This window comes from Ambystoma mexicanum, chromosome 6q (genome assembly GCF_040938575.1).
Source record: "Ambystoma mexicanum isolate Mex_15411 chromosome 6q, UKY_AmexF1_1, whole genome shotgun sequence".
Lineage (NCBI taxonomy): Eukaryota > Metazoa > Chordata > Amphibia > Caudata > Ambystomatidae > Ambystoma > Ambystoma mexicanum.
In genome coordinates this window covers 1,232,853,951-1,232,926,039 of record NC_090937.1, presented here as the reverse complement: position 1 = coordinate 1,232,926,039, position 72,089 = coordinate 1,232,853,951, and positions in this window count along the sequence as shown.

Sequence of the window (72,089 nt, the reverse complement as noted above, 5' to 3'; positions counted from 1 at the left end):
CAATGACCCATGGCCAAAATACACATACCACTTGGCATTGTATTCACTTGTCATATGTTGATGGGGTGGCCACAGTGTTGTTGCTGCAATGTAGTGATGTCTGGCTTCGGTGCTGCACAGTCTGGTCTGCCATGGAGTGAAAGCAGATGCTCCAGTCCAGAATGGGTATTCAGTGCTCCCTGTTGATCATGTTGGCAGTGGACATGTCGGAGTGTGCTTCATGGTGGAGGCAGACTACAGAGATTCAGGTGAGTTGCAGTCATACATTGAACTGCATGCGTGGGCGACTGTTGGGGGGCTGTCTAGGATAGTGTCGGAGGCGAGGGCAGTGTGGGGAGGGGAATGTACTGTTGTGTGGCTGCCTGGGATAGTGTTGGAGGTGAGGGCAGTGTGGGGAGGGGAGTGTACTTTTGTTGGGCTAACTGTGGTAGTGTCGGAGGTAAGAGCAATGTGAGAGGGGAGTGTATTGTTGTGTGGCTGCCGGGGTTATCGTCAGAGGTGAAGGGGGCTTGTGGGTGGTGTGTGAACTTGAGAGGGCTGCCTGGGGTAGTGTCAGAGGTGAGGGCAGTGTGGGGAGGGTAGTGAACCGTCATGGGGCAGCCTGGGGTAGTGTTGGAAGTGAAGAGGGCTGGTGGATGGTGCATGGACTTGAGCGGGATGCCTGGGGTGGTTTCGGAGGTGAGGGTAGTGTGGGGAGGGGTGTGTACTGTTGTGGGGATGCCTGGGGTAGAGTTGGATATGAGGGCATTGTGGGTAGGGGAGTGTACTGTTGTCAGGCTGGGGTAGTTTCAGAGGTGAGGGCAGTGTGGGTAGGGGAGTTTATTGCCGGGGGCTGACTGGGGTAGTGTCAGAGGTGAAGGCAGTGTGGGGAGGGCAGTGTACTGTCGTGGGGCTACCTGGGGTAGTGACAGAAGTGAGGGCAGTGGGAGGAGGGGAGTGTACTGTCCTGGGGTTGCCTGGGGTAGTGTCAGAGGTGAAGGGGCTGGTGGGTGGTGTCTGGACTTGAGGGGGAAGGCTGGGCTAGTGTCAGAGGTGAGGCCAGAGTGGGGAGGGGAGAATACTGTTAGGGGGCTGCCTGGGGTAGTGTAGAAGGTGAGGGTTGTATGGAGAGGGGAGTGTACTATTGGGAGGCTGCTCGGGGTAGTGTCAGAGGTGAAGGGGACTGGTGGGTGGTGTCTGGACTTGAGGGCTTGATATGCAGTAGGGGTGTATGCCAGCAGATTGGGTGCCTAAGGTGTAGGGGGGTTGACTCACAGTTTCACAGGGGTGCCTTAAAAAGCAAAAGAGCCTGCATTCTTTCATTGGGGGTTCTGCCTTAGTTTACGAGTGAGCCCACGTGTTTTTTGTTGGAGGGTCCAACCTCAACCTACGAGGGAGCTGTCACATTTTTCACAGGGTTGCCACCTTAGCTTACAAGGGAGCCTGCGTGTTTTCATTGGGGGTGTGGGCTTGACTTACACGGAAGCTCTTGCATTGTCGCAGCAGTGCCGCCTTAGCTCACAAGTGAGCCTGCACGTTTTTGTTGGGGGTGCAGCCTCGACTTACGAGGAAGCTCTCATGTTTTCACAGTGGTTCAGGATGGTGGCTCAGGGGTGGATGCAGCGGTTTGTGCTTAGGTGGGAGTATGGCTTGGGTTTTGGTTTGTGTGGGTGCATGTTGTGGGCGTTCCTCACGCAGCTCCATTGCCTTTGCCTGTCTACTGGAGTTGCACGTTTGGATCCGTGCATATGCTGAGCGTGCAGATTTACTTAATCGTGCAGGCTCGCGCAGTGTCCTTCTTGGCACGCGGCCCTTGCAGGAATTCTGCGCACATTTCCATGAATCGGGTCTTTTACATATACATTATAAATAAAGACGTGTGAAAGAATCCGGTGGCAAATTGCCCCTCCTCATTGGAGTAATTCATTTTTGGAAGAGGTGCAAACATTTAAAAACATTTATTCTTGTTTTAACATCTTAGCCTGAAAGTGGTTCACTTACCCCGAGTTCGACACCACATTCAAGGAAAAATATGACTGTTTCGTTTGATCACATCTCTCGAAGTCACTGGTCTGAATTTTGTAGGTGAATCTTGTACATTGCAGGCCCAAATGCTGTGGGTGAACATTGTGTCTGAATGGTCACTGGTACAATGTGCACCTTTCGCACTTTTTACAAGCAAATTGAGTTTTTGTGAATCTGGACCCATAGGTTTTTTTTAACACGTGCTAGAGGAGAAAGTGTGTTAATCCCCTGAAAGCATTTCAACCCCTGAAAAAAAATGGATAAAATTAATAGATGAAATCTATAACAATTCCACGCTGCAAAAGTAGAGATTATTGCAATAAACACACAGAGGACTCAAGTGATACAACTTAATGATGATTGTAGTGGGTAAGAAAACATACAGAAATCCACTGTAGACGGAGCAACCCTAGCCATCAATGTCAAACTTTGATATCTGATAGTTTGCACTGGACATCAGTTACCCAGCAAAAACAGCATTTCCATGCAACAATATCCAGTGTGTGGGTGAATACATGTGGCGTATGCTTAATCACCAGAGATTGCAATAGGGCAAGCATCGTCAAAGTCACTATATCTTGCTTTGTTATTGGTACAATGATTTGGTGTGATTGAATGATGAGTATAATTCGATGTATTGAGAGTATACATGTATGAATCAATGTGATTTCATGAATGATCGAACCGGTTTTACCAGGGAGATGCAAGTTTGGGGGGTCAATTAGTTATTTTGATTGGAATAAGCGGGTGATTTTTTGGGAATGTGTTGGAAGATGAATGTGATTGTGTGCACATGCTTTTAAAAATGCATACAGTAGCTTTTAGGTGTGAGGAATAAAGGACTCTTTTATTTAGTAGACACCTCTATCTCTGGCCTCTTACCCAAGCCTGACAAGTCTCTAATGTTACTGCACTGTTTCTGATGGGACATCTGAGGTATTGCCTGATGTTTTGTTCTGACATTCCCATGTGATCATAATAGCAAGACAAGTGAGTGAAGGGAGGCAGGTGTCAGCGCACATCTGGTTCACAGACATGTGTGGGCTGGAGAAATCCAAGAAGCACCCTACCAAGCGTCCTGTGCAGATTGCCACTGTACAGAGTGTGGTTAGGCAATGTTTGGGCTGGCATTGTTGACAGTATTGCAATTTTGTGAGTTGATGTCCTTGTGTTGGTATGTGCACTCATTGGAATCAGTCTGAGTTCTCATGTGAAGCTGCCTTTCCATTTCTCCTGCATAGCCTTTGTTAGGGAGATTTCTCACACAAGTGCTTAATTCCCTCTACCTTAGAGCCCTCCAGCTCTTTTGCTATATTTTGTGGCTTTGAACGTTTCATTTTGGATGTGTTTTACTTTTGTGTTCTTTGGTTATGGTGTTTTAAACAAACTCCATGGCATCATCTTTTTCTGTGCGCCACACAGCACCTTCAGTGCAGTGGCACAGGAGTGTTTTTCAGACTCCCCAAGGTTTAAATACCTTTTCTGGGACTGACTACTGTCTCCTAGAGCATGTAAAGTTAAATTGACTTTACTAGTCTCTTTAAATTTACTGACCCAGCATACCCTATATTACTATATAGTGGTGTAGGGGTTGCCTAGGTTCCCCTGACTCAAAACACTCATGTAACAGTAAAATGTTACCTTTTCCTATTTTAAATGGCTGGTGGCAGTGGTTTAGATCAACTACCGTGATTTTTCCCGACCGCTAATAACGGTAGCTAAAAATCAGGGGTAGCCATGTTTTTCAATCTGGCACCCCAGACCTATCTGTAAAAACAGACTCTGGTCTTCTTTTTTAGCCATTTCATTTAGGAAAAGTCCTTCTTGTGTTTGACTCTGTGCACCAAACCAGGTTTGGTCCCTTTGTTTGTGCCCTTTGGTGGGCTTCTGTGCTGAAGGCCTCCTCTGGTGCCAGAGTGTCTGGGGCAGACAGGATGTGAGGGAGGTGCCTGAAACTCCCTGTACTTAGTCTCCTAGGAGAACTGAATGCACTCTGATGTGATTGGCCGGCTGGCTGTCCGGCAAGGACAGCCACCCTGCTGTGTGAGTGACATCCAGACTGAATGAATGGGGGAAAACTGTTTAAAAGCAGGTCTCTCGGACTTGGGAAGAAGAGTCAACCACTGGAACAAAAGAAGCGAAGTGGAGAGGTAGGAAGAGGACTGCTGCAACTCCTGGATGACCGGTGAAGCCCTGCTGCAGGTCTGAATTGCCTGAAACTCCGACGACAGAGAAGCCTTTCAAGGTTAACTTCTTCCCTTGAGTTTGGTGGGAACAACCAACTCGCAAGCAACCTGGACACCATCCTATTCTGGTTGAATTTTCTTCAGAGTACTGTTGAAAACTGGATAGCCAGAGGGAAGGAAATCAGGGGGACTTTGAGGCACTCACACCTTAACCCGATGTCTTGCTACAGCTTTTAGTCTCTTCCCTGGGCATTGCAGGAACCTCCCAAAGTCCTCCTTCTTGTCCCCACAACTGAAGCACAGGAACAGCAAGATCTGCTCGAACTACCAGGAACAAGTGCCTCTGCTACAGCTTTCTTCATTTAAAAGGTACTGTGTAAACACGGTCCGGAAATCTTTTCGGCCATCGAGAAAGTGTGTGAAACTTTCCTCAACTACGGAGGCTTGTCCTTCCCTAAACATTTGTCAAACTTTTTGCCCAGCCAAATCCTTTAAAAATCTGTGGCAAAGACTTAACCGTTACTTTCCAAAACTGTGCTATCCTATACAAAAGACTCTGAACTATTGACTTTGGCCCAGGCCTATTGAGAAGAATTGCTGTTTGTATTTAACTTGAACCCCTTTCCCTGCCTATGATTGTATTTGGGCTATCTATTCTTATAACCTTGTCTTTTCCCTTACTTTCTAAGTAGCTAAAGTGCCATTTTGCTCACACATCATTTTTGAGCTAAACTTGTTTAGTTACTTACCGGTTGGATTTTTGTGGTGTACTAGTGTGTGATAATGAGCTGCTTATGCTAGTGTAATGTTTTATGACTGACTGAGTAAATACATGTATATTCTTTTACCAAGAAACCTTGCGTGCGTAAGTGTATACTTAAATCACTGTATTGGTTGGTCCTAACTTGTTCTACTGCTCACTTAAACTCTTGAGATAAGTCTGGCTGCTCAACCATGGCTACCACTTTACTGTGTAGTACAAGCTTGTACCAAAGGTGAAATTGTGCTTACACTTGTAGTCCTAATTGCCTGTAGTGTTCTCAAAGAGTACTGCAGGTGATTCTGCCTAACAGCCTTGGCCACTGCTCTCGCTTCCTCGAGGCAAACAATGGTGTGAAAGATCCCAATCGCACACTAGGGCATTCAGCAAACAGGGGTAAAAAGGCCACTCTGCGTGTGCACTTTCATCTCTGCTATAGAACCAATGGTGCACAGTCCAATGGCTGTAGTGTCATAAGCAAAATAAAGAAAGAAACAACGTTTGTCTTCAAAGACAATTTCCGGTCGGTAAGAAGATGGGGGGCATTTTTATCAAGTAATGCATTACTGAAATATCCATACTTAGACATCTCATTCCATTGAATTAATTATTTGGCTGAATGTAAACGTTGCATGTCTGTACATGCCTGTATGCATGATATACAATATGTTTATTTAATAGTGGATTATTTACAAAACACATCCTAATGTAATACCAAGATCTTGGTATCACCCACAAGCAAATGTTGCAGAGAATAATAATTACCTCAATTAAAAATAGTTTCTAGTATGTTAACAGCAAGATGATGGACTTCTTCATTTTGGTCATTTTTTTAATGACCATAGATATGATGCTTCATTTATAACAAATGCCACTAGAGCAGAGAAAGGGAGGGTATGACTTTCAGCTTGAGTCAGAAAAGGGTGGGGTACTGAGAATGCTGATTCCAAAGCAATGACATGAATAAGGCATCTATTGACTATGATGAAATTAACAAATGTTGCAATGCTGAACAGAAGTCTAGACACTGTAGTGCTGATTCATGGAAAAGTGTGCATTTATCCGGCAAAGGCAGTGTGCCGAAAATGACACTGTGCAAGCATGCTCTGACGTTTTTCTGCACACTCTGCATATTCATGGATCCAAACGGGCATTACAACCCAATCCGCAAATCAAAACAAGCTGCATGAGGAACGCCCAGAACATGCCCCCACACAAACCAAAAAACAAGCAATATCCCAACCTAAGAGCAATCTTCAACTTCCACTCCTGACCCACCATCCAGCATCCCTGCAAACATGCGTGTGCTCCCTCGTAACTCGAGGCTGCGCCCCTACGAAAATGCAGATGCACCCTCAAAAGTCACAGCGGGACCCATGTGAAAACGCACAGGCTCCCTCGTAACTCAAGCATGCGCCCCTACGAAAACATGGGAGTACCCTCATAAGTCAAGGCAGCACCCCTGTGAAAACATGCAACCTCCCTCATAACTCAAGGCTGGGCCCCTACGAAAATGCAGGGCATCTCTGCGAAAACACCTAAGCACACCCTCAAAAGTCAATGTGGAACCACAGGGAAAATGTGCAAGCTCCCTCGTAAATTAAGGCTGCACCCCTGCAAAAATGCAGGTACACACTTGTAAGTCAAGGCTTCCCCCCTGCAAAAACAGGAGAAATCCTTTGTAAATTGAGACAGCATCCATCTGAAAATGCGAGTACATCCCCCTACTTCGCGACACCCAAACTGCAGCCACATACACATACTGCACATCATCCCATAAAGTCCAGACACAACCCAGCAGCCCCTCTCACCTCCAACACTTCCTCGTGGCAGCCCCCTCAAGTTCAAACACAACCCACCAGCCCACCTCACCTCTGACACTATGCCAGGCGGCGCCCTGACAGTACTCTCCCCTCACCTCAATGGCCTGACCCCCGTCATTGCCCCAGGCAGCCCCCTCAAGTCCAAACACCACCCACCAGCCCCCCTCACCTCCAACACTAGCCCATGCAGCACCCTGACAGTACTCCCGCTCCCCACACCACCCTCACCTCTGACACTGCCCCCACGCAGCCCCCTCAAGTCGTGACACCACCCACTAGTCCCCCTCACCTCCGACACTACCCCAGGCAGGTCTTTCAATTCCAGACACCACCTGCTGGCCCGCTTCACCTGTAACACCGCCCCCAGGCAGCCCCCTCAACACCAGACAGCACCCACCAGCCCACCCCAACCACTGACACTACCCCAGGAATCAGCCAGTTATCCCCACTCCCTACACCGCCCTAATCTCTAACACTGCCCCGAGGCAGCCCTTTCAAGTACAGACACCACCCATCAGCCCCCTCACCTCTGACACTACCCCAAGCAGCACCCTCAAGTCCAAACACCACCCACCAGCCCCCTTCACCTCCAACACTACCCCGGGCAGCCCCTCACATTCTCCCACACAACCTGTCCAATGCATGGCTGCAACTCACCTGAACCTCTGTGGTCTGCCTCCACCATGAAGCGGAGCCCAAACATGTCCACCGCCGACACCATCAACAGGAAGCACCGAAGATCATTCCTGGACTGGAGCATCCGCTGTCACTCCCTGGCAGACCTGAATATGCAGCACCCCAGCCAGACCATACTATATTGCACCAACAACACTGTGGCCAACCCATCCATGTGTGACAAGTGGATGTAATGCAAAGTGGCATGTGCATGTTGTCCATGGGTCACTGCAAAGGCACCAAAGCACAGCAAATGTATGTGACCTGAGGACAGAATTAAACCAATTCAAACATCAGCCAGATCAACAAATAATGACTATGCAAGTCACAGTCTGAAAATAAGTGAGCAGGGTGAAAGGGGCGGCATGGTCCCTGTCAGTGACCAGAACATGACTGCCAATGTATGGGTGATGGGAGTGCAGTCAGAGAGTGCATGACTCACTGAGACAGGAAATGTGTGTTGCCACACAGAATGAGCAAACATGGGTAACACTGCATTCCAGTGGCAGAGGTGGAGCAAGAAATGAGAGCTGGCAGTGTGTGACTGCACATGTGGGTGGTCATGCGCGCATGACATGGAAATGACACAACAATGATTAACCAATGTGCAAGTGATGTGATCAGGTCATCCATCCAGAGTGAGCCCACCTCTCACAGAAGCAACTACAATGGAAAATACCCAATGTAGTGAACCAAGTGTGGGCACATAAATGATCCCAAAAATGTGCAAAGGGGACACATGAACAACTTTGGCCCTGAAATGAAAGCAATGTGACACTGTGCAAACACACAAAAAAAGGTGCCATTACATCCACAATCAAAGTCAAACTAAAAATAAAAAACACATCCACACATTAACTTAGCCATACCCGGATGTATATCATATCACACACACCATAACCCTCCTCCCCAACCACACTGACGCTAAACACACAGTGATGCTGCTGAAAACATCAAATGCAGCCCCCAGTAGTCTGATTGACCCACCCCCACATGCCTGGCAGATGTGCATTACTCCAACGCAATCATCACAGCAGCTACATCTGTGATGCTGAAAATGCATTGGAGGGACAGGGCCTCCATGGCCTTGTCCTGTACTCCCTTACCATGTCTGTGCTGTGTTGTTTTCTGCATAGGAGTCCATGTGGCATCCTGGCAGTGCAGCACTTCCTCTTTTTGGTTGTGCTAAACAGAAACCCTTGGTATACCCATATGGCATCCTTGGGTGGGGGGGTACAACCCTGTGCCCCTAGCGTTTGTTTTTGGGCACCTATGGGTGGCCCACAGAGCAGGGTATGGGCTGGTGGACGCTCTATGCTGAATTTTAAAGGTGCTCTGAGTATCCTCCATTTTGGGATACCCAGGCCCTGCCATAGGCATCAGTGGATAGGAGATAAGATGGCCCCTGTGGCCTCTTGGTTTCTATTATCTGTTACATTGTTTTCCCAAAGTCCTGGAAAGCCCTGACTCTGTCCCTTCCCCTGATTGGCTGTTGGATGGAAGAACCATATATGGTACTGTGGGGAAGTCAAGGCCAGACTGGCTGGAGCCTTCCCAGTGACTGTATTTTGTGGGTACACCCTTGGGGTGGGACCTGGTTGAATTGAGTTTGTGACCAATATGCACTTCATGTTATGATTGTATGGTATCTGTGTGTGTGTGACACAAAGAATGAGACAGCCCTTACCCGAAACTGACATGAATACAGTGTGGTGTGCTGAAAGGATGAGTGCTTGTGCCAATCCACATTCCTTGTTGTGAGTGTCTGGTTGGAAGTGAATGGTCTGAATGCATGTGAGCCTGATTGGCTGCATTCCTGCATGAATGCCCTTCTGAATGATTGGCTACCTGAGCTTGAAGAGAGACAGAACAGTATATCTTGGGTCCTCTCACTTACCAGAATTGTTCAGAAGCTGAAGTCGAAACTTGAAGCTTCTTATCCTTGAAGCCCAGCTGGAAGAAGAAGAATTGCTGCTGCTTTCCTATGACCAAATACAAAAGCTGTTGAGTCTGTGGAGGACTGATCCAAGAGAAGACCTGGCTAGGAGACCTCTCCTCGAGCTATGAGTGAACATTGTGCAGAAAGCTGATCTTCGCCGAAGCACCCTGGGAGCAAATCCATAAAGGCTGTCGACCGTAGATGGAGTCCGCAGAGGAATATCAAAGTAAAGCACCCGGGCATCGAGGCCAGAGAAGTCCATTTCTGTCGACCAGGGTTTGGAGGATTTCCGTAACAGCTGGAAGCCAGTCGAGTTTGTTGCCCAGAAGCAGGGACAGCTTAATGCTGTGCTGCTCGATGACCGTAGCCGCAATGCTCCACTTTTTGCCTAAGAATATTTAAACCAAGGACTCCCTTGTCATCACTGTCACCCGCATTGTCCTGCCGGAGAAAGTCATGGTCGTCGACAAACTGAGGAGAATCTGAAGGTGGGTTTCCTACCACCTGAATTCCACAAAGACACCGACAAGTGAAGATGCAACATCCTGCCGTGGTCGGCGATACTGACATCCAACGCCAATCCTCGATGCCCCACTGCCAGGCCCATGTTCTTCATCGAGTCTTCTTTGTAGCACCAAACTGTATTCTTCAAGGACTCTCGATGCCGAGGTTCATATCTCTTCGAGGACTCTGGATGCCCTGTGGCACCTGCTTTAAAGGGAGTTCACAATCGAAGAATCCGTTGACGAAACTTTGCTAAAGTCAGGTACATTGGGGTAGTAGAACATTTTAACAGGAAACAAGACTATTTTAAACATATATGGACTTGGCTTGTTGATACACTTTATTTACCGGTTGCCAAGGTGGGGGGATCCTTACACAGAACTGTGTCATGGTAGTAGTACAAAGTATTCTGGCATTGTTTAACCTAACTTGTCTTCCTTCCTATGTCTGATGTTCATTCACATTACTAGTTGATTTGTATGCTATTGGAACTGTCAGCAGTCGGTGCATTTTAAAGGAGTCAAGAGTGAACTGTGATATCACAAAGACATTGTACATTTTTACCATATCAGATTTTTCAAAGCACAATGTGTGTTATTGATTGTGTATATATTGTGAACCTTATTTTTATATAAAGAACTGTGTTATCACATAACATAGTGTGTGGACATTCCTTTGTGTGGGCTTGGGGACTACACTGCATTTAAGAACCAGCCCCCAACTCCTGAGAGTTCCATGTGTTAATATCCCTACAAAAATATTACGATACAAAAATATCACCATATTTCTGTGGCAATATTGAGCCATGGACCCTGCGGGGGACACCCCTGCAACCTCCACATTATTTTTAAATGTGCGGGGGACACCCCCTGAAAACCCCACTCCCACAAATTAACCCCCCCCAACAATAATGCCTATGGTGAGACACACGACCATATGTACGGCTATATTTTTGTTGGGGATAATATGTAGGGATACCCTCTTGAGAGCTTAAGCATTGATTGCTCATTCATAGCTACCCTATAGAGAATCTTGGCTTGGGTGCTCTGTGCTTTTACTGTGCCATATAGAGGCCAGGAGTACAGATACACACCTCCAGTCTTTACAACATCAAACACACATGTACGCCACAATAAACATGACATGCAATGGAGAGATGCACTGGGTGAAATGTCAACAATCAAAGTAGCAGAAACACAAACGAACTGCATGAAGCTTGGAATGGAACCATATAAAACCTGTATTAAACAAAACTATAAACAGCAAAAACTGGGAAGGAAGGTCCAAGATGTCTGGGCTAAATGATGTAAAATGAAAACAACTCTATGCCTAAATAACTATGTACATGAAAAACAGGGAAGGAAAGTCATCAACGTCCAGAGGGAAATAAGAAATAACGAATTGAACCTATACCTAAATAATTATATAAAAAGACAGCGGGCTAGTCCTCATCACAAATGTTCCCTAACATGTTGAGCAGGGCTGAGTCACCTGCCATGTCCTCCTCCATAAGGTGGGCCTCTGTTGATTCCTGGAAGGCTTGCAGGGTGGACAGCATCTGTAGTTTGTGGTCCCTCTTCGCCCTGCAACTAGCCTCCAGGATGGATCTCGCCTCCTCGTCCGATGCAGCACCTCTCATGACTGCTACCTCTTTGCCAGCAGCTGCCTTTCATAACTGCCCCAAAGTTGCCACCTGCCTCCTTGGTGTTGTCTGGTTTTCAACAGCCCGCTAACTTCTTCCTGCCATCTGCTGCCGATGTACCCAGTGCATGCTCTGTTGGTACTGTAAGGCTATTTGGCGTGTTACAGCACAGAGTACAGCACTACTGCACAGGTAGCAATTTTTTTTTATGCAGCACCACCACATGGGTGCAGTGCATTGCTATATGTGTTACAAGATTAACATGACATATAAGAAAGCCAGGCTATTCAGTCAAAAACGATTTTAACATATAAGATGCAAATCTATTTTTACAGTTAAAAGCACACGTGCACATTCAAAAATGCACACTATTTTTCACCTGAAATGCCAATGGTGCAAGAGACACATTTGAAAATTAATAACTAACATTATTAATAACTAACCTGACTAATAAAACTGCATTTAACATAACCCACTAATAAAAATCTGTCTCCACTGCAGAAATAGGCCTACTCTGAAAGTGAACTTTTAAACGCACATTCATTTTTTTTTTCTCTGCTGCTCTGTCCACATAACTCAGGAAGCCAAGAGCTCGAAGGTACAGGAAATCAGTTGGTTACAAATGGTTACTGTAAAAAGGAGCCATTGTGTAGAGAGGGAGGATGTGGCATGATTAATTTCTGATTGGAGCAGCGTCATAGCAAGTATCATGCTAGAGGCAGTGATGAGAGTTTGAAGAGAGGGGGAAGACAGTCGGGATTTGGAGAGCTGGGAGAAGGACCTGTTTTCCTGGTTGGAGCATTTCTGATGAAAAAGCTGAGAGTTCCAGGCAATAACCCCGGTTTGAGAACGAAAGACGCTTGTTTTCACCGGGGTTAATCTTCAAGGGAGCCACATTCAGAAAGAGAACAGCTGAAGAAAACTCAGGCTGAACAGATAAGGTAATTACAGAAGTGTGGGGGCTGAGTGTGTACGAGAATATTCAGTCAGTGTAGGAAAGGAGATTCCTGTGCTTTAATCACATGTTAATGTTGCAAATTGAGTTCTTGTCTCCGCCACTCTCTTTTCAGTGTATCAAAGACAATGCTGTTACTGTGCTATTTTATTTATTTCTGTAAAGAGTGAGATCGTGTTTAAATGCAACTTTTATAATACAGAAAAATATTTGAAAGCAGACGGGTGGTGTGTTTTATATTTACCAATACAGTGCTGATGATGTGGGGAGATTTTTAAACAGTGCAATTGTCATTTTAAGACAGATGTGTGCATGATCATATTCAGTATGGACAGTTGTGAGTGACTGTTTGTAGCATAGCTCGTTGGAGGTACATGAGCCAACGGGAAGAGAGACTCTCTGGACATAGTTCCCTACCGTATATAAGGTAGTGGAAATTACCACAAAATTACCACATATAGCTCTCTGTCGTAAATAAGTCAGTGAGATCGCCCATGGTGGCACACTAACACTAACACTGAAAATGTGGTATTCCTGAAATGCAGGCCTGAGGTCTCTCTAGTGATTACACGAAAAATCTAAGCAAAAATAAGGGATTCTGGACATTGGGGCCACAAATAAAACAAGGGAATTATGCTCACCAAAATACCACCAACCACGCATACCAACCACGCATACCAAATATGTATGTCTGGGTGCTGAAATAATGCATGTCCACTGTATTATTGTTGTACATGGCCCAATCTGAATACAAGGAGTGATTGTTGCTAAGTTATTTTTCGGCGGTAAGAAAATACCGTCAGGCCCCAAATCTCCACAAAATACCCTACAGTACGCCCTCCGATCTGAAGATCATTGTCGGGGGCATATGGCACCTGCACTGCTATGAGGTGCCTGCTGTCCCTCCATTGCGTGTGCCCCTGTCGGTGCCCGAGTAGGCATGGTGACCACTTCAGCTGGTGTGCTATGGACCCCCACCTCGTGCTGGGATGGAAACTCCACCAGTTTGGGGTGGGATGAGTGCACATGGGGCGGTGCTGGTATGTGGCCTGGAAGGCACCCCAGAGTGTGACTTGCACACAGAGGAGTAAACTGAGGAGGAGGTTGCAACAGTGAACAGCCCATGGAGCCCACCAGGTAACAGGCTTGCTATCAGCAAGGCCACACATCAGTACAGCTGATTGTGATGATGGGCAAGCAAACTACAAGTAGCCTACCCGTCATCATCACGTATAACTGCAGACCGGCTCATCAGGTGGGCCAGCAGCGGCAACACATGATCCCTGATGGACACATCCTTTGGCATGGGAATGCTTATCTGGGTGGAGGCATCCCGGAAGGTGTGCAATGCTGCATCTGATGACACTGGGACAGGATGTTGAACAGGCACCTCCACGGTGGCTTGCACAGCCTTATGCCCCTGGGACATGGTTGCAGCATTCACAACCACCTCGACACCACAATCTGACAACATGGGCTGAGCAGCAATGTCCACCTCCTCCGCCTGCCCCTCCATCCACCTGGATGACTCCAGGCTGTCTTGTGTGGCATCACCCGGTCTCATAACTGCTGAGGAGTCCCCTGTCACATTCACCTACTTGGATTTACCCCGAGCAGCCACACCTGATGGTACATGTGCTACCTCATCCACATCTCTCCCTGAAGATGAGCCGTCATGGCAGAGTGGCTGGGGCCTGTGCCTTTGTCTGGTGTCCCGCATCCAAGCTCCAAAGCACTGCTTCTATCCTCTTCATCAGCTGGAGCAAGGTGATCCTGGAGATGGGCTGTGGAGCAGTGGTGGTGGAATGGTACAGTGGGTGTCTGAACAGCAGCTGAGGTGGTCACCAGCACAGAGACAGAAGCACAACAAGTGCAGGTGGGAAGCATGCCTTCACACTGGACAGGCAGGAGCAGAGGCATGGTGGGAGGCAAGAGAGTGGTTCTTCCATGTCCAGCAACAAAGGCAGCTGAAACTGGAGTAAAGGCCCTTAGCACGTAAGTTACATGACACGCTCTGCATGCAATGCACCGATGCTGGCCACAGCATTGACATGGAAACGCAACACTGTTTGTGCGCACAAAGGAACAAAGATGGATGAGTGTAGTTGAGAGGCATTTTGGGGTACTGCACATGTACTTGGATGGGCTTTGCCTCTGTGCATATGTGCATGTTTTTGTGAACCTTTTGAGGCATGCAGTGTGTCGTGTACCCATTTTGTATATCTCTAGGTGCCTCTGTGTATTGTGTACCACTTTTTGGACTTTACAGAAACCTTCCGGGTGTAGCGTATGCAAAATGTTTTTTTTCCGGGTGCCAATGCGTATCGAGTACCATATTATTTACATAACAGGGTACATTTGAGCCTTGCCGGACCACACATCATGTAGACTGTTCCCTTACTTATATTGAGACACCTACATGTACTGTTGAGTGCTATGTTCTTGTTGCGTGTCACTCGGCACTGCAAGACAGGTGCATGCAAACCAAGATTAACTTTCACACCATGTCTTGACGATGGTCTGGAGGGTTGCTCAGAGCAATGCCAGAGGTTAAGATTGATTCTACACCTTCTAGACATCACCCCTTTTGTTTTGCTACCGTCGCCCCGAGAAACATCTTTGGGGATGCTTGTGGTGTCGTGCAGAAGCCTTACTATGCAAGTACTGATTATTTTGTATTTTGACTTTAGGGGTTGTGCTTTGTTGTATGTTGTATGTGCCATGCACTGCTTCATAAGACCACATATTGCTTCTCAAATGGCATACTGTGTTCAGAATTTAAAAATTGAAAATTAGCAAGCAAAAAAAGGAGTACCCACAAGTGGTTAAGGTATTTTCAAATATAGTGAGATGGCACCAACACAGAAACAAATCCATAGCACCTGTAAAATAAAAGGAAGCATGATTATCCACAGGAATCGTTACAAAGAGATACATCAATAGCAGTTCCTAGCATTGGCTGAGTTATGCTGGTTTATCATAGTGTTCGTATTGTTATGGTTGCTTTAGACCTCATAACTCTGAACCGTGTGGGTACTGTTGATTTGCATTGCAACCATAACATCCAATTAACAATGCTTTCTTCACTGAACATGGAGTGTCTTCCCTTAGGTCCCCCTCCCTTGCATCAACGTGCCTTGAAACACTTGTTAGACCTCATAACTGCTGAACCGTGTGGGTACTGTTGATTTGCATGTTGGTTGCTCTTCTTATTTCTTCCAATGTGATCTGCTTTTCTTCTGGGTATACAGTGAATGTCCTAGTGTCATTTTGGATAGCCTCACCATTGTTGCTTGGGTCATCATAGAGGATGTTAAACTGTTACCATACTATGCTGCACATTTCCTCAGATCTCTTGACTCTGAACTGTTTGTCTAAGCTATTAACCATCCTCCAGAATGTTTTGCTATCCCTGTTATTAATGGTATATTTGAGATCCCTCCATCTTTACCATCTTTAATCCTCAAACTCTTCTTTCATAATTGTGGTTCCAATCCTATTCCAGTATTGAGGCATACATTATCAGTATTGCACAAACAACCCACATCAGTAGACAAGTTACAGCGCCACTAGCTTGAAGGATGTCAATCATATTAAAGTATATCAATTCATTAATAATTTGAAAATGTTAATGGGCCTCATTACAAGTTTGGCAGTAGCCTTGCCAGTAATTACCCACAAGCCTGCTGCACATGTGAACACGTGCTCTATTTAATTTCTATTTTTCAGATCTGAAAGGCAGCATTTGAAAGAGTACTGATAAACAAACTGTGGAACTGCCTCATCCATTTTAGTATTCCCAGTGGATTACATAATTGGATTATTAACCTGTAAAGAAACAGCAGGGCCTGATTGGGAGTTAATCAAAATAGTGAGACAATAGACTTTTCATGATTAAAAGGGGTGTTTGACTGAAGATTGACACCAACTCTCGTCTGCATATTTATTAATGAAATGGCTTAAGTCAGTGAATTATATGCAGACACACCAACCTTGAACAGTAAACAAATCAGCATATAGCAATATCCAGATGATGCTGTCCTAATTTATAAAGCACCAAATGAGGTTGAAGAAGCAGTTAACATCATTCACAAATTCATGGGGATTAAAGGGTTGGAGATGAAAGTGGCTAAAACCAAACTAATGATATGTGGATCCAAAATTAAAATTGTTTAAGAAGTAGATCTTTTAGTCAAAGAAATATGAATAGAGTAAACCTAACACTATGGGCCTCATTACGACCCAGGCGCTCCCGTAATGAAGGGTGCCGCTACAGGACCGGCACCCTTCATTACGGGAGTGCCTATTACGAGGTTCCCTTTGCGGGACCCGGAACAGACGTCTGGTAAAATCAGACGTCCTTTCCGGGTCCTGCGAGGGGAACAGGGAGCTAATAATGGGCCGTTATTAATGTGCCTATTATTAGCTCCCTCCCCATTCCCATTGAGCCCTATGGGGGCTCAAATGGGAATGGGGAATGGTTCCTTAAAGGCGGAATTAACGGGTCCTCCAATGTTGGAATGACCCGGTTATTCCTCATTGAAGGAACCCGGTATTGGAGCCCGGTATGGAGGCAGCCATGGCGCTAATAGCACCATGGCTACCTCCATACTCGCAATGAGACCCTATGACTCTCTAGGGTATAGGTGCAATACAACGAGAGAATGGAATGCCCATAAAGAAAAAGAGTGCAGTGATATCAGCAAGTTCAACTCAAATGGTAGCCGAATGCTGTGCTATTCTGGGAAATAAATGTATAAAAGCAGCTATCAATGTGTACCGTAAACAGTGTATCCCGGTGCAGTGTACGTGCAGGAATTATGGGGGTATGTCCCCAGTGATACATTTCTTTTTAGAGAGAATATTAGGGTTATCAAAAAATGCATCAAATAATTTGGTACATCTAGATCTGAATCTAATTGATAGAGGCACATTGATTCATGTAATCCTCCTACTCTAATGCGCTTCTGGATGCATCCATCATTACAAACATACAGAGAGGAACTGATTGAGAATCTTAATACCAAATCTGATCTATCAAATGGGCCAAAAATGTTGAGTATATCAAACAATAGTCATAAAGAAATTCAGTAAAAAATCTTTCTTTAAGGGACGTTATGGTTCCAAGTAAAACCGAAAAACCCTTGAAATTCGCCAGTTATGGTAAGCTAAGCAACAATAACTCGCACCACCACCGTGCACTGCTAAGACTAACACCCAGGACATCAAAGATGACATTAGAAATGTTTTTTAGTAGCGTAAATTAACAATAACGTCCCTTTAACAAAGTTGTTTTACTGAATTTCATAGGTTTTTAGTAGCGTAAATTAACCATAACATCTCTTTAACAAAGTTGTTTTACTGAATATACATTTTCATAGTGTAAATTTGATAGATTTGTACTAGGGTCCCCTTACTTTATATACAATTAACTTAGAGAATACCGAACACCCCGCTAATGATTTTGATGTCCGCGGATGGTCAAAGATGACCTCAACACTACCCAAATAAGCAAGGGGTATTTGAAATCGTTCTATCATACCATATAAACACTACGTAAATTGAAAATGAAGCACATATACACATTATATATATTAATAAGTAAGCAGTGGAACCTACATATTTAACACATCAACCAACCATTGAAATACGATATGTAATAAAATGGAGTATACCATAACTAAATAGATATACCTCCAACATAATTACCTCACAGAAACTGCAGAGCTAGAAGCAACAGTAGACCTACACAACAAAACAAATTCACCTTTCCAGAAACTAGTAAATAAACTTCATTTTTTGTATATTTTGCTCTACTTTGTGTGTGAGGTACAGTATAATTAATATATTTTTGTTTTTCACACAGAAATGGGCAGTACTTTGGAGTGGCTGGAACAACATTTTCCACATGAGGAAATGTCTGGAGAGAGTGATAATAATGGTAGACACTTGTCAATACAAGGAAATTAATAATCATTACCTAATGTGTACTTAACATATATATGTTTATTTTTTACAGACCATACAAAGATTGAAAATGTGACTCCAAAAGGCACAATGGAAAAGACTCTGGAACGCATTGAACAGAAAGTAGACATTGTTAAGGAAAATTTCAATAGTTTGAAACAGTTAGCGGAGGACCACATCAAGAAAAAATTAAGTACCATTGTCCCACCTGTACCTCTGCCCCCTCTCCATGTCCCAGTGAACTATCCCCAAACCGTGAACAACAAAATAAACGTTTTGATGGGATTTCCATCCCTTCATCCCTTCCAATCCATCCTCTCCAAACCTCTAATTCCCCTATTTTTGTACCAGTTTCTATTTCCCCCTCTCTTTCATAATTTGTGTATATGTATATAAATAAAAAATGTTATATTTCTTGTAATGAAAATCTTTGTATCTTATTTTTTTTTAAAAAGCAGTTAAAATGTCAGCGGACAGCGCGCCTGTCCGGCCTGTCCGTAATTAATAAAATGTGGATGTCCTAAGGACAGTACACCTCTCTGTACCATCCGCAAACCAAGATGGAACTGTTCTTAGAACACACCAGCTGTCCGAGATGTCCGTAAATCAACAAAATGTAAGTGTCCTAAAGCCCTGGCTTTCCACATATTTTTTGTAACTTTTTTAACGCTTTTGAGTGTTCGATATTTTCTCGAGTCGCACCCTTCCACCCATTTAAAAAGCCACACCCCAGAGCTGATCTTCATTGTGCTTCTGGCTATTGCAGATTGACTTTTGCTGCATTTAGTGCTCTAGCTGAGATTACTTCATCAACCCTAATTGCATCCATGGCTGCTGTTGCTACATCAGCCTCAGCCCCACCCCAAACCCTCCACCACCACCACCTCCCCAAGGGCCTGCAGAGGGGAACACGCGTGAGGTTGTAGAGAAAAAGGATGAAGTGGATGAAGAGAATGAGGTGGAGGAACGCCCTACTACCAGCACTCGCTGGGAATCTTGGGTGTGGCGGTTGTTTACCATTTATGGTAATGTACCAAAAGCATGTCCGGACAAGGTCACCTGTAACCAGTGAAAATTAGTGCTGAGTCATGGGAGACGTGGTTCATACAGCTTTGGTACGACATCCATGAAGTGACACCTGACTTTATTCCACGGTGCGGACATTAGCAAGTTTGTACCTTGTGATGAAGGTAGTAGGTTGAGTTCCTCCACAGCAACCTCCGTTTCCGCTCCTCTCACCACAAGAGACACTCCAGTGGAAGAACGCATCCCTCCAGCTGCTTCACAGGCCATTCGCGATGCTGTTGACCCTTACCTTCAGAGGGTCAAAATATTGTGTATGTACTGTGACGCAGTACTCTGCAGGCTGGAGAGTCTTCAAAGTGCGTTTGAGACTATGGTCATGGACCACCAGAAGACCTGCTACCTACCTAAATAAGGCCCACCCTACATCTTCTTCTCTCCACCTGCCCTTTCATATCCCCGTGGTTGGTGTCCCTTCCTTACCCTCCTTTGCCCTCCTCTCCTAGTGTGTTGTGTGTAAAAAAGCCCAAAAAAATAAAAGAACAAAAATCCCAACAGTTTAAAAATAGAACTTTCAAATAAGCAGTGCAGGTCCCTGCGCATTTTTTAAAAGTCTGCAGACAGTCTTCGTACAGAAACACATTTGGGGTGCTGCTCTAGCAAAACCAATGCACTTTTCTCTGGGTGTAAGTGTTGGCTCTGAAAAGAGCCATTTGGTGGTGTTTTTGTGTGTTTGAAAAACTTAGAATCGTCAACATCTACTACAAAATAGATGACTATAATTCCAAAAAAGGTTGGAATGCATTTTGTAAATTTCTTAGTAAAATCAGATTGCCAGCATATGTAAGATGGACTCCATCTCTGCGAAAAATTAATGTGCTACGAAACATAATATTTTCATTGTGAAAAGAAGACATGCCAACATCTCTTAGAAAGGCACAAACAGCCTTATTGACATTGCGCCTCGCTTTGCCCATTTGTGGACCAAATGAGGAACAACGCAGCCATGTTTGTCTTTGCGCAGGAAAGAATTACTTGGGAATTTGGAAACATGTCCATGACCTTCTGAAGTCCTTCTTTCATTGAAAATTGCCAGTGCACTTCCACATGAGGGAATCCAAGTTCTGCAGATACACCACAACGTTCTGCATGCACCTCCAATCAATGTATCCATGAGTCTCCTAAAATCCAGATAATCTGTTTTCGAAAACACACAGCCATAGATAGCTACCTCTTCTTCTCTCAGGAAAAAGACGTCCTCACTAAATCTCTCCTTACACAACACACCCACTAAACTTTACTGACCAATCCGTAGCTCCGTTCATTCTCATTTGCATGCCTCTCCACCCCAGAATGCCAGTATGTAATACGCGCTGTCCGCAGACTACCACCATGTCCACAGACATGTAGAAGATCGGAGCATGGTGAATGTACATGTAAATAGTGTTCCCCATTTCCCCTTTAAGGTGGGCTCTGAAAAAAGCCTTTTTTTTGTTTCTTTTGCAGATGCCTGACAGACACCTGTTATTTTGTATTTTATTGGGGTTTTTTCTTCTTACTTTACTCCTGAAATCTTCACATAACCTGTTCCAAAGCAACCCTTACATTCCAAAAGAACATGGCATTTCCCAAAAAAGATAGAGAAACACCATCTGCTTCAAAATAAGCAGCATTACTCGAAACAATATTCTCATACTTACAGAAAAACATACCAGCTCTTAGCATGAAAGCACGCATGCCTCGATTGATTGCACACCTGAGTACGAGGTTAAGGACATCCTAGATTCTAAAATGGTATGATCAAAATTGTACTACTTCATCGACTGGGAGGGTTATGGACTTCAAGATCGCACTTGGGAACCTGTCAAATGTGTCCATGCACCTCGACTAATCAGGCAGTTTCATCATAACAATCCCACCAAACCTGGATCGGGGAGAGGAACACCCGTGAGAGGGGCCTTGCAGGGGAGTGCTGTCATGGCCACTAGACAAGGGGCCAGTTCTTCCTTATCCCCAGGGTCCAAATGGACCCAGTCCTGGCGCCTCTGGCGCCAGGCTCATGTACAGGTGTGCCTTGCACACTCTGTGCCAAGGGAACGTGCAGCAGGACCGGTCGTGGCCATAGAACAGCATTGGAAGGCATGTGCCAGAGTCCCTGGGAGGGGCAAGGTAGAGCCAGAAGGCGGGGCTAAAGGGAGGAGCCAAAGCCAGCCTATATAAGGCCAATCCTTCCACGTTCCTTTGCTTCGCCTTATTCTGCTTTCAGCAGAGTAACACTCTTCGCTGTGCTTACCTGTGCATCACTGGATTCCAGCAGCTCCATCTCTGAAGACATCTCTGAAAGCCTCTTACCTGAATCCATCTACTCCATCGCTGAAGGTGCTCCTTACCTGTTGCCAGCCGCTACATCGCTGTGCACGCCTCTTACCTGAATCCAGCTACTCCATCGATGAATGCGCTCCTCACCTGCTGCCAGCCGCTACATCACTGTGGACGCCTCTTACCTGAATCTAGCTACTCCATCCCTGAAGACGCTCCTTACCTGCTGCCAGTTGCTACATCACTGTGCGCACCTCTTACCTGAATCCAGCTACTCCATCGCTGAGGGCGCTCCTTACCTGCTGCCAGCGGCTACATCACTGTGTGCGCCTCTTACATGTATTCCATTCCTACCGGAGTCAGAGTCTTCATCTCACCTGATCCTGGCGTCCAGTTACCCGGAGCTTCTTTCCATTTTCTTCCCGGTATCTTCATCCAGCAACTGCGGATCTTCATCGAGCACCCGGACTTCATTATTTTCCATCGGCCAGCACCTGCAAGGGAACAAAGAACACAACAGGTTAGAATTCATATAAATAACGAACGCTTGGCTGCGCCATACCAGAGGTTAGAGTTTCATTATAAAGACCAGCTTACCAGCTACTTTTGAAACTCCATCAGTCTCAAGGGGCTCCCCGGGATTCCCTCCTTGGCTCCAATTTACTTCTTCATACCTATTGGGATGGAATGAGACATTTCAAGAATTATTATTGGACAACATAAAGACATTATAAACCAACAATAGTCATAACTAAAATACTTACCTTCTAAGTGGATTGGTCGCAGCCGGTCTGGATCAACACTCCCACGGACCAGTGAAGCAACTCGGTCCGTTCTACGTGCCCCTGCTATGATAAGCAGGACGGATAGCTCAACATTACAAAACAACAGCTGAGCTTGCATGGGGAAGCACTTGCTCACTGTATTTAGGCACGAAGGGATCAAGGGAAGTGACGACAACCCCACGCCATTCTCATTGCCCCTCATCTTCACTCAGGGGCAATACCAGCATCTCGAGCAGCAGGCCCTGCAACAACCGGGGGAGGGATACAATCCCGAGGAGCCAAGTCGAGGGAGGGCTCCAACCGTGCCCCAATGCCCCCGGGGATACCAGGTGAGCATAACACCCATATATGTGCACCATGAGCTGAGACCATACCAATAAGAAAGTACTTTAAGAACATAGAAGAAGGTTAACGTCTAGTGGCAAAACAGCTATCTCCATCTTCTGGACCAATTATAAATTTTTCGTTTTATCAGTCTCAGTCATTTACTAAAGCAAGCACAACATTTTATTTACAAAAAACTATAAAACATGATGTTGCATCACATTTTTCTAGTTGTAAAATTACCAAAGGGACTGAGCTATCGTCCCTAAACATGATTTTACTGAATACCCTTTCCTTAGTTCCCAATTGAATTATCTGATTACATACTTAATTTGTAAAACAGACATTGCCCCTCATTCTGAGTTTGGCGGTAGGGGATACCGGGCACCAGTAAGGAGACCGGTGCCCGTAATCCCCTACTGCCCCATTCCGAGGTCCCCTAACGGGACCCGTAAGGTACGTTTGGTCAGACCAAACGTACTTTACGGGTCCCGTTAGGGGACCAGGGCGCAAATAACGGGCTTGCCATTCGCGAGCCCGTTATTTGCACCCTCCCCATTCCCATTAAGCCCTATGGGGGCTCAAATGGGAATGGGGAATGGCATATTCAATGGGGACTTACCGGTTCCTCCAGGGTCGGAATGGACCGGTAAGTCCCCATTGAACAACACCGGAGGCGGTACCAGTATGGGAGGCAGCGATGGAGCTAATTGCTCCATGGCTACCACCATACTCGGAATGAGGGCCATTATGGTGATCACAGAAACCTGGCTTCAGGATGCTTCCTTACATGCTGGCCAACTAGCAAATCCTATTAGATATAGTATTTTGCAAACAGATTGAGTGGATTCAAGAGGGGTGTGTGGCCATCTAGACAAATAATCTATACAACCATTTTGTTATGTATTTATATCAGCAATACCAGATTTGGTTGCCTGTGACTCTATGCTACGTAAACTGATTCTAAACCCGACATTGACACTCAGCATCCTGGTTATATATGGACCTCCCAAGCTGAAACCTCTCTTTGAGCAACGACTGGTAGACTTTCTTGGGGCGGTCTCCAAACCGTCGACATCTTTTCTGATTCTCTGATACTTTAATTTGTGGGCAAATGATCCATGTGATCAAGCCACAGCCTCCCTTTTGAACATCTTTAATGATATTGGTTTTAAACAGCATGTCGACAAGACCACTCACATTCGGGGGAATACCATGGACTGGTTTCTGACAAAAAATCAAGACATCTCACCTATTAATACACATAATTATATCTGGTCGCATCACATGTTTATTCAGTTTAACTTGTTATTTAAATGCAATATTATCAAAGATAATTCATGATGCCCAAAATTGATTCCGTCTAGGAATACTCGGAAGGTCACATGTGAGCATTGAAACATTGGTCATTTCCCATCTCTTACCTCTTAAAAATAATTTGTCGCAAGGGGATTTCACTGTTCATTTTCGGAAGACTATCAATATTGGCTTCAACACTCTGGCACGTCTAAGAATGCAACCTTTAAAGAGAACAACAATGCATCAGTGGTTCACACAGGATGATATGGCAGCTAAGAAAGTCAAACTTATGGCTGAATGAAGCTGGGGAAAACATCCTTCTGTCAGCAGTGTTGCAGTTTATAAAGTGCTGCAAAAAGCCTTAAGGCTACTATCTTCAAGGTCAAATAGATTAAACTAAATGAGCGTATCATGATGGCAAAATCAAACTCAGGCAACTGTTTGTTATTTTACACAAACCTAAAGGCCAATCAGTGGAGCCACATGTTAATATTGATCAGGTAAACAAGCTATCCAACACAGAAAAGAAGATTGTACATAATCAATCAATATTAACCTCTGACTGTTCCATCTCCTTTTCTTTTCAACAAATATTGGATGCAGATTTTTTAGATATTGTGCGTAGGGTGAAGCCAACCTCCTGTGAAGATGCTTTCCCAGCCTCCTTTTTTAAGGAATATCTTCCTTCCTTTGTCTCATGTGTCACCAGTTTTATAAATAGTTCTTTTGCAGAGGGATTTGTTCCCAAAAATCTTAAGGATATCACCATTGTTGAAAAAAGAGCATCTGGATCCTGATGATCCAGCAAATTATAGACCAATAACCAATGTTCCTTTTCTGCTGAAAATTATTGATACACTGGCCTGTAATCAATATCATGAATTTGTTGAACAAGAAGAAATTCTTGCTTCTGGTCAATCAGGTTTTCGCAAGAAGCACAGCACTGAGACAACCAACCTAGCTGAAATCATTGATAAAGATGGCCTAGCTTTGTTGTTATTACTCGATCTCTCAGCCGCTTTTGATTTGGTTAATCATGGGTTGATGCTAGAGAGACTGGCTAAGATTGGGAAGTGTTCAAACATGGCTATTTATTGGATTAAATCATTTTGTGGCCGTAGGTTCACAAGGTTGATTAAGGAGGATTCCCAGTCGAAGCAGGTCCATCTGCTTTGTTGGGTACCTCAGGCATCATGCTTCTCACCCTTCTTGTTTAACATTTATTCCAGATCACTATTTGATCTCCTGGATGATCTGGATGTGAAATTCACTCATTATGCCCATGATCGCCAGATCATCCTGAACTATCTGGGTTGTACGCTACCGATTCCACGCGAGTAAATGAGGTTTTTGAGGTTTTTGAAGCTATCCAATCTTGGATGGCGTTGAACTCACTTGCCCTAATTGACAAAACAAACTAAATCTGAATTCTCTGTAAAAGTACAAAATGAAAGAATCTGCACTCTCATTATAGGTGTTATTCTATTGGGGGTAATATTATTGAGGTGTCTGATTCTTTTTTTGTTTTTTATTATTTATTGATTTGGCTGAAACATACAACCTTTCAATATGATACAAATCTTGACAATTTAAAAGTAACTATGAAAAGGATATAAGAACATATCATTACTAAATTTCATTTGCTCTAACCATACAATTAGCTCCATTACACATTACAATCTAAGAACTCATGACAAAATATAAAAAATGAGATTTCTGATTCTCTAAATTAATCATTTTCTAACGTCAATTCATACAAAAAGTCCATTGTCGCATAACCTATTGACTTAGAATATACGTGAAATATACATTTCCATAAATCCTTTTCATGCACATGATCAAGCAAGTTCCTGAAGTGTTTAATTCTTGCATTTTGCAACTCTGGGCTTCAGAAATGATATGCTCAAGAGATTCAAATTTAGTATTACAAAACCGACAAATATTTGATTTTTGACCATCGTTGGACAATTCGGATGTAACCTCTCTGGTTTTTCACAAGTTTAATCTCAGGCGCAGCAGTCCTGCACGGTGCAGAGTATTGGGTGATTTCAAAAGATATGCTTTGGGGTTTCCAAGTAGTTTTAATGCAAATGGATCTCTCTTTAAAAATGTTATAATTATTTCATAGTAACTCTTCTGTTATATCTGCCTCCTGCACAAACTCCTGCGCCTTTGATCTCCATTGCCTAAAGAATTCATCATCAGATTCCTTTACATAGCTCGACAGTTGTGTAACCAAGCCATTTGAATGTTTGTCCAATACACATTTCCTATACAGCATGCATACCTTGCACTTGTATGCAACATATATAGATGTTAATCTAAACTCATGCCTTGTTAGGGCTACTGGCATCGATATCAGTAGTTTCAACAGACCCCTCCTAAAGCCACCTTCCATTTTGTTCCAAAAACTAGCTGGTTTACATTCTTTGGTTTCCACCCCGTATAGCAAGATGGGTAAGGCCTTCTTTTTCAAGTATGTTATTAATGGCCAGATGGAGAATTTGCAAAATTTAGCATTAATGATCCAAGCCTGAGATAATAGACTATTACATTTCAGCTTCAGGTCATAATCATATGGCAAATCTCTTGGATGGTTATTAATGTTGGAGCCTAGGTAGATGTAACTAGATGCAGTTTCTATCTTTTGATTGTTTAGCATCCAATTATGGCTCCGATTACACCATTTGGGATTACCAAGTTCGCACTACCTGTGTATTTTTGATGTTTATAGTCATCTTATTCGTTATTGCATATTTCTCCAAGGCCTGTAACATACTGCGTAATCCCATAGGTGTCTTTGATATTAGAAGGAGATTGTCCACATATAGTAGCCATTTGACAGCCTTATCTCCAATTTTTGGCAAATCAGTTATAACATTTGCAAATTCCACACCCAGGTCTAGTATGAAAAAATTTAAGAGGGCTGAAGCAAGTATACAACCCTGCTTCAGCCCCCTTGACGTTGAAAACCATCACCATCCAATCTTATTTGTAGGGATGTCTGTTCATGAAAGTCCATCAACCATTTTAGGATATGCCACAGGCAATTGCTCTTCATTAGTTTTTCAAACAGCAATTCTCTTTCCACCGAATCAAACGCTGTCTTAAAGTCAACGAAGGTGACATATAGTGGTTTCTTTGTACTACGCTGTTTGGCAATGATAACATTTATGGCAAGCAGGTTAATACCTGTCTCCAAGCCTGGAACAAACCCTGTTTGCCATGGGTTTCATAAGTTCTCTCTGGAAACCAAGCATTAAAATCTCAAAGGACTAAGCGAGCAAATATCTTCCCCGGGCAATCCAAAAGGGCTATTGGCCTATATGATGCCGGGGCAAGTCTATTTCCCTTTTTAAAGAGCGGGATTAGTAAAGATTTTCTCCATGACTCGGGTAATTTTCCTACTCGCATTACTCCCTTAAATATGTTCTGAAGTATTGCGGCCCAGGATTCTGGGTTCTTCTTTACCATTCCATTATCAAGCCCGTCAGTCCCTTGAGCTTGCAAAGTACTTAGTTTTGAAATGTAAAAAAGCACATCATCGTATTCAAATTGAATCAAATGGTTCCAATTTGCACTATTTATATCCAAGTGGAAATTGGATACAGGAGTTTGGTAAACTCGCTGAAAATAGTCACACCATGTTTTTGCTGCAATGGGGTTTATTTGAACTGAGTCTTGATCTTTAAACATCACTTTATTTAGTAAAACTCATATCTCATATGATGACTTAGAGGCAATTTTCTCACCATCTGTTCATTGTCCTTTTGATAGCATATAGCTTTCCTTCCTCCCTCTTTGCCAGTTTTTATATACTGATCACAGATGATTAGTTTTCCACAATCTCTCTTTTGCAGTTAAATGTTTTAGCAGGCTTATTTGTCATCTCAAATCAGCTTTTCTGTTCTTTTACATCAATGTCAAAAGCATGTGAATGCATATAACTACTCCTTTGCACATGTACATATGTTTGCATTGATGACACATAACCTTGCTCTGGATATTTTGTCAATATTCTGTTGAAATCGGTTAAAGATGTTTCGGACCATCTTATCTGATTCCTGGCATTATTTGCAATTAAGCAACCTCTATACCTTTCTTTATGTTTCATTTGCTGTTTTGGCTCCTACTCCCATGTTAGCCATAACTGACCATGATCACTTTAAGAATTTGATCTAATCTCCAGGGTTTTGATTCTGTTCATCAGTGCAGTATTTGCAAATATGTAATCGATGATGGCTTCCATAGGGCCATTATGCCAAGTACTGGCTGCTGGTATATCGCCCACGACTGTGCCATTCACCATTACAAATTGCCTGTCTTCCATGATACGACACCATCTTTGTTCTTCCAAGGTTTGCTTCCTCCCCTTTTTTGATGTTAAGTGGAGTCTCAGATCGCCCATGACCAATATGTAATCAATGTGCCGTTCCCATGCTATTTTGGAGAAGACTTCCTCTAGGTGTTCAAAAAACAATCCGGTGTCAGGCCAGACCTTCCTCAGTAAATTTTAATGATTATTATGGTATATACATCCTTCGACCATTTAACAACTCGGATGAAAGGTGTAGACGGGACATACATACTCACTATAAAATCTTTTGCTTTTTTTATTGCTATCATTAGACCCGCCATCGGTCGACACTTTGATAGTGGTAAGGCTGGCACAGATACTATTTCATATACATCCTATATTGGAGCCTCTACCAGCCATGTTTCCTGGAACACCACTAGGTTATAACCACTTAACTCACTACTCATAGAGTTGACAAAATGAGAAAAACCCTGGTGTTCCAGCAAATAAGGTGGATTTTTTCTACTGTTGGGGATTGTTATGCTTGGTTATATGCTTCTCAATGTCAACTTGCCTGGCACTGTTTGCTACATATATTTGCGGGCACCTCTTAATGAAGCCTGGTCCATCTCCCCTCTCAGACTGAACATCATATTTGTATAAATTAAAGCCCATTAGGTAGAGTGTATCTTTTACCTGCCACAAAATGTCTGCTAGGACAGTAGAACGTACACATATTCGTGACTTGGATAAATCTTGATCATCCAGAAACTCAATTCTGTCAATGCCTGATGTATTCATATTTTGCAATTGTGGAATTTCTTTTCAAATGTTTAAAACACTAGACTGGTTTAAATCAAAGTTCACAAAAGGATGATCTCTACATTCAAGTATGAAACGATGATGACTAGTCTAAGATCAATTATTATTCAATATTGATTTTGTTTTGTATGTTGACTCTTTAACCATGGAGATATTCTTTTTCCATTGCATAATACGTCCAGGATTTACATCTTGTGGATTCACTTTGGGGCCTGTCGGCAAGGGCCTAGCGCCATGTAAAATTGGCTGGTACCCCGGCGCCACTGATTGTTCTATATTGACTCCTACTGAGTCATGCTCTTTGTTCCAATTAGCCATGTATTGCTCCACAGTTTTTTTTATTTCTTCTCTCATTTGAGTCACAGTCAAACCAGTTGGGGCAACCCTCTGCTCTATGGGTACGCCTAATGCAGCAGGGATGTGTTGTGGTAGAGTTTGTTCTCTTTCTAGCATTAGAGCTGTTTCTGCAACCAAGTAATCAAGTGGTTTATACGTCAAGTTAATCGTGGATTTTTCCTTGCCATTATCAATTTGTTGTCGCAATGCCCCATTATTATCCTTCCCCATATCTTTTTCCCACCTTTCTCTTTTGAGGAATCTATTATCTTCAAAAAGTGTCTTGTTTTTGCACTTGCTTTGACTACTCTTTGTATGTTAACTAACTGTTTGCTGTTATTTCTCGTCACTCTCCTGGATTGATTATTTTTGATTTCTCTTGAATTATCCTTTGCAAGTATATGAAATGCATTTCCTTGCGATTGCTTGCACTTATCATTCAACAATTCTACTACATGATTACTAGCATCATTACATTTGGCAAAGATGTTATGACACGATGATCTTGGCTGCCTTTTTTTGGCAACCTCTGGTTTCTCCTTTACTTGTATGTTTTTTACAAGTACTAACTGTTTAGGATGTTCTATAATCATGTTTCCAAGGACATCTGTATTCTCTGTTTGAATCCCAACATCTATCAAACTACAATGTATAAAGATTTCATACTGAGGCTCCCCCCTCCTTATTTCCTCTGAGGTTAAGCTTACTGCCTTTCGGTTAGAAATTTGCATCAGCAAATTTGTTTGATAGATACACTTTTGATCCATTGCTTCATACAGTTTAGCAAGAGATAGCAGAGCTGTATTCATAGCCACTAGGGTTGGGTTCACATCCAATTGAGTAATTGCATCTTCGTTAGATCTTTCAACGGGCCATAGCGTTTGTTGACCATCCCACACCATATTTGTTCATCTCGGGGTAGGTGGAATAAATGATCATTAATTTATAGAAGTCTCTCACTCAGCACACTCAGGCATTCCTTAAGAGCCTGATAACATTTATTTGGATGCTATCGTAATCTCCTCTCTCTCCTCAATTTTCCCAAACGGGATGTTTTCACACTGACTTTGGATTGGGGAGAGATGGTCAACCTGCATCAAATCCCCTGTGTTGGAATGAACATATACAACTTTATCATGGCTATCAGAGTTATGACTTAAGTTCATAAAACAGAGGGAATCTTCATCAACTTGGCCGACAATGTGCATATCTTGAAATGCATTTCTCAATCTATGTTGCGCCTCCACCGAGCATATTCTGGGAGGACTAACATTCCCTTGTTCTTGTGTTTTCTGAGTTAGCAAGGCATTATCATCGCATCGTTTGCTTTCAGTTTCCATCGTGGTGTCTGAGAGCACGCTGCCAACTTTCTCAAAAGTTGCCATTTCTATTGTGTCAATCTTAATGGCTGCAACTTCCACGTCTAATCGGGTATTCAACTCTAACAATTTATCATGTTTTACATTCCATTTGTCTGCAAGTTGTAATTTGCTTAACACACACCCCTGTCCAATCCCTTGATTGTAATTGAGGTGTATGTCAGCGCCATTTCACGCCGTTCGATTCCGGCTTTTGTTCATGCAAAACATTTGGTCTGCAACTTATTCTGCACTGGCGTGTGCAAATTTGTTGATATTGCATTTGCCGCTAAAATGACTCTTGCACTGTAACATCTCATTATTTGCCAGCATACTGGTTTTTAATGTGTATTGTCCTTTCTCCATTTTGTTGACACTACGACTTGTATCCTAGATTTGATATCTGTCTAGGTGCCGCTAATAATCGAAATTCCAACCCAGTGCACTGACTAGATAGTTGTGCAACACGGCTTGTTTAGAAGGTTAAAAGCTGCTACCCCCACAAGAGAGAGGTGTCACTCAATGCACACACTCACACGCCTTCTGCTAACAAAATGGTACTCACCTCACCCTAAAGCACCTTGGAGGTGGGCAGGGTTCATTCCTTTCCCAACATTCTCCTTTTGCTACTTCTACAGTAATGAACTCCCCACATCAATGCATACATTCTTCCTTCTTACTGCTTCCTCAAATGGTGGGGTTCCCTTAATTGGTATCCAGGCCGTACAGCCTAACCACAAACTTTCTCCCGATAGTGAAAATTCTGCATGCGTGCATGTAATGTAAGTACATCCCCAGTCTCCTGCTAGATCAACCTATAGTGTCTCACAATTCCCAGGGTCAGGGTGTGGGATGATAATGGAGTGATACAAATGATCAACTTTGTCTCCATGAGGGATGGGAATCATGTGGGGGATGGGGTGTTCAGTTTGCATCGTTTTTTTTTAGGTACTTTTGAAACCCCAATGGACACCATAATCATTGCTCCATTAGGTACTGCTTTGGAACAACACCAGAGGCTAATTTGGCGTGTGCAGAATATGACCAAGATGAACACGACCACTGGTATGAACATCTTGATGATGGCTCCTAGTCAGGACGGGGCCCAGTCGCATGCGTTGTCGAATCAATCATTCCCCTGCATTCCACCTTCTTTCTTCATGCAGACTCCCGGATCATCTCTAGAGGGTACCATTTTTATTTGAAATGCCCTGGATTGGCCAGAAAATGCAGTTTAAAGTGTGCGGTGACAGAAACTGTCTACTGAATGCTGTCATGCTGCATGGGCGTGGTCATATGATGACATCCGGGGGCATCCATGGCAGTGGTTGGTGTTCGTGGACCCCATTGAGTGGGAGACGCAGGGCGCAGGCGCATCTATGTGTGAAATGGGAGTGTTGTCCGCACAGTAGTTAAAAGTGCGTCATGTGAGACTAGACATGTTCAGACAGGGTGCAATGTCTGTGGACACCCCATTGCAAACACAGACTTTCTGAACAATTGTGATGTTTGTGGGCTATTAATTGGGGTATTAAAGTAAGCAATACAAATTCATACCACAGTAATATACAATATATTTATAGTAGAAAGCATACATTTATTTATGAAAGGGATTTGGTATCAGAATGGGAAACATAAATGAGAGAGTTTGGCATTTTAAAAAAGTTATCATCTGGGGAGGGAGGAAGAGAAGTTTCATCAAAGCATCTATGCTTTATGTTTTGGGAATTTGATTGGGATGATTGATGGGGGAAGAGGGATAAGTACGAGTAGAACAGTGATAATGAACATTTGAAATAGCATGATTTTTAACATAATTTAACGTTTTTTAAAGTCATTGCTAGGTTCATCCAATTTTGAAGATAAGATAATTATTTCACTCTGGTCAGTTGTGGTTTGCGATTGTATTTCTGATTGTTGGGATTATGCGCAATTAATCTGTGATTGTGTTTATGTAAACTATGTACTTTAAGAAAATAAGAAATCATTTTTTCAAGGAGATCTCCATAAATTACATTATTTGTTTATATTTCCAGAAGTATTGTTTACCAATAGAGATTTCATCTTCAACTCATTTCTTTTTTGGGGAAGTTTAGTTCTAGGCACTCAAGTGTGTTTGCTATTTCTGTCAGAATAAGAAATGGTGATATTTGCTTATGAGAAATGTTCATATATGAATGATAATGATATCTTAAGTTGAAAGAGTACTTTGTGGGCATCTTATAACTTAGGGGCCGGTTGACAAATGGTCACCAGACTTTGCAGAGAGGTGTCTGCTGTTTGGATGTTTGAAAACATGAGGTGTGGGTTAATTTTATAAACGGTTGCTATATTGGATGCGCGGACAGCGTATTGAGGAAATAAAGTCTGGAAAATATATTTGGGGTTATTTTTGGACAAAAGAGGGATTGGAAAGTGTTGTTGAGTGAAAGAAAATGTATATAGAGCTATTTCTATATGTGAAAAAAGCTGTGCAGGTGCTGCTGTGTCTTCCATAAATATTTCAGTCTGTGGATGTTATTGGGATGGGTCGGGGGTGTCTGGGTGAGTATTGTTATTTGTAGGTGTATTGTATATGCTTGTTATATGGTTTAATTCCATTGTGGTGATTGTGGCCAGTCGCCAGATTGTAGGGGTTATGGCCATAGTGTGTGGCCACTGGCCACACACACTATAGCAATTTGTATAGTTATTATAGGGAATATATCGAATTTGTATTATGGTGGAATTATATAATTGGAGTGTATATGGTATTTATGATTGTAATACAATTGAGGATAGGCTCTTCGATATCTCTCCTGCCCCTTTGAGACAGTCAACCATTCTATCCTTATTAAACGGCTACATGATATCTTCGGCAATACGGACTGGGTACTGGACTGGCTGGCGTGTTTCCTCACTAACCACCATTTCCAGCTGGAACTGGTAAGTTTCTTCTTCACAATCTCACTCTCCAACTGCAACATCCCCCAGGGTTCTATTCTGTTTCTGTGGCTGTTCAATATCTATCTAGTCCCTCTGGATCATTTGAACACCTAGTTATCTGCTCATTTCCAGTGTTATGCTGATGACACACAGCTTTCCATGAAACGTCCATGTACTACTTCGCACTCTCCATGTTTTATCATACAAGTAAAATAAAAAAATGAAAGAAAATTGCCAGTTATGGTAAGCAAAGCGAACATAACTCATGCCACCACTGTGCACTGCTAAAACTAACACCAGGACATAACAGATGGCATCACAAATGTAATTGAGTACATCACTGATGACATCACACATGTTGCCCACTTGCTTTTGTTCACTGACATATGTAGGCCAGTTGTTTTTCTTTAATGACAGTAAGAATGTTATAATTGAAAAGGTGCTTTATATTGAAGGTACAAATGTAATAACTGAAAAGGTGCTTTATATTGAAGGCACCCCCCTAAATGTTTGCACCAGAAAAAATACAACCCGCTAGGGAAAAAAGGCCAAGAGATTCTTGCAAGGAAAAAATGTTTTAATTATACAAAATATCGGTCTGCCAGCAAAGACCAGGAACATTCTCAGCAAAAACGGTGCACGCAATAGCTTAAAAAGGGACACTGCAGCATTCATATATAGTAAACACCTGTGTGGCTGGTTGGTGTGACACTATACATTGTCAGCCTACTCCATAGGGGATGCCAGTCCATTGTCCCAGCCCTGTCCATCTGCATATGTTTCTTCTAGATACACCTTCACTGGCTTTTCTATTGCTGAAATCCATGTCAATTATGTGATGTGCTCTGTCCAAATGTGTGCTCTGGTTGCTTCCACTCAAGCCAGGATTTCTTCTTTGTATCCTAAAAGTCCTTCTGACAGACAACTAAGTGTGGTGTCTTGCCACTTTTTGTTTATATGCTTCAGTTCATGAATAACTTAATATGGCTGTTGCAGGCATTTAATGTTTCTCGGGTTGTTGTTGCATTGCAGAGGATCTAGATCAATGAGCTCTAGAAATACTTTGTGTGCCTGGAAGGTGCCTTTAACCCTACATAGCGCAAGATGAACCAGGCACTGTGCCTCTATAATTGGGACTTCTTGGGGTACTAATACCTTGGGTGCAACTGACTTGGTTGGGATCAGTGAAGAGACATAACAGCTACCATTTGCTGTTTGTCTCCCTACCACACGCATGTGGGTATACCAGCTATTAGTCATTTCCGGATGTCATACATCCTCAATGGCATTGTGGTAGGTGTCATATTTCACCCTTTTTGCTTGCTGTTTCATTTGTTTGTGTCACCCAATGTGTTTGATAGCCACACTTATACTGCTAACATCATCATCATCATCATGAATAGTTAAGTTACAATAAATACTTTTAAAGACAGAGGGAAAAAAGTGTTCTAATATGGTGCTCACAGTCATACTCATACACAAAGGGGTACTTATTGTCATATTGTCATTGTTAATAAGCTCGTGACTGATGTTATACACCTCTCTAGTACTGTTGGATATATTTGAAAATACACCACCTCCCTCTACCTCTGTTATATGATATCCACATATAACAAAATATCTCAAATAAATACCTAAACTAAACATTAAAATGGAAAATAATATTGCACTAAAAGGCATTCCACACATGAGAATATGAACATCTAGGGCCAGGTTGATATCTAACATTCTTTCTAATATATGCAGATTTATCCAATGTGGACGGTTCCATTTTCTTCTTTCTGAAAGGAAAAAAAATAATGCACACAAAAGACGGAAAGGAGGACAAAAGGAGGGTGGAAGTAAGTCAGAGAGAGATAGTAGTGAGAGAAAGAGGAGGAGAGAAAGATGGCATGAGAGAGAACAAAGAGAAAAAGAGAGTGAGAGATAGAGAGTGAGAGAGAGAGAGAGTGTGTGAGAGAGAGAGAGAGAGAGAGAGAGAGAGAGAGAGAGAGAGAGAGAGAGAGAGAGAGAGAGAGAGAGAGAGAGAGAGAAGAGAGACATACTTCTATACAATGTTCATTTAATACTGGGTTTGTGTGGTTCTAATGTTCTTATATATTCAAAAATGTCTTCTAGTTGTTTACTATTGGAGCTGGCAGACTTGATTTTCGGAACTGAGGTAGGTGAGCGGGGACCTGGAGACTCAGGGTTGTTGTGTACTTCTTTGAGGGTGCCCTACATACATCTGAAAGATGGATCCAATATCAGAGCCTGTTCACCTTTACGGCAAGACGGGTAGAGAATATAACATTGGAAGGGTCATGACATCTGGGGTTGTTCCACTTTCTAACAAAGCTTCACGCTTAAATTAACTCTCCAGGAAGCAGCGGTTGAGCGGGTGAGGAGAAGTTTGATGTTGTGTTTGCAGTGTCCGCAGTGGTCTCTTGTTGGGGCAGTGCAGTCTTTCGAGATACACATTTGATTGCATGTATTAGTGTTGTCAGGTATTCTTTACATTTATCACCTAAGACCGCTGCTGTCTTATGGACATATGATGCCATTCTGATGGGGGATATGGCCGCACTCAAGCAACAGCCAGTGACCACTTTGTGGGGTGACAGATGATGGTCCTTGATGGGTTGTGTGCATGAGCTGAAGAGGGAAAAGATTAAGCAATGCACCCAGTTCTTTTTCAATGTGGTCCAAAGCTTAGATAGGTTGCTCTTAAGAAGGCTGTTGATCATTTCCACAATGCTGTTGGTCTGGCAGTGACAAATTGAACACATCCAGTGTTTTAATGCCAAGTAATTCTGTGATCTCCTTGATAAGTTAATTAAAGATATGTGTTCCATTATCAGACCAGAGTACTTCGCACACCACCCATCGAGGGAAAACCTTGCAAACGTGATGCACTGTACGATCAAGTTCGTGAGGTGCTCTTGGAGATTGAGAACAAACCGATCTTCTTGTATGTCTTCTGCAATGTGTTGCTTGAAGCTGTGGGTGGGGCGTAAAGTTGGTCAACGACTATTGCCAATAGTTCATATGTCATTACTGGCTTGCCGGAGCATTCTTGGCACCATAACTAATCAGTTGTGGACTGTTTGCACCATCTCTTGGACCACATTTCCTTTTCTTCACTTGGCTCTATGCTTTTCAATAGGCAATGCTGCATATGGGGTGTTTGGATGATTGTGTGTTGGTATCATCAGGACATACCCGGAAATTATTGGGACCGACCGGAAGATAGCCTGCCATTTTGGTTGCAGGATCAGCAGCAGGGTTTCCCAGAGACATTTCATCTGTGTGATTGGTGTGGGCGGCGCATTTCATGACCACCACCACAACAGAGGGCTGTCACAACGCAAAAAACAATATATCTGTCAGCGTGGAGTGTTGTACTGGGGAACCATCTGCTCTCTGGGAACCCCTCCTCTTCCTTTGTGACAACCCAGCATGCACTGTTGTAGTGACATACGTTCAGTCCAAATAGATGGTCATGTGGAAATCTTCTTATGCTTTAGCGCTTCGATAAACTTTGCTGCTTGGGCTGAATATTTCATGGGTAGTCTTTTCATTAGTAGTGTCTCATATTCACCTCCCTCGAGGCACACTACTGAGGAACCAGTATGTCTTTGTCTGTCTGCTGATTAATTATCACTGACCCATCAACAAAGAGCACATTCCCCTCCCCAATGGGCTATCCTTTGCTTTGGGAATGTCATCCGCATTCCCTTCATATATGGCACAGTCATGCATTTCCAAGTCTTCATCTGGACATATTTCAGTCAAAAAAGGGGCATGGTTTACTGTTTTACATCTCACAACATGAATGTTTGAGCTTGAGAGGTTAATCTCATATGCAGATGCTCTGTGTTTGGTCAAGGAAGATTTTGACCTCTCCAAAATGGGGAATACTCAATGCTCCACATACAAAGTGACTGAGCATCCCATCACAATTGTTGAACTTTTTTCGATTGTGAAAGCAACTGCAGCAATCGCTTGTTCGCAAGCAAATAGCCATTGCATAACTGAAATGAGTGTACCACTGTAATAGGCCAATGGCTCGTTGCCCATCATACTCTTCTGGGTTAACATGGCAGTTACAAGTTTGCCACTGGAATGTTAGAATATGTATAATTCCTGAGTATAGTCTTGGGTGGCAAGTACTGGGGCTGTGGATATCACCTCCTTCAAATGATTGACATTTTACATCATGTCTGATGTCCATTTGAGTTTGTGATTGCCTACTGTGCTTTTTTGAGGCCCTGCAGGAGTGGCATTATGTGTGCTGCATAGTCTAGAATCCACGCTCTGCAATCATTGCACAACCATAGGAATTTCTGCATGTCCTTCACTGTTACAGGTTTGGGGTGGCGCACACATATGTGGCTCTGTCTGGTATGATTCTTTTGCCGTTTTCTGAATCAATTGACCTAAGTACAGCACTTTCTGCTGGCAATACTGGAGTTTGGCCTTGTAAACCTTGTACTCCTGGCAGGCCTCGCGTTATAGGAGTGTGATAGAGTATCTTCAGCAATTCTGCTCACTGTCTCTACACACACGCAAATTGTCCATGTATTATATGATCATGCCAGGCACCTGAATGTTCCCTATGTCTGCACACAATATTCTGTTGAAAATGTTTGCGCTCTCGCAGTACCCCAGGGGCAAACAAGTGTGTTTGTTGTGCTTTCCACCATGGGTAAAGGTGGTGAGGTACTGTGGGTGAGGGTGTTGAGGTATGGAGAAGAAGACATTTTTTAGATCTACCACTGTAAAGTTTATTGCTTCTTTGGGAATGCTAGATACAATGGTGGCAGGGATTGGTACCACTGGATGGAAACTCTCTCTGTACTACATCATTGAGGGGGTGTAAATCCTGGATCATTCTCCAATGACCTCTGTCAACTTTTTGACAGGGTAGATCACTCTGTTGCACAGGGATGTGGATGGCACTATTATCCCTTGGTTGAGTAGGGCCTGTATTGTGTCCCTAATTCCCTCATCTGCTTCTCTTGATAGTGGGTCATATTTTCCCTGGGATAGTGCTGCTCCTGCCCTCAGTTTAATGTGTAATGAGGGTCACTTCTTTTAAAATCCCAATGTCATGTGGGTTGGTGGTCCACAATTGTGTGAGTACATAGTCTAAGTCTGCCTCAATAAAGTTGGTGGTGCCACAACAGCCATCAGGGGACACTGCACCCTTCTGTTTTGCACCATTATCTCACAGGGGATGCACATTTCCAAAATTATTTCTCCATCACTTTCATTGTTTTCAAATAGTTCTGAGGCTGTTACCTCCTTAAGGGGTACGGTGGGATGGATGCAAAGCACTGTAAGCCACTCACACATGTACTTGTCTGGTCCTAACACAACCATTCTGTTTGCAGATGCCACCAAAAAATGAATCCTCTCCACCACCAATATCCCCCTGATCAGATATGTCCCTCAAAATCCTGCCTCCCTTTTACCAACTCCTCATGTTAGTATCCCACATGATTGACTTGCTGCATTTGACATAATTCCTTCTCCACGACTCAACCTCAAAGATGTACCCCTCCCCAATGCTCACATAGAACTTTGTTGATGGCTCCTGTCTTAGAAGATTCCACTGGGAATTGACAGGCAGGATTTGCAATCCATACCACCTTGAGCACAGGATCAGCACAGGGTGCTGAACTCATTGCCCTCACCAGGGCCTGCATGATCGCCACACAATGCATAGCCACGATATACACGGAATACTGCTATGCCTTTGGTATCTCTCTTGATCAGGAAACGCTCTGGAAATAGAGAGGTTATCTCACTGCCCACAGTACCCCTATCCTCAATGCACCCTATGTTGAAGCACTGCTTAACGCTATTTTGTTACCCACCGAGCTGGCCATTGTCAAATGTAAGGCCCATACCCACTGTTCAGACAGCATCTCCCAGGGAAATGGTTTGGCAGGCCAGTATGCCAAAAACACTGGCCTCCAGGCTCCGGGTTATGTGCTGCTGTTTCTCCTCTCATTTGAGGACCCCCTAGAGTCCATTTCCGGAATGGCAGACCTCCAAGAGGCAGCCCCCTAGAATGAGAAACAGAGCTGGGAAATTAAAGGTTTTGTGTTTTGCTCTAATTGCCTAGGGCATGATAGCATGGGCCGGTTAGTGGCCCACTATTCATTGCTGCCATGCTTGGCAAGTGTTGCTCACTCTGTGTCACATTTAAGTAAGGGGAAAATGACTCCAAAGTTCCAAAAGACACTGGTTTGCTCCCAAGTTCCCAACCATTGCACAGAAGTACTGCACCCATTGCACCACTTGTCTTACATACAGTCTGGGAACTCCTGACAAAAGAACTCCCCGGGCACATGACACGCCCCTCAGACACTTCAAGAATTTACAAATGGACTTAATCTCAAATGAAAAAAATGTGCCTCCTTTGACTATGTCCTGGTTGTCATAGACAAATTCTCCAGCTTGACTGAGGCTCACTGCAGCTAAGAGACTACTAACAGAGTTCATCCCATGCGGTGGCCTCCCAGTATCCATAAACTCTGCCAGGGGCATTCATTTCACAGGACAGCCTGTCCAAAACATTTGTAAAACCCTACTTATTCTTCAAAAAGTTGCACTGCTCGAAATGGGTACCTGAAAAACTGCCTTGCCAAGGTGTGCCATGTAACAGGCCTAAACTGGCCAGATTATCTCCCTCTCGTTTTGTTGGACATTAGAAATACCGGTAGCAGAATGCCTGGCCTATCAACACATGAGATCCTAATAGGCAGACCAATGAGGATGCCAGTGACTGCCCCACTAGCTCCAGAGCTATGTAATGTTCAACTGAATGATGATCTTGTGTCATATTGCAAAAAAAAAAAAAAAAAATCGCTGTCAGTTCTCACTTCCAGCAAATACAAGAAGAACATCCTCCTCTACTTACGTCCACTTAAAGCACTGTGCAACAGCATCATGCCAGAAGACTGGGTGGTCATGAAAGTTAATCTGCTAAAGTCTTCCTACCAGATCATGCGTACAACGAACACTGCAGGCCGTTGCAGAGGACTCGACACCTGGATCCACGCCTGCCAATGTGTAAAGACAGTGCCACCGGCTGAGGAAAAGCCAGAGCCAAAAGACAAGGATAACGCCACCTTGCCACCAGTGATGCCGGAAACACCAGCCCAGCTGCCACCTATAGCAGGACAAAGACACCCCACTGCAGCTGCCGACCAGGGCCACAGAGGAAAGGCTCTGTGTATCACCCCATCTTGCACTTCTAGACGATGACACTCGGATACCAGTCCAGAAGTATAACTTTCGGAGTTCTTCCACCAGCACCACTGTCACCGGCAGGTAAAGTGCACTGATGTCCTGCCACACCTGCCTTCTGCATTCTGCGGATGGCCCACCACTCTCAAAATGTGTTTCTTCTTTATGCAGACATGATAAAGCTGCACACCTGGAGTATAGGCACCAGGGCCCACCAGTAAAAGAGGTCTGGAGGGGTGGGGAGGTCTGAGTGAGCCTAGCACCTCAGCAATTACCTTTGCTCCTTCTCCTGCATCACAGACCAGCTCCACCTGACCCATGTGACGTGCCCCCTAGCTCCTCTGTATACCTGCTCTTTGCATCTTCTGCCTTATTTATTGGGCAGCCTATTCACCTGCAGAGCTGCCAGCCCGCAAACATTTTCAGCACGCCAACCTGCTACCTTTTTGCTCCACGTCTGACCAAGTATCCACCCCGCTGGCTTCCCGAACTTTGCCATCTGCTATCTCCAGTTTCTCAGGGCCAGGGATCACCGAAATAGCTTGGAACCTTTAGGCATAAGGCCCCATTCTGCATAGGGCTGGGCAACACAAGTTAGGAATATTATTGCCACTGCTGTTGTCTCTCTGATCACATGCCTATCATGCCTACAATGCTTTGCAAATTATTACTGCTCACTTTTCACGTTCACAGGCTACTTAAGAAAGCGTCCCATGGACACGGTACAGCCCTGACTGGTGGGCCAGATTTCTTGTTGTAATAAGTGTATGTGATATGATTGTTTCTTGCACAGTGCCATTGATTTTAAAATATTGGACCCCGTCCTTTCTCTCCCTCCTCATGTCTTTCCACGCCAGTATCTCTAGTTGCACTGCCATGATATACACTGACCAAGTTGGGGAGTGCCTGCACTAAATACCGCCAGCACAGCCATTGGTATCCCCAACCCATATCAGATATTGTACCTCTGCTGACTGTTTTTCTGACATGCACTACTGTATTCATGTCCCTAGATACCAATATATTTTTCAGATTTTGCAATGATTTATGCCTATCTAATAGATGCCTCAGATTGTTATGCCTGGGCACACACCCCAACACATGCTAGGGGGAGAATTCCTTTCACCCCTTGTTATTTCCTGAATGTAACTTGCCTTAGTTGTTCCCCCATTAGAGTATACACTGCCAAGTTTACAGTGCTTCAGCTCCTTCTTCAGTACCTTCACTCCCAAAAGGCCAACCTGCACACTGTGGTCTTTACCCTGTCCCAGGGATGACCAAATGGGGGGTTTAATGTGGCTGGATTGTCCTGATACTATACCACCTAGCAATCACCCTCCCCTGCGAGGCTCCCAGATCCTTCACCATGGCTTAGCCTGAGGCCTCTTGTTACACCCAGCTCTCCTGTCATGCCCACGCCCCGCCCAGGCTTAGCAGGCCATGACCTAATGCTTCCCTCGGGACCCAGGAGACACCAGCTCACAGTACCTTTCCATAGCTGTGTTCAAATACCACCTTATTAAGTGTATTTAGTTGAATATGTCAAAGTTCTGTACTGATCCTGCTACACAATGTAACCACAAGGTTTCTTCACAAATGTCTGCTTCCTAGTATTACCAAATGTCTACCAAATGTCTACAAATGTCATGGAAACTTGCCACGCTATATAAGACACACTCTGATCTAAGACCGGCAGAGTGAACTCTCCGTGAACTCTCCGTCTGACAACTGATGACACCTGTCACTTGTTATTCTGTATTGCTGTATTACTGTATTCTGCTGTATGTCTTTCTCTAATAATATCTTGGTTTACCTCTCAGATGTGTCCTGACTCTTCATTGCTGTAGTGCATCCCCCTGCCTTGGGGATTTCATTATCAGCCCCCACCAAGGGTTCCTTTTCAGTGTTAAGGGTCATTGACAGGTCTAGACACACAGAAGTTCTCTGTGGGCTGTCTTAGTCAGGATATGTATTTGTCCCAGGAAATGAGATGGGGTTTCCAGCCATCACGACTGCGCCTTGAACTGGGACATTCAGCACTCCTTTATATGGGTTTGTTTCACCTGCCTGTTGAAAAGTGTTCTGGGGTGCATAGTGTTGCATCGCTTGCTGTTGTTGCTGCTGCAAGGATGTGAGAGATATCTGGTCAAATTTGGCATCACATACACAACGACACCTGATATTATGGACTGGGTCACTGTTTGATGTGATAACTGAAAATATTTGGTGTAACAATATTTCCAATGCTTATTGATGTACTAAACACTTGGGTGTTTTTATCTTTGAATGTCTGAATGAGTCCTGTATGTGGTTATGATTGATGGTATGAATTGACTGCTCTTTTATCGATTTTTATGATATTAAGATGAATTTTCCTTGTTATGAGTTTACTGAATAAAATTTGATATGTATTGAAATTTGGTTAGTGTCATCCCATTCTACTGATCCAATTTTGGATATCTGTGCTGCAAGGATGGGCCTGGGATCTGCCGGGGTAACTGCAGGTAAGCCTGGTGTATTTTGTGGGGTGTGAAGGTCATTCTGGGCATCAACCCTTGTGGGGTCCCTTCAGGTGGTGGACCATAATTCTGTTGACTGGAACTATACCCCATTCCCATCCTGTTCCTACACTCCCTTGAAAAATGCTCCCACTTCCCACAGTTCCAACATTGCAAATAGCCAGTTCCTCCCCCTCTGGGTCCCATCACTACAAATCCCCCTGCCCCCGAGCCTTGGAGCCCACAACTTTCTTGCAGATGCCTTAGTGGGACCAGCAAAGGGACCTCGGAATGCGGCGGTAAGGGGTTAATGGCACTGGCATCCTTACCTGTGCCGTTAACCCCTTACTGGTGCACTCGTAATGACCCCCAAAGTAGACACTTTTCTAATGCAGCTTTGTTGATAGATTCATACTGTTGCTTGTTGACACATAGGGAGTGTCATGCTGTGCACTTCTAGTTTGTCTGTGGAGCTGATATGGGTTGCATTACTTTTTTCAACATTGTATCATTGAATTGACAACAGTTTGCAAGGTTTGGGCATTAAGGACATGCATTTTATATTTTGTTGAGTTAATTGTTCCATGACATCAGGAGCAGATGTGTTTTGCCCATATAGCGCATAGATTAGTCAAGTATTGAAGATGGATTTTGCATCCTTGGTGAGCTGACATGTTCCAATATTTTTTCAAATGTTAGCATAGGTGAGATCTGCGGACTGTTGCATGTTTTGAGTTAGTTCTCGCTAGCGAAAATGTTGCCAGCGATGTAAGTTTACAATGGGTCTCCGATAACAATAACATGTTTTTCTCCAACCAGTTCTTTGTAGTCAGTTTTTAGGACTTCTTGCATTCTGATATATATTAAACACAACATGAGGTTGGATACAATGCTTACTTCATCTATCAGGAGCATGTTCATTTGTTTCAGAATTCTGCGTAATTCAGTAGCAGTTTCTGTTGATAATTTGAAGTATTCTAATTTGTTTCTGTGTTCTGCTGGGAGGAGCAGGAGCCAGTGTAAAGTTGCACCTCCTATATTGCAGGCAGCTATACCCGTGGGGGCTGTTACAACAGCTGAAAGGTTGTTGTTTGTTAAGTCTTGTAGAAATGTGCTGATCATTGTAATTAAGAACGTTTTGCCAGAACCGGTTTCACCACTTACATAAAGGAGCAGAGTTTTATAATGTTTACTGCTACAACTTGTAGCTTCATGTTTAAAACCATGTTCAACTACTTCAGTGACTTATAGATAAAAGGTGAGTTGTTCATCACTTATGATAATGACCCAAGGTAATTGTGTGAAGTTTATGTTGTTAGAACAATTGGAGTATGAGTAGTGCTGTTTGGGATATTAGAAGGAACAGGGCAAAATGGGTATGAGAAAAACGTTGCATGTCTATGTTATTTTAGTGCTACTGATTTTAATGAAAGAAGTGCTGTGTTTGTGGTGAAATGTATTTGTAATGTTTTGCAGAGTTTTTAAAGAATAGAGAAACGGTGCCCTAGTGGTAATACAATGGCAGATTGTTGTTGTAGCAGTGTTTGGTGTATTATAGTAGAGGTTGGGAAAGAAGAGTTCTTTATATGTAAGGTGAGGTGTTGTATATAGATACTTTGGTGGTATACACATATGTGTGAGCAGGTTGCGAATGGTGGCAGTGTAAGGGATGTAATGAGTGAAGTTGGAAAGTGTGGCATCTATATGGAATGGAATATGGAAAATGCTGAACATTTAAAAATGTTTCTTTTTAGGAGCATTTTCACAAAAGTAAAAAAATGCATATGTGCATTTAAAGCAGCACTGTGCGTAACTTTTTAGGAAAAGAAAAGAAAAGCAGCTGGAAACGATTTGTAGAACATTTTTAAATTGCACTTGTGTGGAAGTTCAATATGTTGGAAGTACATGTTTACTAGCCAATATGATGCATTCCAATATGTAGGTGCTTATTACGTCTTGCTTTTTGTCTTTGTATTGTGGGAGTTGTAGTTGCACTTTTTCCATTAGAAAACATGCACTACAAGTCCCAGAATGCAGGAGAAAACTAGGACTGGATTAGCACCTACAGATTGGAACGGGTTATGTTACCAAGTTTTCATTTACTGGCAAGTTATTAAACTTCCACACACTAAGTGGCACTTAAAAATGTTGCAGACATCTTTTGCATCTGCTTTTTCATATTTTTAACGGAGAAGCTACACACAGTGCTGTTATAAATGTACACATACGTTTCTTAAAATGCTCCTAAAATGTAACATTTTAAAACACACATCATTTTCCATTTTTCATCTCATATAAATGTCATACTTCCGAATCTTGCAGTCCATTGCTGTTTTTTTTTTTTATTTGCATTTTGGCATGTGTAGTCTGAGTTGTGTAATGTGAGAAGTGGGATTACAAGTAACAGAATGTCGAGAAAAGAAAAACAGAATTGATAAGCACCTATAGATTGGAATGGGCACATGTTGGCCAGTATGGATCTCTTGCCAACATATTAAACTTACACACACCAAGTGTCATTTAAAAATGTTCTACACAGCTTTTCAATCTGTGTTTCCTTTCTTTTCAAAACATCTTACACACAGTGCTGCTGGAAATGCACATATGTATTTTTTAACGCTCACGAACATGCTCCAAAAATGAAACATTTTTAAACACACAGCATTGTATGTAACTGCCACTTGATGTGATGTGCTTCGGAATGCTACAACATATGGCATTTGCTAGAGTGGTTAAAAAACAGAATCTGCTTATTGAGAAGCGTATTACAGGTTGAGTTGCAGGAATACTTTATATATACATTTGTAAAAGAGTTGAAAACATACTTTATGAAGTATAATCATACCTCCAGTAGGTCTTCTTACATGAAGATGTTGAATCTGCAAGTAGAAATCTTGGAAATGTTCACAGTAGTGTTTGATGCAGGTGGCTGTGATTAACAGGAGATATGTCCTCTCAAAGTTCAAGTGTATATCGGAAGTGTTGAACTGAGATGACAGAGTTAGATGTTGAGTTTTTGGATGTGATGGGTGGATGGATGTGTAACTGTGTGAAAGCAGCCAATGAGGTAGTGTTACAAACATGAAAGTAAAAGGGTGGAAGGACTTCTTTGTGCTACTAGGTCTGCGGATACCGTTGTAGTCTGTGGACATCAGACATGCCATCCGGGTGCTTTAATGATGCCTGTCCTGGAAAGAGGACTGTGGGGATTAGCCAATCACATTTTGTTGTTGTGGTTTATAGGAAGACAGGGTAGCAGGTGTTTTTTGTTTGCTCTGTGCAGTGAAGATGGATGTATCTATTGCTATTAAGAAGCAGAGAGTGTGGATGATGGGTGATTATTGGATTCAAGCATTGAAGGTTTATAATGAATGTTGTGCCATCTGTGGTAGTATTGGATTGCAAGAAGTGGGAGTTTCCTGGCATGCAGTTTCTGGGGTATACTGGGCAACTTTATTATCATGGTTTGAGATCATTGCTCATTTTAAACATCAAGACATTATGATTGTGCATTGTGGATGGACCCGTTTGGGCCCTGTGACCACAGCATCATTGCAGTTTGCCATTAAGGATTTCTTGAAAAGCCTAATGGAACTGTTTTCAACTGTGCAACTTTCTGCAATTAATGCAAATATAAAAATGTTCAAATGCATTCAGTCCAGACATGGACACGGCTAGGAAGCGTGTTAATAAAGGTTATGTGCTTTTTAATTTGCTTCTGGGATAGCATCTTTTGAGAATGAAAATATCATGTTGGATGGTGTAAATACTTTTCAGATTGATGTAGTGCATTTATATGATGTTGGAAATCACATTTTTCTTTTCAATGTTAAGCATGCTTTGAAAATGTGCATATGAACAACTTAAATGGGAAAATATGGATTGTATAGTAAAGCATTTGTTAGGAGGTGTAGTATATCAAAATGAGACAAACGAAAAACAATTGAAAACCGAACAAAAGAAAATAGACTCTTTTAAGAGCACCATTGTAGCATACTTGTTTAACTTGAGTGTAGTGTTTGGTCTAGTAACCGGAGAACATGTATTTTTTTTTCATTTCTGTGAAAAAAGAAAATAGCATATTAGTATTATTATTTTGTAATGACTTATTACATTGTATAATCAACATATTTTTTTTTTGGACCCTCATATTTAGTAGATTACAATTAGCTCAGTTTCTGTATTTGTTGCTAAAATCATTGGGTCTGTGGGAGAAAAAAGAAATCCATGTTGGATTAAAAAAAACATTTTTCTGTTATGCTACAGTTTATTTGTTTGTTTGTTTTCAGTGTTCACTTGTTGTTTCTGGCTAATGCTTTATACTTTAGCTTGTTGCATTTTTTTGGAGCAGAAACATATTATTTATTTGTTTGGATATTATAAAATTTTGGAGCAGTTAGATTCCAATTGGCGTATTCTAACTGTCTATTTTTTTAATATATATTAGTGGTATTGATTTATCTATTTGGATATTGTTAAATTTTGGGACAGTTAGATACCAATTGGTGTATTCTAACTGCGTATTTTGTGGTCTAATTTAGTGGTATTCATTTATCTGATTAGTTGTTGTAGAATCTTTGAGCAGTTAGAAAGCTTTTGGAGTATTCTAACAGTTTATATTTTTTTAACACAAGTTTACTTTGGGTTTAAATACAGTTTAGTTATCAAATTTTGGTTTTAAGAACAGCAAATAAGTGTTTGTAAGATTTGCTGGTAATCTCTGCTTTAGAGTAATGGTACTATCATTACATTCAAACCATCCACATTTCTTTTTTATATATGTAGTGTAGTGCCCTGAATTGGTTGTGGCTCCTGTGTGGTAGATTGTACCTATTGTTGTGAAGGTTTTCTTACCAAGTGATATTTGACCATGTGTGAATCCAGTCACCTTGCAGTTGTTTTTGGTACCATCTGCATTGTAACGTAGAAGCATTAGTATTATGTATTTACTATGTGTTTGTATTACTAACGTGGAGCGATTATCTGAATTGCAGGTAGAGCATAATCTACCATGGTTTGCATTTTGTACAAGTCGCTGAAATGGAATGGATTCACAATTTGGTATTGATATATATATGAAGCGTTCATTGGGGATTTCTTCTTGTGTCACATTGTTGCAGAGAGTGCATGTATGTTTCTACATGTATGAAATCTGAAAGATTTCATTTATAGGTATGTTTTTGTTTTCCAGTACATTGGAATTTCTTGTGGATCTTCCTGTGAGTTTATAGTGAATTTCACCATTCCAGCACAGTAGTCCAATTGTCATCTTATTCCATAAACACTATACGTGTTGTCAGGATTGTTTGCTGCATTTCTGTGAAGTACTAACATTTGCAAACACAATGGGTCTGTACTGTGTAAGTAAATGTTGTCAACAATTGGTGGTAATTGAAATATTATATTCATTGCTACATTTGCGTAGCAACTTACACAAACTATATTTGAGAATATAAATGGTCCAGGTAGTTCTGTCTCTAGCTGCTTTTTTTGGAGTTTGTTTTCCTTCTTTAGAGAAGTACATGGTTTACTTTCCCTAATTGATTCTTTTTTTGCTTGTGGTACTTGATTAAGTATTAGTTTCTTTTACTCTCTTTGGAGGATTTGCAGTGACATCCTGTTGCATTTCTGTTTGATTTATTTTTCTTTTATAACGTTTTACTTTTTGTGGAACAGAATATGTGTTTAGGTGGGGGGTGTATAGTGAGCGAATTCTATTATATTCTAAAATGCAAGGAATATCAGCGTTTATTTTACTTGCATCAAAGTTGATTAGAAATAGACTGTCAAGTGTACGTAAGCGTGATAGTGCCATGTAGCTCATGCCTTCTTTGAAGACTGTGTTACCAATATCTATCATTGCTTTGTCTAGGGTAAGACCTTGTGATTTATGAATCGTGACTGCGTATGCAAGAGTTAGAGAAAATTGTTCTCTGCGTACATACATATCTTTGAAGAGAAGGAATCTAGCTGTTGAGCATCCTATCCTTTTTACTTCTGAAAGTTTGTCAAAGAGTATACTGACAAACTGAATTTTGTTGTCGCGTGGGTATGTTTGAAAGCCAACAACTGTACCCAGTGCTTCATTAACTAGTTCTTGGTCCAGTCAAGGTTACGTTTAAGCATTACTCTGCAATTTAAGGATAATTTGAATATCTTTTCTAAGCCTGCTGTGTTTGAGATTGATTTTTCTAAACTATTTAGAAATCTTGTTGTTGTGGCTTGGTCACACATGGGTAGTGTCATACCATGTACATCTAGTTTGTCTGTGGCGCTAATTTCCATGATTGGTTGCATTTCTTTACTTAGCATGATTTCATTGAATTTGAAACAGCTTGCAAGAGTTGGCATTAAGGCCATACAATTGATATTTTTGTGGGCTAATTGTTCCATAACATCTGTAGCACATGCATTATGGCCATAAAGTGCATTAATGTGCCAGGTTTTCAATATTGCTTCTGCTTCTTTAGAAAGTATTCCAAATCTGATACTTTTTAAAATGTTGGCATAAGTGAGATCTGCAGATTACTGCATGTTTTCTGTTAATTCTCTGTATTGGAAATGTTGCCAAAGGTTGACATTTCCAATGCTGCCAACAGTTTTATGGTAGAGTTTGTGTCCTAATGTTTTAAAAATAGGCTCACCTTTTACTGCTGTTAATTGAAGCAGATCTCCAAAAACAATAATGTGTTTTCCAGCAAAGAGCTCTTCATAGCCTGTTTTGAGTACTTCATGTAATCTGAGGTGAATCAAAGCTAACATCAGGTTGGAGACCATGCTCACTTCATCTATTAGTAGCATTTTCATTTGTTTCAATACTCTGCGTAATTCCATTGCAGCTTCTGCATAAAGTTTGTAATAGTCTAATTTGTTCTGGTGTTCTACTGCTAATAGTAGTAATCGGTGTAATGTAACACCACCTATGTTGTAGGCAGCTAAACCTGTGGGGGCAGTGACAACAGCTGACAGTTTGTTGTTTGTGAATTGTTGAAGGAACTTACTAATGATTTTGATTAGGAATGTTTTGCCAGAACCAGCTTCACCACTGACGTACAGTAGTATAGGTTTATAATTATGGAGGGAACATTCTTTATTTTCATGTTTTACACCACGTGCAATTTGTTTTGTTACTTCTTGAAAAATGCTACGTTGCACATTGTTTAGTTTTGATTGTACTATAGTTAAGTCTTCTTTATCTTCCTACTGACACATGGTGTTTTCTACTTCTATCATAGCTAATTCTGCCTCATTTATTATTAGTGGTTCTCCCAGTGGTTCTTGGCTTCCTGTTACAGAAGGTTGACTACTGTCAGGAGTGTGCTTACCTAGTTGGGCTTGGAGTTCTTCTTCGTGTTGCTGTTCATTGTGCAACATTGTTTTGTACTGTGTAAAGTTTACATCAGTTATAGTGCTTTCATTTGCTTTGAAAGCATCCTCATATGAGTCATAGTTATCTAGTATTTGTTCTTCTTTTCTCCATGGTTTGAAGAGTTGTAGCAGGGACATGTGATATACTTCTTTATGTTGAGGAGTCTTTAATGACAATTTGACATGATTAATTAAATTTGGTTTAGTGAGTTTAACTAAGTTGCCTTCACAGTTTGTCACTCTATATTTACCTTTTTTTATCAGGTTTCATATTATTTTTGTATGTATAGTTTTGGGCCATGTGGTATAGACACATGTGTTCACCAAACTATTACTTCTGTTTGGGTAGTATGTGTATAATAAATTGTTTTTTAAAATGTCTTGGTTGTTGGGATCACGTTTGGCTATTGTTTCTATATCTTCATATGATTTTAGAACTCTTTTTCTAGATTTAGCTGGACCAAGACTTTGCCATACTATATTTTCAGGTTTACCATACAATGCAGTACCAGTTAAACGATCAGCTGCTTCATATGATCCACATTCTCTATGGGTGAGCATTTTTATGCCCAAGAGTATAATTACTGAGACACTGCTTTATCTGATGACAGGTCATTCCAGGGGTCTTGGAGCTCAGTCTTTTCTGCTTTAGTTAAGTATGCTGTGACATATCGCGCAACTGCAGTAGAATTGTCTGCAATGTACTGCACATCTATGTTTGCATTCCATAAGTGGGCAATGATTGCATTATAATCATTGATATATTTTTCTTCTTCTTTTCTTTTTATGTAATATGTATTTTTAGGTGACTTACCTTTAACACTATGTCTAACTGAAGACATGAGGTTGTTCACTTGACCTGTATTTGTAACTGGTCTAGGGAAACCAAATCGGCATTTGGTGTAGTATTTCCCTTTGTTTTTGTATTTGCGACAACAATATTTTCCACATTTGTGTCTTTGAAATTGTAAAATTTGTGCATGAAGATCACTATTTGTGGCTTCTGATGGAATTTCACAAGTGACATATTTTTCAATAAACTGTAAAACAGTGGCATCACTGTCTTGACCAAATTTAGGAGCATCTTTAATCCATAAAAGCATGTGGATATGTGGTGCTCCTCTGGCTTGGTATTCTTTTCTCCAAAAGAAGTGTTGCACTTCTCCAAGGGGAGGAACAGTTTTATTACAAATAAAATGTAGCATAGCAATGAAGCAATGGTGAAAATATCTTGAAACATTAACAGGATCCAAAGAACAAAGTTCTCCAGGTGTTAGAATATCTATGTTTGTTTTGTTTTTATTTGATATGCGTAGGAAATCATGTAAATCTTCCCCTGCATATTCTGCACAACTTAATGTAACAAACCAAGTGGGTGGGCCAAGGTTTCTGATCATACAACGTACATCTCCATGACGTCGAAACCAGTACTCTTTAGTACCACGCATATTTGCTAATAGATTTGTAATATTTAATTGTAAAACCTCATCCATTTGTTGCACTTTTTCTAATAATTGTGTAGCTGTCATATTTTGAAAGTGTGATCCTGATTTTAATATGTGTGCAACTCCGTAACATAAAGTTGCAAGTTCACTTTCAAAGAGTAGGTGGAATATGTATTCCACATTTTGTCTAAATCTGGGATCTTCAGAATACATCCGTAATGAGCGGTATTTTGAAGCTGATATTTGAATAGGTCTATCATCATACCTTCCTCCTTTGCCAGTAGGAACACCGCCATTTTCGTTTAATTACGAACAATTCAGGACACCCCGTGTGTTCTTAGAACAGTTGGAACTTGCTAGCGAACACTACGAACAGTTATAGTGTTCTTCAGGACAACTCCATTTTTGTTTACGTACAAACATTTCAGGACACCAATTGTGTTCTCAGAACAGTTTAAACTTGATAGCGAACACTACAGACAGATATAGTGTTCTTTAGGACACTTTAATTTTTTTTTTACGAACATTTCAGGACACCGTGTGTGTTCTTAGAATAGTTTGATCTTGCTAGCGAACAGTACGAACAGGTATAGTGTTCTTCAGGACACCTCCATTTTTGTTTATTTACGAACATTTCATAACACCTGCACTGTCCACGGACACCTACATTGTTTAAAAAAAATTAAAAAAAACTATTTACAAAGCAATATATAAATTAAACTTTATTTAACATATATTACTAATTTATGACAGAGAAGGTGAGGGAGAAACAGAAACAAAAACAGGAGAATTAGGGGTTTCAACATGATTGTTATTAGGTGAAGAAGGGATGGAAGTCTCATCAAAATGTTTTGGGTTATGGAGAGGGTTTGGGGATAATTGACTGGGGTATGGTGAGGAGGGACAAGTATATGTGGGGCAATGGTACGAGGTTTTTGGTTTAAAAAGATCTTCCACAAAAGTTTTCAAATTATTAAAATTAGTCAACAATAAATACATTTTTTCTTCTATACTGTGAAAAGTGTTATCCATAACAGGTTTTTCTGAAGTATTTTCTATTATGGTATGCTCTGTACAAAAAAATATATATATATGTTAAATGTATACAAAATAATAATAATTAAATGGTTTATATTATAAAGTATTTACCATTAGTTTCACTATCTTGTGACATTTCTTCATGTGGGAAATGCTCCTCTAGCCATTCCAGAGTACTAGACATTTCTGTGAGAGAACAAAAAAGATAATGGCCCTCATTACGACCCTGGCGGATTTTTTCCGCCATCGACGGACTTTTCCGCCATGGCGTAAAGTCCGTTTACGCCATGGCTGATGGCAGACTTACCGCCCCATTCCGAGGTTGGCGGGGCGGTAAGTCCCCATTGACCCATTTACCCTTCCCCATTCCCATTTCGGCCCCATAGGGCTCAATGGGAGTGGGGAAGGCGTTAATTACGCCACCGTACATTACGGTGGCGTAATTAACACCAAGGTCCCATAGCGCCATGGATTTTTACGCCCGCAAAAAGCGGGCGTAGAAGTGACCATGGAGCTTTGGGAACTCGTAGTTGGCGGTAAGGGGTCGGCGCAGCTAACGCTGGCGTAAACCCCTTACCGCCAGGGTCGTAATGAGGGCCAATATCTTTATTTATCTAATACAGAAAGTTTATAAATATATGAATAAAATTAAGTACACTTACTCTTTCAGGTAAGATATGTCCTATGTACTCAGTCGGTCTGCTCTTGTTCTCAGTTCTTTCGTGTTTTTGAGGTAATTATGTTGGAAGCAAATTTATCTTCTTGTGGTATATTCCATTTTAGAACATAGTGCATTTAAACGAATGGTTAGTGTGTTGTATATATGGGTACATTTCTTATGTATTAGTACATATAATGTGTTTGTGTGCTCCTTTTTGAATTTGTTAAATGTTCCTATGTTATGATATAACAAACAAACATACCCACCCAGAGTTTTTAGGTAGTGGTACGGTTCTTCGAACATGTCCGCGAACATTAAATGAGTTTGCGGACATCAAGTACAGTAAAAAATGTTATAATATCAAAACAGATGAAGGATCTGTTACTGCTCCAAAAAAAATACAACAAAGCAAAGTATAAAGCATTAGCCAGAAACAACAAGTGAACACTGAAAACAAACAAACAAATAAACTGTAACATAACAGAAAAATGTTTTTTTTTAATCCAACATGGATGTTTTTTTCTCCCACAGACCCAATGATTTTAGCAACAAATATAGAAACTGAGCAAATTGCACAGTACTCTGATTTGTACTCTACTAAATATGAGGGTCGAAAAAAATAAAAGTATATTACTTATACAATGTAATAAGTCATTACAAAATACTAATACTAACATGCTATTTTCTTTTATCACAGAAATGAAGAAGAAAAACATGGACGCCCATTACTAGACCAAACACTAAGTATACAATAATAAGGACAACCATAGCAGCATATCACATCCATAGTATCTAATACCTTTGTTCCTTATACATTTGATTTTCACCCAAAGTTATAAGCAAATATGAATGTGATATGCTGTGGTGGTTGTTGCCAGGGCATAGAGTCTTGGATGCATGGCCAAATAGCATTTGGCCATGCACCCAAGACTCTATGCCCTGGCAACAACCACCACAGCATATCACATCCATAGAGTCAAACATTTCAACTATGATCTATGGGAAACTTTTGATGTCCGCGAACAATGTGAGTGTTCTTAGAACACTTTGAACTTGCCAGCGAACAATATGGACACCATTTTCAGGAAACCCCCTACGAACATTTCAGAACAACGCGATAGTTCTTAGAACATTTTCAACTTAACAATGAACAATACGGACAGCGTCCTAAGGACACCCCCTACGAACATTCCAGGACACCGGGAGTGTTCTCAAAAACGTCTTCATAACACCCCCATTTTGTTTATTTGCGAACATTTCAAGACACGGGTGTTCTTAGAACACATTCAACTTGACAGAGAACAATACGGACAGCGTCCTCAGGACACCCCCTACGAACACTCCCCGGACACCGCAAGTGTTCTTAGAAGCGTCTTCAGAACACCACCATCTTGTTTATTTGCGAACATTTCAGGACACCGCGAGTGTTCTTAGGACACATTCAACTTGACAGAGAACAATACGGACAGCGTCCTCAGGACACCTCCTACGAACATTCCAGGACACCGGGAGTGTTCTTAGAAGCTTCTTCAGAACACCACCATCTTGTTTATTTGCGAACATTTCAGGACACCGCGAGTGTTCTTAGGACACATTCAATTTGACAGAGAACAATACGGACAGCGTCCTCAGGAAACCCCCTACGAACACTCCGCGGACACCGCGAGTGTTCTTAGAAGCGTCTTCAGAACACCCCCATTTTGTTTATTTGCAAACATTTCAGGACACTGCGGGTGTTCTTAGAACACATTCAACTTGACAGAGAACAATACAGACAGAGTCCTCAGGACACCCCCTACGAACACTCCCCGGACACCGCGAGTGTTCTTAGAAGCGTCTTCAGAACACCACCATCTTGTTTATTTGCGAACATTTCAGGACACCGCGAGTGTTCTTAGGACACATTCAACTTGACAGAGAACAATACGGACAGCGTCCTCAGGACACTCCCTACGAACACTCCCCGGACACCGCAAGTGTTCTTAAAAGCGTCTTCAGAACACCCCCATTTTGTTTATTTGCGAACATTTCAGGACACCGTGGGTGTTCTTAGAACACATACAACTTGACAGAGAACAATACGGACAGAGTCCTCAGGACACCCCCTATGAACACTCCCCGGACACCGCGAGTGTTCTTAGAACTGTTTCACTTTGCTTGCGAACAAAACGGACACATATTGAGTCCTTAGAACACCCCCCAGTCATTTTATTTAGAACATTTCAGAACCCCCGTGATGTCCGCAAACAAATCGAACACAAAAAGAACGTCTAACACATAAAAAACACAACTTTCATCCTATCTCATACACTCCCACCCTCCCCAAACACTCCTACATACCAACACACTCTACTAAACACACATTTTGAACAATGTTTCACTGCGCTGTCCGCGGACGTCCGCGAATCCAAGATGGCGGACGCTACCGAGAAATCTGACGCGCTTCACGCTCCACACCGTCCAATCAGCGAACACGTTGCATGTCTGCAAACATCACGCAAGACGATTGGCCAATCAGGACACTGTCCGCGGAGCGAACAGGGAAGTGTGTCCGCGAACCGAACACAGATATCACTAATTTTTTAAAAAAAACTACTGGACGGATTTTCACCAAATTTGCAAAAGCACGCTTTCAGGACCAAGCCGCTTCTCCTGGTCCAAATTTGGTGGAAATCCGTCCAGCGGTTTGGGCTGTAGGCGCGAGCAAAATTTTTTTCCCATTCAGTCTATGGGAAAAAAAAAAGTTTTGGGACCCCCCCTATAGCTTTGCCCCCCCTGGACGAATCCTCACCAAACTTTGCAAAACAATTCAAAGTGACCCAAATACTTGTTTTGCAAAGTTTGGTGAGGATCCATCCACTTCCTATGGAAACAGCAACTTAACCATAACTACATGGCCACTACTAATGGAAACAGCATGCATCATGGGGAGGGGGCTAGGAGAGGGTAGGGGAGGTGAGGAGACCATGAACTTAGTGTGGGGACAGGGAGGGTTTGTTTTTGTATGGTCATTTTTCCAGATAACCGCAGTTATTAAAACTAGATATTTTTACATATATATATCTAGTATATATACCTATATATAGGTATGTATGAAGTTATGGTTAAGTTGCTGTTTCCATAGGAAGAGCACTTTTTGGGCGGCTTATAACTTCGCTCCCCCTGGACGGATCCTCACCAAACTTTGCAAAAAAAGTAGTTGGGTCACTCTGAATTTTTTTGCAAAGTTTGGTGAGGATTCGTCCAGGGGGGGAAAAGATATAGGGGGGTCCCAAAACTTTTTTATTCCCATAGACTGAATGGGAAAAAACTTTGCGCACAGCTACAGCCCGAACCGCTGGACGGATTTACACCAAATTTGTGGCAGGAGCGGCGGCCTGGTCCCAAAAGCGTGCTTTTGTAAATTTGGTGTAAATCTGTCCACTAGTTTTTTAAAAAATGACCAAAATGTAAGGCAAAAAAATTAGTGATATCTGTGTTCGCTTCGCGGACGGACTTCCCTGTTCGCTCCGCGGACAGCACCCCGATTGGCCCATGGCCTTGCGTCATGTCCGCGGACATGCGACGTGTTCGCCCGCCATCTTGTATTCGTAGTCGACCGCGTGTGTAAGAGTGTTTGGGGAGGGTGGGGGAGTATGAGATAGGTTCAATGTTTTGTTTTTTTATGTGCTAGACGTTTTTGTTGCGTTCGATTTGTCCGCGGAGAACACGGCTGTTCTGACATTTTGTAAATAAACTAAATGGTGGGGTGTTTAGAGGACGGAGTATGTGTCATTTTTGTTCGCAAGGAAGGTAAAAATGAGCTATGAACACTCGCAGTGTACTTAATTGTTCGTAAATACACAAACTGGGGGTGTCCTCAGGACGCTGTCCGTATTGTAATCTCTCTAGTTGAATGTGTTCTAAGAACACTCGCAGTGTCCCGAAATGGTTGCAATTACACAAAATGGGGGTTTTCTGAGAACGTTGTTTGTATTGTTCGTTGTCAGGGTGAAAGTGTTGCGCCGACATTATGTGATAATCCTATGACTGGCGGTATTGACCTGGCTGACTTGCTTTTGCGACACTAAATCATATCTCCCGCCCCTATGCCTGATATAATCAAAGCATTCATATCCCCCGCCTCTCTCCGTGACGTTACAGGGTGCGTAATCAAACGCACCCAGTCGTCTCCAGTACTACGCGACTTTACACAGAACCCGGAAGACAACACACATTATGTCACAACACAGCGCGCCACAATTCGGAATATGAAACTGTGATTTAAAAGCAAACAGCAAGATTGTAAATGTTGTAATGTTGTAAAAGTTGTAAAGTAAAGTACATTTATTTGACATCAAATGTTTAGAGAATATTCAGCAATTTGCATTTGTCTTTGTTGTCGATCCGCAAAAGTTCATGTTGAGACACGCGATGTTCCTTTGCGGTACAGAGAGTGTTAGATCAGCTTACAACTCAGTGCGCCACAATTCGGAATATGAAACTGTGGTTTAAAAGTAAACAGCAGGATTGTACATTTGGTAAAGTACATTTATTTCACATGAAATGTTTAGTGAATATTCAGCGATTTTCTATTGTCTCTGCTGTCGATCAGCAAAAGTTTATTTGAAGCCACGCGTTGTTCCTTTGCGGTAGATAGGCTGTTGGTTTATGATAAAATCAGTAAATGGTCGCTCTGATAATCGGAAGGTTGCTCCAACAACGAGCCATTAGACCACCCTATTGGTTGGTATGTTGTTTGTAGCCGCAAGTACTGCGTAAGGGCATATTGGTCCTTGGCAATTGTCCCATAAAATGGTGAGGGTCATGAAGTTGCATATTTGGACCTGCACCTGGCAGTTGAAGACCCCATCCGCTGGAGTCTGTAAATCGTGACATAGGCAAAATGGAGCCACATACCTGTTTTAAAAAACATAAATTAGTCTCACCAGCCGATCTTCATTAAAAATCATCATTTTATTTATTAGGGCGTGAAAATATTTGCTATCCAAGATAGTGCAACAGAGTATGTTAATAATAAAATAATAATATTTTCCCATTCATATAGCGCTAAGAACCGTGAGGTATCTAAGCAGTGCTTATTATTAACCACAGTGTGTGGTGCTCATTTATTGACCACGGAAGGATGAAAGGCTGAGTTTGGCCTTGCCGGGATTCAAACTTGCATTAGCAAGCTGTGCACGGATGTCAAAGCGAGCGCTGTACTCGCTGTGCCACTTGACAGGCTACAGTGAAGTGGCACAGCGAGTAGAGCGCTTGACCGCCTATAGACCGGTTAAATTATTTCTATTAACCCACCCTGTGTCGTCTGCCTTTTTCAGAGCCCTCTAAACGACAGGGGATCAATTCGGCGGTGATAGTGCGCGGAAGAAAACATTATGCCACTTTCAACAAACAAGTTCAACTTGAGCGGTCTTTAATGCTACGCTATTGTAATTATATTTGGTATAAAGTAATCTAAAGGGTTACTTACAGTACAATTGCAATTTCCATTGTCTACGAGTGGTGCAGTCCCAAAATACGACTCTGCGTGTGCCAACGATCTTTCGCATAGTGATATAATATATAAAAGTGGTTTTGTTTCAGAAATTTCATCTTTATCTTGTCTTACGTTTAGCAACACTCCTTCAAGAGAAGTCTTTCATCACAATCTCTGTCTGTCAAGGTCAAAACACAATAAAACCTTATAGTCCGCTTTGTGAGCCTCTCCGGGGCCCGAGAAAAAAATGGAAGCAGCTGACCTTCACTGTGAACGAGCATAAATTCTTACTTTGCAACATTCTGTGTAAAGCCATCTGTAGAAGTTGTGGAAGCAGCTGACCTTCACTGTGAACAAGCATAAATTCTTACTTTGCAACATTCTGTGTAAAGCCATCTGTAGAAGTTGGTTTTTGCATGCCATGTTTGGATACTGTTTGCGTGATATTAAAAAAAGTTTGTTTAAAGGACGTTATGGTTCTAAGAACAGCCGAAAGACCCCTGAAAATCGCAAGTTATGGTAAGCTTTGAAAAATAACTGGCGCCACCACCGTGCACTGCTAAGACTAACACCCAGGACATCAAAGACAATGTCATTGATGAAATCACTGATGACATCACGTGTGTATGTACTTTTCATGGAATTTGTATGCTAGGGATTTGTATTATAATGTTGCGAAAAAAGTGTCAAGGATATTGCAATAAATATCATACCGTTATTAGTGCTTTGAACGATGCATTGATATAAATAGCATTGTATTATGGGATTCATATGGGATGGAGAAACATAGCATTGTGTGCAGAGTACAAGATGAAAGTATAATATGTGTAATGTTAATATGTTGAATAATGAAATAATAATTGTCCTAAAATGTTTGAAAAATCACAAAATGGGGTTTTTTCTGAGGACGTTATTCGTATTGTGTGATTGCTTAGCTGTATGCAATGAGGGAATGGTACAGAGTGTAAAGTGGATGCCGTCCACGGACACCGCGGCTGTTCGTGGACAGGGCGTGCTACATCCGGGTTTTTCCAGGAAATCCAACATGGAAAGAAGACTGTACGGAGCAGCCAATCAGATGTCGAGGTTGTGGATATGTGTTGTAAGAGACTGTGTGTGGTGAAGATGGCAGAAGTGGAGAAAGTCAGGATGTTGGTGCTCGGAGATATGTTTGTGCATGGTTTACAGCAGTACGCTGAATGCAGGCATGTTGCAAAGAACTTTGATGTGAAAGGAGTGGTGGTGGTGTGGAGCAGTGTGCCTGATTGCAATGTACAGGGAATTGTACAAGTTTGAGAGGATATGGCCACAATGAACAGTCCGCATGTGGTAGTTTTGTACTATGGTGCTTTCCATTTGGGCAACGTCAGTGCCCCTACTTTGTTGGCTGATTTGGAACGCTTGGTTCAAGCAGTAATGAAGATCCTTCCAAATGCAAAAGTATTTTTTTCTGGATTACTACCTATGGCAATATGGGACAATAGTTTAGTTTTTTGTCCTCAGCAAAATATTGCTAGGTGTGTCATCAACCGAGGCACGTGTGCCTTCATGCTTAGATCTGGTATGTTCTTCTGTAACAATGAGAATATTGATGCCAGTAATGCTGTTAATTTGAAAGAAGATGGCATTTCTTTATCTTTTACGGGAAATGCCTTTCTATTTTGGAATGTAAGGGTTGCTTTGGAGAAGGTTATGTGAATATTTTAGGAGTGAAGTAAGAAAAAAAAACAAGAAAAAAAATACAAAATAACAGGTGTCTGTCAAGCATCTGTAAAAAAAAAAAAAAAAACGGCGCTTTTCAGAGATAACTTCAAATGGGAAATGGGGCACACTATTTAAATTTACATTCACCATGCTCAGATTTTTGATGTGTCCGCGGAGTTGGCGGTAGTCCGCGGACATGAAAATCACTACGAGGGGGTTAGTATGTTCTATGTTACATGTATATGAAGTCATGGATATTATGGTTAAGGTGTGCACTAAAAACCTATGAAATTCAGTGAAAAAACTTTGTTAAAGGGACGTTATGGTTAAGTTGCGCTACTAAAAACCTATGAAATTCAGTGAAAAAACTTTGTTAAAGCGACGTTATGGCTCAAAGTAAAACCAAAAAACCCCTGAAATTCGGCAGTTATGGTAACATAAGCAACCATAACTCGCGCCACCGTGCACTGCTAACACAAACACCCAGGACATCAAAGATGACATCACAAATGTCATTGATGACATCACTGATGACATCACATGGCTGGCTCTCCCTTTTTATCCTTTACTGACATATCGAAGCCACATAGTTTTCTTCAGTAACAGCCAGGAAGTAAAAATTGAAAAAACGTACTATATTTGTAGACTTAGGGTCCAGTCACATCCTATGAAACATATACATAGCGGAAGATACAGGCTTGAAAGAGAGCAATCCTTTCTGTGCATGAAGATAATCATTATGGTTATCAGCACTTTCTCATAGTTTTATTTTTATTACTCTACCTTCCCACTATATGCTCATATTTGTATACATTATACTCACTCTCCATAGAGTGAATGGGAAAAAAAATGTGCTTGCGCCTAAAGCCCAAACCGCTGGAAGGATTTCCACCAAATTTGGACCAGGGGAAGCAGCTTGGTCCCGAGAGCGTGCTTTTGCAAATTTGGTGAAAATCCGTCCAGTAGTTTTTTTTTAAAATGACCAAAAAGTAGGTAAAAAAAAATTAGTGATATCTGTGTTCGGTTTGCGGACACATTTCCCTGTTCGCTCCGCGGAAAGTGTCCTGATTGGCTAATCGTCTTGCGTGATGTTCGCGGACATGCAAAGTGTTCGCTGATTGGACGGCGTGGAGCGTGGAGCGTGAAGCGCGTCAGATTTTTCGGTAGCGCCCGCCATCTTGGATTCGCGGACATCCCCGGACAGCGCGGTGAAACTTTGTTCAAAATGTGTATTTTGTAGAGTGTGTTGGTGTGTATGAGTGTTTGGGGAGGGTGGGAGTGTATGAGATAGGATGAAAGTTGTGTTTTTTATGTGTTATACGTTCTTTTTGTGTTCGATTTGTTTGCGGCCATCACGGGTGTTCTGAAATGTTCTAAATAAACTGACTAGGGGGTGTTCTAAGGAGTCAATATGTGTCCGTTTTGTTCGCAAGCAAAGTGAAACTGTTCTAAGAACACTCGCGGTGTCCGGGGAGTGTTCGTAGGGGGTGTCCTGAGGACGCTTTCCGTATTGTTTTCTGTCAAGTTGAATGTGTTCTAAGAACACGAGCGGTGTCCTGAAATGTTCGCAAATAAACAAAATGGGGGTGTTCTGAAGACGTTTTTGAGAACACTCCCAGTGTCCTGAAATGTTTGTAGGGGGTGTTTTGAGGACGCTGTCCGTATTGTTCTCGGTCAAGTTGAATGTGTTCTAAGAACACTCGCGGTGTCCTGAAATGTTCGCAAATAAACAAAATGGGGGTGTTCTGAAAACGCTTCTAAGAACACTCGCGGTGTCCTGGGAGTGTTCGTAGGGAGTGTCCTGAGGACGCTGTCCGTATTGTTCTCTGTCAAGTTGAATGTGTCCTAAGAACACTCGCGGTGTCCTGAAATGTTCGCAAATAAACAAAATGGGGGTGTTCTGAAGACGCTTCTAAGAACACTTGCGGTGTGCGGGGAGTGTTTGTAGGGGGTGCCCTGAGGACGCTGTCCGTATTGGTCTCTGTCAAGTTGAATGTGTCCTAAGAACACTCGCGGTGTCCTGAAATGTTCGCAAATAAACAACATGGTGGAGTTCTGAAGACGCTTCTAAGAACACTCGTGGTGTCCGGCGAGTGTTCATAGGGGGTGTCCTGAGGACGCTGTCCGTATTGTTCTCTGTCAAGTTGAATGTGTCCTAAGAACACTCGCGGTGCCCTGAAATGTTCGCAAATAAACAAAATGGGGGTGTTCTGAAGACGCATCTAAGAACACTCGCGGTGTCCGAGGAGTGTTCGTAGGGGGTGTCCTGAGGACGCTGTCCGTATTGTTCTTTGTCAAGTTGAATGTGTCCTAAGAACACTCGCGGTGTCCTGAAATGTTCGCAAATAAACAACATGGTGGTGTTCTGAAGACGCTTCTAAGAACACTTGCGGTGTCCGGGGAGTGTTCATAGGGGGTGTCCTGAGGACGCTGTCCATATTGTTCTCTGTCAAGTTGAATGTGTCCAAAGAACATTTGCGGTGTCCTGAAATGTTCGCAAACAAACAAAATGGGGGTGTTCTGAAGACGCTTCTAAGAACACTTGCGGTGTCCGGGGAGTGTTTGTAGGGGGTGTCCTGAGGACGCTGTCCGTATTGTTCTCTGTCAAGTTGAATGTGTCCTAAGAACACTTGCGGTGTCCTGAAATGTTCGCAAATAAACAAGATGGTGGTGTTCTGAAGACGCTTCTAAGAACACTCACGGTGTCCAGGGAGTGTTCGTAGGGGGTGTCCTGAGGACGCTGTCCGTATTGTTCTCTGTCAAGTTGAATGTGTTCTAAGAACACCCGCGGTGTCCTGAAATGTTCGCAAATAAACAAAATGGGGGTGTTCTGAAGACGCTTCTAAGAACACTTGCAGTGTCCTGGAATGTTCGTAGGGGGTGTCCTTAGGACGCTGTCCGTATTGTTCGTTGTTAAGTTGAAAGTGTTCTAAGAACTATCGCGTTGTTCTGAAATGTTCGTAGGGGGTGTCCTGAAAACTTTGTCCGTATTGTTCGCTGGCAAGTTCAAAGTGTTCTAAGAACACTCACATTGTTCGCGGACATTAAAAGTTTCCCATAGATCATAGTTGAAATGTTTGACTCTATGGATGTGATATGCTGCGGTGGTTGTTGCCAGGGCATAGAGTCTTGGGTGCATGGCCATTTGGCCAGGCACCCAAGACTCTATGCCCTGACAACAACCACTGCAGCATAGCACATTCATATTTGCTTATACTTTGGGTGAAAAACAAATGTATAAGGAACAAAGTTATTAGATACTATGGATGTGATATGCTGCTATGGTTGGCCTTATTATTGTATACTTACTGTTTGGTCTAGTAATGGGAGTCCATGTTTTTCTTCTTCATTTCTGTGATAAAAGAAAATAGCATGTTAGTATTAGTATTTTGTAATGACTTATTACATTGTATAAGCAATATACTTTTATTTTTTTTCGACCCTCATATTTAGTAGAGTACAAATCAGAGTACTGTGCAATTTGCTCAGTTTCTGTATTTGTTGCTAAAATCATTGGGTCTGTGGGAGAAAAAAAATCCATGTTGGATTAAAAAAAAAACCTTTTTCTGTTATGCTACAGTTTATTTGTTTGTTTGTTTTCAGTGTTCACTTGTTGTTTCTGGCAAATGCTTTATACTTTGCTTTGTTGTATTTTTTTTGGAGCAGTAACAGATTCTTCATTTGTTTTGATATTATAAAATTTTGGAGCAGTTAGATACCAATTGGCGTATTCTGTCTATTTTTTTTAGTATATTTTAGTGGTTTTGATTGATCTATTTGGATATTGTTAAATTTTGGGACAGTTAGATACCAATTTGCGTATTCTAACTGTGTATTTTTTGGCCTAATTTACTGGTATTCATTTATCTGATGAGTTGTAGAATCTTTGAGCTGTTAGATAGCTTTTGGAGTATTCTAACAGTTTATATTATTTTAACACAAATTTATAATTTTGGGACAGTTAGATACCAATTGGCGTATTCTAACTGTGCATTTTTTGGTCTAATTTAGTGGTATTCATTTATCTGATTAGTTGTTGTAGAATCTTTGAGCAGTTAGATAGCTTTTGGAGTATTCTAACAGTTTATATTTTTTTAACACAAATTTACTTAAAGGTTTAAATACAGTTTATTTATTAAATTTTGGTTTTAAGAACATCAAATAAGCGTTTGTAAGATTTGCTGGTAATCTCTGCTTTAGAGTAATGGTACTATCATTACATTCAAACCATCCACATTTCTTTTTTATATATGCAGTGTAGTGCCCTGAATTGGTTGTGGCTCCTGCGTGGTAGATTATACCTATTGTTGTGAAGGTTTTCTTACCAAGTGATATTTGACCATGTGTGAATCCAGTCAGCTTGCAGTTGTGTTTGGTACCATCTGCATTGTAACGTAGAAGCATTAGTATTACATATTCACTATGTGTGTGTATTACTAACGTGGAGCGATTATCTGAATTGCAGGTAGAGCATAATCTACCATGGTTTGCATTTTGTACAAGTTGCGGAAATGGAATGGATTCACAATTTGGTATTGATATATATATGAAGCGTTCATTGGGGATTTCTTCTTGTGTCACATTGTTGCAGAGAGTGCATGTATGTTTCCACATGTATGAAATCTGAAAGATTTTATTTATAGGTATGTTTTTTGTTTTCCAGTACTTGTAGTAAGTACATTAGGAATTCTTGTGGATCTTCCTGTGAGTTTATAGTGAATTTCACCATTCCAGCACAGTAGTCCAATTGTCGTCTTATTCCAAAAACACTATATGTGTTGTCAGGATTGTTTGCTGCATTTCTGTGAAGTACTAATATTTGCAAACACAAAGGGTCTGTACTGTGTAAGTAAATGCTGTCAACAATTGGTGGTAATTGAAATAGAATATTCATTGCTACATTTGCATAGCAACTTACACCAACTATATTTGAGAATTTAAATGGTCCAGGTAGTTCTGTATCTAACTGCTTTTTATTGAGTTTGTCTATCTTCTTTAAAGAAGTACCTGGTTTACTTTCTGTAATTGATTCTTTTTTGTTTGTGGTACTTGATGAAGTATTAGTTTCTTTTACTCTCTTTGGAGGATTTGCAGTGACGTCCTGTTGCATTTCTGTTTGATTTAGTTTTCTTTTACAACGTTTTAGTTTTTGTGGAACAGAATATGTGTTTAGATGGGGAGTGTATAGTGAGCGAAGTCTATTATATTCTAAAATGCAAGGAATATCAGCGTTTACTTTACTTGCATCAAAGTTGATTAGAAATAGACCGTCAAGTGTACGTAAGCGTAATAGTGCTATGTAGCTCATGCCTTCTTTAAAGACTGTGTTACCAATATCTATCATTGCTTTGTCTAGGGTAAGACCTTGTGATTTATGAATCGTGACTGCGTATGCAAGAGTTAGAGAAAATTGTTCTCTGCGTACATACTTATCTTTGAAGAGAAGGAATCTAGCTGTTGAGCGTCCTATCCGTTTTACTTCTGAAAGTTTGTCAAAGAGTATATTGACAAACTGAATTTTGTTGTCACGTGGGTATTTTTGAAAGCCAACAACTGTACCCAGTGCTCCATTAACTAGTCCTTGGTCCACGTCAAGGTTACGTTTAAGCATTACTCTGCAATTTAAGGATAATTTTAACATATTTTCTAAGCCTGCTGTGTTTGAGATTGATTTTTCTAAATTATTTAGTCTTGTTGTGGCTTGGTCACACATGGATAGTGTCATACCATGTACATCTAGTTTGTCTGTGGCGCTAATTTCCATTATTGGTTGCATTTCTTTACTTAACATTATTTTCATTGAATTTGAGACAGCTTGCAAGAGTTGGCATTATGGCCCTACAATTGACATTTTTGTGGGCTAATTGTTCCATAACATCTGTACCACATGCACTATCGCCATAAAGTGCATTAATGTGCCGGGTTTTCAATGTTGCTTCTGCTTCTTTAGAAAGTATACAAACTCTCAAACTTTTTAAAATGTTGGCATAAGTTAGATCTGCAGATATGCGCATGTTTTCTGTTCATTCTCTGTATTGGAAATGTTGCCAAAGGTTGACATTTCCAATGCTGCCAACAGTTTTACGGCAGAGTTTGTGTCCTAATGTTTTAAAAATAGGTTCACCTTTTACTGGTGTTAATTGAATCAGATCTCCAAAAACAATAATGTGTTTTCCTGCAAAGAGCTCTTCATAGTCTGTTTTGAGTACTTCTTCTAATCTGAGGTGAATCAAAGCTAACATCAGGTTGGAGACCATGCTCTCTTCATCTATTAGTAGCATATTCATTTGTTTCAATACTCTGCGTAATTCCATTGCAGCTTCTGCAGAAAGTTTGTAGTAGTCTAATTTGTTCTGGTGTTCTACTGGTAATAGTAGTAATCGGTGTAATGTAACACCACCTATGTTGTAGGCAGCTACACCTGTGGGGGCAGTGACAACAGCTGACAGTTTGTTGTTTGTCAATTTTTGAAGGAACTTACTAATGATTTTGATTAGGAATGTTTTGCCAGAACCAGCTTCACCACTGACGTACAGTAGTATAGGTTTATAATTATGGCAGGAACATTCTTTATTTTCATGTTTTACACCATGTGCAATTTGTTTTGTTACTTCTTGAAAAATGCTACTTTGCTCATAGTTTAGTTTTGATTGTAGTATAGTTAAGTATTCCTTATCTTCATACTGACACATGGTGTTTTCTACTTCTATCATAGCTAATTCTGCCTCATTTGTTATTAGTGGTTCTCCCAGTGGTTCTTGGCTTCCTGTTACAGAAGGTTGACTACTATCAGGAGTATCCTTATCTAGTTGGGCTTGGAGTTCTTCTTCATGTTGCTGTTCATTGTGCAACATTGTTTTGTACTGTGTAAAGTTTACATCAGTTATAGTGCTTTCATTTGCTTTGAAAGCATCCTCATATGAGTCATAGGTATCTAGTAATTGTTCTTCCTTTCTCCATGGTTTGAAGAGTTGTAGCAGGGACATGTAATATACTTCTTTATGTTGAGGAGTCTTCAATGACAATTTGATATGATTAATTAAATTTGGTTTAGTGAGTTTAACTAAGCTGCCTTCACAGTCTGTCACTCTATATTTACCTTTTTTTTCATCAGGTTTCATATTATTTTTGTATGTGTAGTTTTGGGCTATTTGGTATAGACACATGTTTTCCAAAGTATTACTTCTGTTTGGGTAGTATGTGTCCAATAAATTGTTTTTTAAAATGTCTTGGCTGTTGGGATCATGTTTGGCTTTTGTTTCTATATCTTCATATGATTTTAGAACTCTTTTTCTAGATTTAGCTGGACCAAGACTTAGCCATACTATATTTTCAGATTTACCATACAATGAAGTACCAGTTAAACGATCAGCTGCTTCATAAGATCCACATTCTCTATGGGTGAGCATTTTTATGCCCAAGCTGTATAATTTCTGAGATACTGTTTTATCTGATGACAGGTCATTCCAGAGGTCTTGGAGCTCTGTCTTTTCTGCTTTAGTTAAGTATGCTGTGACATATCGTGCAACTGCAGTAGAATTGTCTACAATGTACTGCACATCTATGTTTGCATTCCATAAGTGGGCAATGATTGCATTATATTCATTGATATATTTTTCTTCTTCTTTTCTTTTTATGTAATATGTATTTTGAGGTGACTTACCTTTAACACTATGTCTAACTGAAGACATGAAGTTGTTTACTTGACCTGTATTTGTAACTGGTCTAGGGAAACCAAATCGGCAGTTGGTGTAGTATTTGCCTTTGTTTTTGTATTTGCAACGACAATATTTTCCACATTTGTGTCTTTGAAATTGTAAAATCTGTGCACGAAGATCACTATTTGTGGCTTCTGATGGAATTTCACAAGTGACATATTTTTCAATAAACTGTAAAACAGTGGCATCACTGTCTTGACCAAATTTAGGAACATCTTTAATCCATAAAAGCATGTGGATATGTGGTGCTCCTCGGGCATGGTATTCTTTTCTCCAAAAGAAGTGTTGCTCTTCTCCAAGGGGAGGAACAGTTTTATTACAAATAAAATGTAGCATAGCAATGAAGCGATGGTGAAAATATCTTGAAACATTAACAGGATCCAAAGAACAAAGTTCTCCAGGTGTTAGAATATCTATGTGTGTTCTGTTTTTATTTGATATGCGTAGGAAATCATGTAAATCTTCCCATGCATATTCTGCACAACTTAATGTAACAAACCAAGTGGGTGGGCCAAGGTTTCTGATCATACAACGTACATCTCCATGACGTCGAAACCAGTACTCTTTAGTACCACGCATATTTGCTAATAGATTTGTAATATTTGATTGTAAAACCTCATCCTTTTGTTGCACTTTCTCTAATAATTGTGTAGCTGTCATATTTTGAAAGTGTGATCCTGATTTTAATATGTGTGCACCTCCGTAACATAAAGTTGCTAGTTCACTTTCAAAGAGTAGGTGGAATATGTATTCCACATTTTGTCTAAATCTGGGATCTTCAGAATACATCCGTAATGAGCGGTATTCTGAAGCTGATATTTGAATAGGTCTATCATCATGCCTTTCTTCTTTGCTAGTAGTAAAGAGTAGAGGAAAAGCACGTGCTTCTATACTTTTTTCCCTTATACTGATTGGCGATCCTTTTGTTTGACGCATTTGGTAAGTTTCCAGTACATCTTGCACGGTGTAATTACAGTGCAAAGGATGAATTGTATAATGGTCTAAAGTATTTGATATTGTAGCAGGATCTAGTAGCTCAAATTGACCAGCTTCTTGTGTTTCTTGAATTAATTCAGTTGTATCTTTCAAGTTTTCTTCAATATTAATTTCTTTGTGATATTCATTATTCTCTTTAAGATATTGGAAGGCTTGTCTATCTTTAAATAAATCTACCAGCTGTTGCCATATTTTTTTGTCCTTTGTAGGTACTCCATTTACTAATATAATTAAAGATTGCTGCATTGGACGTTGCACTCCTAGAGTATGCACATTTTCTTTTAGATTTAATGGTAAATAAACTACTTTTCCACAAATGCCTTTTACCAATTCAGAGGGAGGTAATTTTGCTGTTTTTGGTTGAAGGCGTATTATTGCTTGAAATTGGTGTACTGTTTGAATTATGATGCTCTCAAATAAATTAAGTTGTTGTAGAGGTTTTGGTACTGGGTATAATTCCAAATTATTTGTGATAGAACGTGAAGGAGTTTGGTTGTTGTCAAGTTTTGTAGTGCAATAACTGCAAAGTATTAAGGGCTCAGTTATTTCATATTTGTTTTCTGCTACAAGGTAGAGAGCTAATGCAAACCATTTAGAATCTTCATTGTCTTCTATTTTATATGATAGGTCCAAAGTTTTTGTGTTACTTTTATAAAAAATTCTACGGCAACATACACATACATGGTTTGGTACTTCAGCTGATGTACTTTTAAATTTTAGTATTTCTTTTTTGTATGTGTTTAGCAAAAGGTTGCCATGTGTAGAATTGTTGCTTAATTGGTTTAAAGCTAGTTCATTCTGTAAATGGCTTTCACTTCCAAAATAGTTTTTCTGGATATAGTGAATTTCCTCAAGTAGGTCTTTTGCTGTACCATGTAGAAGGATGTTATTTAACTTTGCTAGTGCTAAAGCAGGACTTTTAGCATAGTACAGTTTATAGACTAGATTTCTTATAGTTGAATGATGTGTTGATATCCTTTTGATATCATGGAAAGTGGTTTTACAAGTAGGTCCTGTAACGCAGGCCAATGAATGTCCTTGTAGTCCTGTGTACTTGCGCACTGGACAGGTATCTATATTTTGCAGTAATTTAATGTTGATTTTGTCTTTGCTTTTTACATATTTATTGAGGAATTGGCGTAAAGATTTGAAACATTGTTTGGGAATGTTACACATTGACGTGCATGGCCATTTGTACACTAGACGTTCTGATTCAGTTGAATGGAGGGGTATTTCTAAGTTTTCAGGGCATATTTTTGTAAGGAGTACTTCTTGTTCCATTATGGTATTATTCACTTTTTCATAACCTCGACCACTGCTATTTATGGCAATTGTATTTGTTTGCTTTTGTTTGTACGCTTCTTCATTAAAATATGGTTCTGTGCTCATAGTGTGATTCCATTCACCACTGCAGATACTTAAGAAGTTCTTTCTGTTGACATTTCGCTTATTGAGAAGTCTTTTTTGTAATTTAGTTATTAGTTTTGTTAGTGGTTTCATTTTGTTTAACAGTAAAATAAATACATTTCTTTTGAGAAGAATTGCACTGTCCATCAATGCTACTAACATTAATTTCCTACGATAGGTTTTAAGCTTTCCTGTTTTTATAAGATTTTGAAGGACTTTGTGAAGGTATATTTTGGCTAAAATAGTTTTCTTGGTATGCTTACTTTGCACTATAGTAAAATTTGAAGAACTAGTTTTATCTGTACTGATAGCTGATTTTCTGTTAATTGTTTTTTGGTTTGTTTTACATTTCGATAGAGGAAGCGAAGTTGTTGTACTTGAAACTTCTTGTGTTTCACTAAATGATTGTATTAGCTGTTTTGTTTCAACTTTTTTTACAAATTCTGCTAGAGATGGATGCTTATGTTGGACACCTTTATTTTCATTTGCTCTACTTTTGCGTTGCTTTCTACGGACTTGACTTTTGGTAGGCATTCTTTAGGGTCTGTTGAAAAAAATAAACAAGATATGGGTTGGGGTGTTCTGGAATGTAT